We start from the raw sequence: 61,750 nt of genomic DNA, 5'->3' as shown, positions 1-61,750 counted from the left end.
AGTGGCCACTATTGCTTGTAAGCAAGTGGGCCACCTGCAGCTTACAGGATCCAGTATTTTAGAATAATATCCTACAGGCTTTCTCTGTCCTGCCCACCCTTGGGTCAGGACCCCATAGGCTGTCCCGTTTTTTTTACGGATATCGGGTAAACTGAGGACAGGTGCTTTTACCAGGTCTCTTTTCATGTTTTCCCAATGCTCCTCATCTTCAGGGGTCCATTTTACTAACCTGTTCTTAGTTAGTTTTTCATACAAAAATTTTATCTTACTGCTGTAATTTTCTATCCACTGTCGCCCAATAACTGTCTTATCTGTCTTTTATTAGTGGGCGCTGTTAGAGACAAAATTCCTTTCACTCTTTCAGGATCTAATTTCTTGTGTCCCTTCGTGAGCCAATGCCCCAAATATTTTTACCTCTTCTTCAGTAAACTGCAATTTGGACTTAGAGACCTTCAATCCCCTTAAGGCCTAAAAAGTTCAATAATTTGATGCTTTCATCTCTGACCTCTTCTTGGGTTTTTCCAGCAATCAATAAATCGTCCACATATTGTAATTGTTGTTTTCTATGGGTCTTGGGGTCCTCCCACTCGAAAGCAAAATAGTCTCTACATTCTTTTTCTAAGGGACAGGCCCAAAAAGCATCCTTTAAATCTATAACACTAGACCATTTATAGTCTGGACTTAACCGATTAAGTATAGTGTGCGGGTTAGCTACCACAGGAAACCGGGTAATGGTACGTTTGTTTATAGCTCTCAGATCTTGTACTAAGCGATAGGACCCATCTGGCTTCTTTATGGGCAATATGGGCTAAAAGTCCTTGGGCCAAAAGCCTCTCAATTATTGGCTGTAACCCTTCTCTCCCTTCTCTGGAGATGGGATACTGTTTTATCCTAATTGGCTGGTCTGGGTCTTTTATAGAGATCGTGATCGGTTTGATATTTAATTTTCTCACCAATCCTGGGCTATACCAAGTTTCTGGATTAATTTTGGCTTTATCTTCCGCAGTTAATAAGCATAATCTTACTTTCAATTTCTCCTGATCTACTTCCAAATTGATTCCTAATTCCACCATCAGATCTCGTCCCAAAAGATTATACTCAGCTTCTGGGACCAGTAAAAATGTTCCCATTCCATATTTATTGGGGGCTTCTATTGCTACATTTCTTATCAGGGGTACCTTGAAAGGTTCCCCCTTTGCACCAATTACTTGGAGTTTATCCTTTGATTCAACACATCCAGATGGTAACTTTTGGATGGTTGACCTTTCGGCGCCCGAGTCCACGAGGAACTCGAACACTTCATGCTGAGGACCTAATTTCAATTTTATCAAGGGGTCCCCAACAAATAGAGCCCCTGACCCCCTAATCTTCCTTAAAAATCTCCTCATCCTGCATTCTTTTCCGACAATTCCTCTGCAGATGTCCCTTTTTGCGACAATAAACCTGCTAATCTTCTATTTTCTGTAACTTTTTCCTTATATACATCCAAGATTTAGCTACAAATCGAGTTTTCAGCAGGGCTTGACCCACTTGGCTATCGGGGTCTAACCCAGAATATAGCTGCAAACTCTTTCTCAATCTCTCCAGCCATTCGGTGGGGATTTCATCTTTCTTCTGTTGTTCATTAAAGGCCTTATCAATATTTTGCCCTCTGGCTACAGAATCTCTAATCAGGGGATTAGACTAATTATCATATTCCGGATTATCATAGAATTATCATATTCCGGAGATCAACCATGTTATTTCTATGTGCAGGGTCTTGATTGTCCCAATTGGGCCGCTGTAGGGGCCATTTTACATCTCCGGCGGGACCATGCTGATGCCTCTGATCCCAATGTCTCATGCCTGCCGTTTTAATCATCCCTCGCTCTTCATTTGTGAACAAGATCTTCAAAATAGACTCCATCTCGTCCCAAGTATAAATGTTAGGTCCGAGGAATTGATCAAAACGTTCTGCTACCCCTAATGGGTCCTCTAACAAGTGTCCCATTTCTTTCTTAAATTCCCTCACATCCCCAGAGCTGAGAGGTACAGATACAAATCCAACTCCAGGTTGCGCCCCCCCCCCCCCCCCATAGCGGTTTCCCTTAACGGATACAATAAATTTTCCTCTCTTCTTTCTCTAGTTTGACTTCTAGTTATTATTCGATTAGAAGGAGGAGCATCTTCCCCAGGGTCTGGGGGTGCTGTTGGAGGGAAATCCTGCTCAAGTTCTTGTGGTAGCGGAGGAGGGGGAACATAGGGTGGGGGAGACGCTGGAGGTTCGTCTATATCCCACCTTTTCTTAAACAAATTAGCGGTCTGAGCCATGCCCAGAATCCATAAAAAGGCATATTCATTCTCCTCCTTATTAAATGTTCGTTTGTTGTTAACATATATATTTAATTGTCGACATATCCAATCCTCCAAAGATCCATAAATTGGCCAATATAAATCTTTTCTTATCTGTTTTCCTTCCCATACTTTCATACAATAATGGACCATTTTCTTCCTAGGCTTCCCTTCTCGAGAAGGGGTATCATCCCAATATTATCTTCCTAGACTTCCCTTTTCGAGAAGGGGAAAGACTTCCCTTTTTGAGAAGGGGGACCATCCCAATATCGAATCATTGGGCCTAACGGGCTATCTTGGGGTATGTCAGGGAGCCCACCCCCACCCCGTATCTCCTGCATGGAACCAGAAGTCTTCTCTGTCCCATCTTCCGAAAGTGCCTTCTCTCACTCAAAATTCACTCGCTTCCCTCCGTTCGTGGCCCACGCCCTCGCGGACGATGGGAACCGCACTATTAGGAGGTCCACACTCACTTCGCCTGGTGGACTACTAAGCCCAGTGGACGTCTCAGTCACTCGCACTCCGGGTACCCAAACCCCGACCAAACGGAACTGCAATATACTTACTCATTCCCGAGTCTTCATCCGTCTCTTCGTGCACAAAAATTACGGGGACATGCAGTATCTCTTTTCTTTTCTCTCCTTTTTTTTTTTTTTTTTTTTGCTTTCCTATCTCAGTTCGGAAAATCCAGGTGAGCTAAGTCGGAATCTCCTCCGGGACCATCCGAGGATGGGGCACCCTCCCAGAGTTGAAGTCCGAGTCGGCTATCTGGATCCGAGTCACGGCACCAAATTTGTTATAGTTGAATTGAGACAAATAGAGTCCAAAGTAAATTCAATCTGTATTTATTAAGGTAGAAAAGCAAAAGCAGCGCTGGGCGGCCGGGGAGCCGCGGCTCTGCCAAGGGCTCGCGAATTCAAACAAGCTAAGCAGCCCCCTTTATAGGTTGATTTCGCGCCTTTCTGCTTCTTCCGTTATCGTGGCTCCTTCAAGTCTGGGTAGTTTGTTACAGAGATACAAGTTGTCATAGTAACACAGCACTGCACTTTGCAACATTTTGGTTAAGCCTCGCCAAACAGGATGTTCTCTGGTGCAGAATGGTGCAGAAAGATTGCTTTTTCTCATCTAACCCATTTCGATCACCACATTACCTCCAATTACTTATTACAACATCACGGCCCCATTCCGCGGCGGGAGTGCAGGATGCTGCGGGCGGTGGCGGCAGTGGCCATGGCAACCCGGCGGGCCGGCACCCGTGTCGCCATAGCGACCGCGCGGCCCGGCGCTCTCGCGAGAGTTGGGTGCTGCCGCCGCGGTGCATTGTGGGGGCCGTAGTGCGGCGGCGGGCCGGCCGGTCCCGGCGTGCCCCGCGCGCGGCCCCGTTGCATCAGCGCGCGGCGATGCGGTTGCGGGTGGCGGCGAGCGGCCCCGCCGCGCTGAAGGTGGTGGCGGCTGCCGGGGCGGCTTGTCTGGGGCGGACCCTTAGGTGAGACCGGCGCTGTGACGGCGGCTGCTCCCCTCCCCGGCAGGGACTCGCTAGCACCGGCCCCGGTGATCCTCGCCCCTCGGCGGAGGCCGCCAGTCCTGACGGGCCCGCTGTCCCCTGCAGAGCGGCCCCTCGCCCCGCTGATTTCCCCGTGGGTGCGCGCGCTGGAGCTGGACAGCGGCACGGTCCTGTTTTCCCCCAACGCCATCTGCCAGTAAGTACCGAGTGCCGGGCGGGGGGCGGCCCCGCAGCCTCCAGTTCCGCTCCCCTCCTCAACCTCCTCCAGGTTCTTCTTCCTGGCCCGCGGCGAGGAACCCACCGACCTCACCAACCAGTGGCTGGAGTGGGACGCCACTGAGCTGCAGGTGGGTGCCCCAGGGGTGCGGCAGCCTCCACCCCTCCCGTGCCACCCGGCCTCCCTGACCTCTTGTCTCTGCCGGCTCCCAGCCTGCTGCTGCGGCGGCCCTGTACACTCAGCTGGTGCACGGCAAGAAGGGGCTGGAGGCAGTGGAGGCCCTGGGGAAGTTGCTGGCCCACATAGAGCAGAACTTGTCCAGGAGAGGCACTGCCTACCTCGCTGGGGTGAGTGGAACCGTGGGGTGGGGGGAGCCCTGCTTCCTGGGGCAGACTGCTGGGGTGGGCCCTTCTCCCTGGAGAGCTGAGCTCGCTGCTGCCAGCCATGAGGCAGAGCCCTGCACCTGGGCTGGGACTGCCTCAAGGCCTGACTCTGCTTCTCTGGCCCAGGACACCAAGTCGGTGGCTGATGTGGTTGTGTGGGGTACCTTGTTCCCTGTCCTCCAGGATCAGACCAGCCTGCCAAGTAAGAGCGAAATAGGGGTGCCAAGGGGGACCCTTTGTGTTCCTATGGCTGTAAGAATCACGCTGCTCGCTCTTGTGTTCTCTCTCTCCCTCCCCAAGGTGAGCTGCAGGCGCTGAGGACCTGGTTCCAGAGCATGACGCTCTTGGAGGTCTGCAGGAAAGCTGCTGACTCTGTTCTGACGCCCAAGGCACTGCTGGAGTTCAAGTCCTACCTGCAGAAGCAGCCTCTGCCCTCCCTGGCCATGGAGAGAGCCACCAGTAATGAGCCTGAGGTGCAGCCCTGGCCCCCTGCTCAGCCCTGGCCCAGGGATGGGCTCCTGAGGGGCTGGTGGTGACAGGCACGCAGACCCTCACTGGGCCCAGCCTCCCCTGCAGGAGGAAGAAGGTTCTGAGCGTGTTCTGACGGAGGAGGAAATCACAGCTGCTGCAGATGCCTGGGCCCGCGGTGCCGCAGTACTGCCCAAACCCTGGCAGCCTCAGAAACCTGTGTGAGTCCCAAGATGACACTAGGGGTGGTTGTCCCAAACCTCCCCAAGGGGCCTGACAGGGGCTTCCAGGCTGATGCCACATTGTTCTGGGTTGGGGTGGCCCCGTTGCTCTTAGTGCCTGCCCTGACTGCCCCTGTCTGTGCCAGGCTGCCTGTGGAGGGCATGAGGAATATCCTGATCACCAGTGCTCTGCCCTACGTGAACAACGTGCCCCACCTCGGCAACATCATTGGCTGCGTCCTCAGTGCTGACACCTTTGCCAGGTGAGATATGGCTGCAGGAAAGCTCCCTGGGGCTGCGGGATCATAGTAGGGGGCTGTACTGCCCTCAGCAACTGCATGGGTGTCACAGGCCTACAGGTACTGTCGCCTGCGGAACTGGAACACGCTGTACGTGTGTGGCACAGACGAGTACGGCACAGCCACTGAGACCAAGGCGGTGGAAGAGGGGCTGATGCCCCAGGAGATCTGCAACAAGTACAATGCCATTCATGCTGACATCTACCGCTGGTTCAACATCTCCTTTGACTACTTTGGACGCACCACCACACCATACCAGACCATGTGAGCAGCTGCATCCCCCAGGGGCTCACACGGAGGGACTGGTGCTGGGGAGTGTTGGGGGGAACCCCAGCACGCCTGGCTGAGGGTGCTCTATGGCTCTCCAGGGTTCTCTGGCTAATCCCTTCTTCTCCTGTCCCAGGATTGCCCAGGACATCTTCCAGCGCCTGCTGGCCCGTGGTTTCCTGCTGGAAGACACTGTGGAACAGCTGCGATGTGAGGACTGCCAGCGTTTCCTGGCTGACCGCTTTGTGGAGGGCACCTGCCCCTTCTGCAGCTATGAGGAGGCCCGGGGGACCAATGTGATAAATGTGGCAAACTTATCAATGCTGTGGAACTGAAGGTGGGACAGGATCCCTCTGGGATGGGGGTCAAGCAGGCATCGGCAGGGCCTGGGCACCCATATCCCTAAACTGTGATGGATAGGGAAGGCCTGCCCCTTCACCCTGCCCTGCTCTGCCTGGGACCCCCAGCCTTGTCCTGGGCTTCCTCCAACCTGTGTTTTTCCTCACGACAGAATCCACAGTGCAAGCTCTGCAGGGGTGTCCCTGTGGTGAAACCCACCAAGCATCTCTTCCTGGACCTACCCAAGGTGAGCTTCATCCCTGGGGAAGTGGGGAAGGGATGGGGTACCCCCGGTACCACTGACCATCCCCATATGTTCCCCCACAGCTGGAGGAACAGCTGGAGCCCTGGCTGGAGCAGTCCTGGGCCACAGGGAACTGGACAGCCAACGCTCGCTACATCACTCGCTCCTGGATACGGGATGGGCTCAAACCCCGCTGCATCACCCGTGACCTGAAGTGGGGCACGCCTGTGCCCCTTGATGGCTTCCGTGACAAGGTGGGTTCCACCTTTACCCTCAGTTGCAGCGGCTGTCCCTAGGTGCCCTGCCTGGGAGTCCCCTGCTCATGTTTTACTTTCCCCCCAGGTTTTTTACGTGTGGTTTGATGCTCCCATTGGCTACTTGTCCATTACGGCCAACTACACTGACCAGTGGGAGAGGTGGTGGAAGAACCCACAGCAGGTAGGAGCCTGGTACTGCTGCAGGGTGGATGTAGGAACAGAGCTGGATACCAAGGTCCACTGATGTTCCCCCCCTACCTCCCTCCACTATCAGGTTGAGCTCTACAACTTCATGGCCAAGGACAATGTCCCATTCCACAGTGTCATATTCCCCTGCTCGCTCCTGGGTGCTGATGGCAACTACACCCTGGTGAACCACCTCATTGCTACAGGTACTGGGGGGTCACCAGGGATTGGGGGTAGTCCCCACACTTCCCTGCTTTCCCTCAGTACAGGGAACAGTGCAGTCTGTCCTGCACGGGCACAAAATTGCATTTGCTCTCCTTGACTTGGAAGCCCCTTTGAGCTCAGCGTGAGCCTGTAAGCGCTTTGACAGCGTTTGTTTGTGTTGTGGGGCTGTTCCATGCCTGGGAGAGGACTGGATCCATGCTTGGGCCCCATGGTAGGGTCTCTTCTGCCCTCCCCAGAGTACCTGAACTATGAGGATGGGAAGTTTTCCAAGAGCCGAGGTGTAGGAGTGTTTGGGGACATGGCCAAGGACACAGGCATCCCTGCGGACATCTGGCGCTTCTACCTGCTGTACCTGCGGCCCGAAGGGCAGGACAGTGCCTTCTCCTGGAGCGACCTCATGGTCAAGAACAACTCGGAGCTGCTGAACAACCTGGGCAACTTCATCAACAGGTTCTAGGACAGCCTGGGGGTGGCAGGAGCTATCTCTGTTGCCAGGCTGTGCTCACGCCTGCTCCACCTCTGTCCCCAGAGCTGGCATGTTTGTGTGCAAGTTCTTTGGTGGCACTGTCCCCAACATGGTCCTGACACCAGAGGACAAGCGGCTCTTGGCCCATGTCACCCTGGAGCTGCACCAGTACCACCAGCTGCTGGAGAAAGTCCGGTGGGTAGCTGAAACCCCAGGGCTGGACCAGGGCACAATTCTTATGAGGGTGGGAGGGCAGAGACCTGACCTACAGCAGGCACTCAGCCCCCCCCTTATCCTCTCCCAGCATCCGTGATGCCCTGAGATGTATCCTTAGCATCTCTCGCCATGGCAATCAGTACATCCAGGTGAATGAGCCCTGGAAGTGGATCAAGGGGGATGAAAAAGACAGGTAAGAAAGGATGGGAGGGGTGGGGCAGAGGGGAAGCAAGGCTGGGAGCTGGCATTGACGGAGGCTTTCCTGCCCCGCAGGCAGCGTGCAGGCACAGTGACTGGTGTGGCAGTGAACATGGCTTCCATGCTGGCTGTCATGTTACAGCCCTACATGCCCAGTGTCAGCCTGGCCATCCAGGGGGCAGCTCTGCATCCCCCTGGACTGCTTCATCCTGAGCCACGACTTCACCTGCACCCTGCCCCCCGGCCATCGTGTGGGCACTGTAGGTGGCGGGGTGGGGGGGGGGGGAAGGGAGGGCAGGCTCTGCCCCCCCCAGGCAGTGTGTGGGTGGGATTGGGGTGCTGGCCCTGCAGGGGTAACCCCTCTTCTTCCTGGCTTCAGGTGAGCCCCCTTTTCCAGAAGGTGGAGAACGACCAGATTGAAGCCCTTCGCAAGCGCTTCGGTGGAGGGCAGGTGAGTGGGGGCTGCGGTGCCCCTGCAGCTCCTCCTGGCCTCTCCACCTCTGCTTTCTGTCTCTCCTCACTTGCTGTCTCTCCTTTCCCAGCCTGAAGATCTTGCTGTAGAGCCTCAGGTAACTCCCCAGCACTGCCTCAGGGGTGCTGCAGCAACCTGCCCCTTGCCAGCATGAGGGGGTGTGGATGGGTGCAGAGCAATGCCCCTGGGGGCTGGGACCGTGGCTCACACCTATTTCTGTCCTTCCACAGGCCAAACAGTCCCCTCCAGCCTCAGAACTCCCTCCAGCCCCAGCAACCATCGTGGCTCCCAGTGACCCCCAGCTGATCCAGGAGCTGACAGAAGAGGTGGCCAAGCAGGTGAGTGGTGGGGGAAACTGACTCTGTCTTGCCCTTAACCCCCCCAAGCCCTTATCACCCCCCTTGCCTGCCCCAGGGCAACCACGTGCGGCAGCTGAAGGCCAACAAGGCAGAGAAGACACAGGTCGACACAGAGGTGGCCAAGCTACTAGAGCTGAAGAAGCAACTGGCACTAGCAGAGGGCAAAAGCCCTGAAGTCCCTGCGTCCAAGGGGAAGCGGAAGAAGTAGCAGCTGGGTCCTCTGTAGAGACCAGACAGGGCTATGCTGGCTAGTGGTTATATGGGTGTAATAAAATGCAAAAACTGTACAAATCATGTATGGAAGCAGCACCCTCCCCACAGCATTAGTCTGTGCCAGCAGGGCAGTGCCGCTCCAGTTCATGGCTGCCCCCCAGGTCCACAAGGTCAGCAGAGTCCTTGCCCCACTGGCTGTAGGGCAGTATCAGTGCTTAAGCCCGTCGGAGGTTCACAATGCGGTCGATAAGGGCTGCCCGCGTGCGTTCCACCTCCACGCTGAGCCGCCGGATCTCTTCCCGGAGCTGCTCGTTGTGGGACGTCAGCTCCAGCACCCGCTGCTCATTGGCCCACTCCCATCGCTTGGCTAGCTCCCTGCTTGCCGCCATGCCACTGTGCCTCTTTCTCTTCACCCCATGGCCTGCAGCTGCCCCTGCCTCATCCTCCTCTGTGCCCAGCCGGGCTGGGGAGCTCCTGCTGGAGGCCAAGCCTGGTGGTCCCGCTGGCTCTGTGCTGGCTGTGCTCTCTGGCCCCAGCAGCTCCAACAGCTCAGCGGCCAGGGCTGCATCCAGCTCGCAGCCCTCTGGACTACAGCCAGCCCCCTCCATGCCCCACAGCGGAGCCTGCAGGAAGAGAGGAAGAGCCACCCCCAGGTGATGAGTGCCCCCTGCCCAGCTCCCCCCCCTCCCCAACAGAGGTGTTGCTGGCCCCTCACCTGGTCAGCCCCCCAGGGTAGGGAGGGTCCACTGGGCTCTGCTGCTGCCAGCACCTCCTGCAGGTCCTGGTACCAGGCCTCCAGCTCCCAGCTGGGCAGTGTGCTGACAGGTCCCCCCGTAGGCAGCCCCTCGGCTGCCATGGTCACCTCTGGGCCAGTGCAGGGCTGTAGGAGGTGGGGAGAGGAGGGGATGAGCAAGTCGGGCCAGGACCCTCAGCTCCGGGGCGTTGCTCCCTGCCGGGGGCTGGTCCCGGCAGCCCTAGGGTGCCGCCCCCCCTTACCCGCTTTCAGGTGTGATGGTCAACAAGGACGCACTTTCTCCTGGATGCCTGAGGAGGGAGAAGGGCAGGGTCAGACTTCACCCGCACCTACACCGCGTGCGGGTGGAGGGTTCCCCAGGGGCTCGGAGCTCCCACCCCGCTTCCGGGGCTGCCGCCGGCTCGGGGATAGGCGATGTACCGGGCGCAGCGCCCCACCTGCCTCACGCTGGTGGGGCGGGGGGTGCTGGTGCGCCCCAAGGGCTACTCTCCCGCGAGGGCAGCCTGCGGGCACCCCACTCCCCGGGCGCCCCGGAGTCCCTCCCAGGACCGGACGGAACATCTCCGTCTCCTCCCCCACCTCGGCCGCACTCGAGGCCGGATCCCCGGTGTCTACCCCGGCAGCTCCCGGCGCACCTTCCTGGGCGGCCCCGGCTCCCCGCAACTCCCGCCCGAACACCGCCTCATCCTCATCCGCATCGTCCCGCTTTGCTCCGCTCCGCGGCGCCGCCGCCCGCGCCCTTTTTAAGGCTCCTCGTGTGACGCAACGCTGGCGCTGGCCGCAGCCAACGGGCGCCCACCGCGACGTGACGCGCGGGGCGGTGCGAGCCAATGGGAGTAGGCGAGGGGGGCGCGCGCCACCGCCCACAGGGCAGGAGCGGCCCCCGCAGGCCGCGCGCCCCGGGATGAGTCACGCGGGCGGATGATGCAACGGCTGGAAACCGGCCCCGCCCCGCCTTAAAGAGCCCGCAGCGCCGCGATGGGAGATGTGGCTGGGGTGAGCGGCATTAGCCTCGTGCAGCCCCGGGGTCCCGGTGCGGCCCCCGGGCCAGAGCCCCGGTGCGGCCCCGATGCTTCCCCGGACAGCCCCGGGGCATTCCCAGAGCTCCCACGCGTGAGGCACGCTGGGATCGCCCCCCCCCCCGCCGTGCGCAGACGTGGGGGTGGTGCGCGCGCTGCCCCGCCTCTTCTTGGCGGGGCCGGGCCGGAGCGGGGGCCCGGTGCCCGGTGCCGCCGTGCGTAGCTGGTCGCCGCCATGAACGCAGGTGTGTGCAGGCGGGACGGGCCACACCGCCCCCTGCCCGCCCCCCGGCCCTGCCCGTAGGCAGCGCGTCCCCCTGCACATGCACCCGCGTGGGCGTCCTAGCCCCGCAGCACCCCACGGGCCGATCTGGCTAGCGCCCACCCGCCGGCCGGGGTCGGGGGCCTGTGCCTTGGGGGACGTGTCCCGTTCCCCCGTCCCCCCCCTCTGCCAGCACCCCGTGGCTGGTGCGAGGGCTCGTCCCCCGCCCCGCCGCAGGGGTCACGGCATCCCTCTTCCGTGCCAGCCCCTTTGCTCCCCTCCTCCCCCCAGCACCTGCTCTGTGGGGCTGTGACCCCCATCTTCCTGGCAGGGGTCTTGGTCCCCTTTTACCCCATCCCCCAGGGTTTGGGGGATGCGGTGACCCCGCCACCCCTATACCCCCCTCCCTGAAATGCTCCCATGGGGAGGGAGGGGCGTGCTGGGGAAGGCTTCCTGCGTGTCCCTGCAGGGAGCAAAGGCACAGGCTGGGGGTACCGTGGGGGGCCAGGACACCAGGGGCCCTTTTCCAGAGGTGTCTGGATGCTTGGGGTGCTGCCCCCCCCCCCCCTCCAGCTGTAGGGCCCTGCGTGGGTGCTGCCCCTTCCCCAAGGCCTGAGCTGACTCTCTCTGGCACGCAGAGACCTGCAGGATACCGCTGGGTCACCAGCCACGGGTGCCGCAGCCCACCAGCCGTGGCCTTGATGCCAAGATGTTTGCAGGGATAAGCAGGTGAGAGGTGCATGCGCCCCCCCCCCAGTGCTGGTGCCCCCGGTTTCCCCTCCACCAGGCATTAGGGCCAGCAGCAGCTGTTTGCTTTTTAGCTGTGGTTCCTTGACAGCGTTTTATAGGTCACTGTCCTCCTCTCCCCACCTAGACACCAGGATTAACAGGATAGGGGGGCTGGTGTGGGGGGAGGGCTGATGAAGAGGGGGGGCAGTTGCTGCCCCCAGTCCTGCTCTGCTTCTCTGTGCACCTTCAGACCCCTGTGGTCCTGCCCCACGGCCGCTTGGCACCCCCTGAGGACCCCCGCTGCTGCCTCATGGCTCTGAGCACCCCTAACTCCCCTCGCCCAGTCCTTCTGCAGTGCCCTGGCACCCGCTGTTCTAGCAAGTCCTGTTCTCCCATTTGCTTCCCCCTCCTTTCCCACTGCTCCTGGCCTGACCTCCCCTGCCAGTGCCCAGTGCAGGCGTTCATGCAACGAGGGGGCACAATGAGCAGCAGTGATGACTCTACCGGAACAGAGCAACCCATGTGCCCATCGGCCGGGCCTGTGCCTGTGGGCTGGGAGCTCAAGGTGGAGGAGGGCTCCATGTGCTACATCAGGTAGGAGCAGCCCCCAATCCCCCCACGCTCCCCTCCCTGGCCCCTGCTCACCCCCTGTGTTCCCCAGCCCCAGCGGCACCACGCTGACCTCATTGGAGCAGACTTGCGCCTACCTCCTGGCTGATGGGGCCTGCAAGTGTGGCCTTGAGTGTCCACTCAACACGCACAAGGTACGGAGGGGAGGTCAAGTGCAGGACAGGGAGGGGCAGCTGGGCAGGGGGGCTGTACTGGGGGCACTCCCTGGTTACGGGAGAGGTGCAAGGGATGGCTCTACCTGCAGGAGTGGGGTGTGCAGCTGACCTGTACTGGGTGGGTCTGGGGGTCCCTGTGGGGTGACCAGTCGCCACTCACAGCCTGCTCTGTCCCTGCAGGTGTTTAACTTCGACCCAGGGGCAATGGTGGCTGGGCGAGGAGCCCCTGGGGCCCAGGGCCAGCAAGACATGACGAAACTGTGCAATCACCGCCGGAAAGCAGTGGCCATGGCCACGCTATACCACAGTATGGAGGGCACCCTGGGCCCCTGCCACCCAGGCACAGGTATGGGGGTCCCCTGTCCACGCTAGTTCCTGGCCCATCCTCCCACAAGTTCCTGCTGGTGTATCTGCCTTGTCCGTGTCACCCTGTATGTCCCCTGGTCATACCTGTCAGTCCCAGCCCCTTCCTGTCTCCCTCGTACGTCCTCGGTTCTCATCACCCGTCCCAGTCCCCGTGGTGCTCTCCTGGTTTCCCCATGTTTCCCAGGGCTCCCCCATCTTCCCTGTCACATCTTGCCCCTCAAGTCTTTCATGTCCCATGCCTTCCCTATCCATCACAGTTTAGGGATATGGGTGCCCAGGCCCTGCTGGTGCCTGCCTGACCCCCATGTCCCTGTGGTTCCCTGCAGGTCCCAGCCTGAGCCTGCTGTTCTCAGCCAAGGGCCACCTGGCCACGGCCCCCAGCACTGGTGTCCCCCTGCCCAGCACTGTCGGCAACTTCCCCAGGGTCCCCCTGGGGGTGAAGACCCTGGAGGCCACATCTGCCCCCGCGGGGACCTTTCTGCAGCCCCATGACATCGTCCCTGGGGCCAACGGCAGCCCCACGAGCCACCCACCTGCCACCCCCTGCTTTGGCCTCCGCTTGCCCCTGCCAGATGTGGCAGCAGTCCCCCTCAGATCCCTTGTGGTGCCTCTTGCCAAACGCACCCAAAGCCAGCACCCCACAGGCAGGACTAGTGACTGGGCAGCCCCATCACAGGGGGGGACTGGAGAAAGCCCAGAGCTGGGGGGGCTGGGGCCATGCCTGCCAGCCACCACCGGTGCCCCCCAGGCAGGCAAGGTCGATTCTTCTGTCAGCAATGCCTTAACCAGCCAAAGCAGCAATAACCTGCCAGTGCCCTTAGATGCTGTCCCCAAGGGCAGGGGCTTTTTGGGGCTGGCACCGCTGAGCACCCCCTTCCCCACCAGCAGCCTGCTGAGCTTGGCTGCCAAGACTCAGCTGGGCAGCCCTGACCTCGTGCCCACCCCCAGCACTTTACCCCCCTGCCTGCTCCTCCCCAGCATGCTGCGCTCTCTTGTGGGTGAGCAGGTCCTGGGCAGGGAGGCCCAGTGGCCCCAATGCCTTGACCTCCAGGACCCAGCAGCTCACAGGGTGCCCTCTGAGCCCAAGGGGATGCACCCCCCAGTGACCGGGCAGCCTCTTGCAGCCCTGCTGAACCTGCTGGGTATTCAGAGCTGTCTTGGGGGGGGAGGCCCGGGGGAGCCCACCCTCCCCCTGGGACCCTTGCCTGTCACCAACGGCTTGCCCTGCCCTGGCATCGGTCTCCTGCCCACCGGCCGGGACTGCAGTGGGCAGCTCCTGGGTCTCTTTGGGCAGCTGGCAGCATCTTCTGAACCCACCTCAGGGACCTCCCCGCAGTCAAAAGCCTCTGGTCGTAACCATAGCCCACGTATGTGGGGCAGTGCCTGTGAGGCTGGGCAGCTGGTGGGGAGCAGGGCTGTAGCAGATGTGCCTCAATCAGCTGGGGATGGACCCCACCCTGGGGTGGCCGTGGCAGCGATACTGGGGTGGTTAATGCCCCCAGAGAGCCCGTTGTGGCTTTGGGGCCAGGTGGGAGGCAGTGGGACGTGGCCGTGGGTCCCTGCCGTGGGTGGTGGAACCTGGTATGATGTAGTTGTGGATCTCGTGGGATGTAGTGGGACCCAGTGGGATGTGGCCATAGGTTTGCGGTGGGGGTGGTCGATGTGTCCGTGGGTCTTGTGAGATGCGGTGGGACCTGTCTGTGGGTTCATTCTGGTGGTTGGTGAGATGTGGCTGTGGGTCTGGCGGGATGTGGCAAGTTGCATTCATGGGCCTGCAGCAGATGTGGCTGTGGCAGCCCAGTGCTCTGACCCATCCCCTGCAGGTGCTGCAGCTTCTCCAGCTGTCTCCAAAGGTGCTGTGGCCCCAGGGGCTGGCAGTAATGTGGATGGGAGTGCTGGGGCAGTGCTGGGTTGTCTGCTGCCCCCTGCAACCAAGCCTGTAGCCTTTGTGGGGCAGGAGCAGGCACTGGGGGGCTCCTTGACACCATGCCTCCTCCTGGCCACTCTCCCCTTCTCGGTAGCCCTGGGCCAGCACCCACCAGCCTGCAGGGGGGATCTTGAGGGGCCCAGTCTGCCCTCCCTGCTGGCGACCTCCCTGCTCCCGCTGCCCCTGCTGCTCCTCGACATCCTCCTGCTTGCCCTGGACCTGCTGTCCTTGGCAGGGACCCTGTTCTCCACCCTGCTGACCCTGTCCCCTGGGCCAGGGGAGATGGGCCCTGAGGCACTGGCGACAGGCCGCAAGTGCTGCATGGTACTGCCTGACCGGCCCCTGCTCTTCTTTGCGCTGCCTGCCTTGCTCACCCTCCACCCCACGCTGCTGGCTGCCGGGCTGGGCCGCCCTGAGCCTGCCCCTGCTGCCCTGCCACCCCCCCCCACCCCCCCCAACCCCCCCCCCCCCCCCCCCCCCCCCCCGCCGTGAGACCAGTCCCTTTGCTCCCAGGGAATGAGGGGGTTGCCCCAGGTTAGGGAGGAGATTGATGAGGGGGTTATTTGCCCTTTGCAGGGAGAGAGGGTGATGAGGGGGAGGTTCCCCCTACTAAGGGAGGGGGATGATGGGTAAAGCTATTCCCCCCTCTAGGGTGGAGGGTGATGGTACCTGGGGGCATTTGCCCTTGCAGATGGGTGGTGTCAGGTGTGTATTAACACTGGAGAAGAGGAAGGAGCGTATTTGCCTGCAGTGCAGTAGCAGGGGAACTGGCAGGAGGGGTGTTTGCCCCTGGGATGAGGGCAAGGGAGGGTGTTTGCCCCAGGGAGGAGAGTGGTGGAAGGTATTAGCACCCAGACTGGGTTAGATGAGGAGTAGCTGCCTGTGGGGAGGAAGTTGGAGATATTTATGTGCCCCCAGGAGAGCAAGTCTTTGCCCCAGGGAGGAGGGTGCTTGCCTCCAGGGCATGGGAGGAGGATGAGGAGGACTGGTTGGTTTTGCAATGGCAGCAAGATTTGGGGGTATCTCTGCCCCATTTCTTGGGGGTGCCCCAACTAGCCCCTCTTGCCAGCAGTCCAGCCTTGCCAGACCCTCTGTGGCACCTACCTTGACTGGCCCCCCGCCCCCGACTACTGAGGCCCTGTGTGGGGAGGCCTGGGTCCCCAACAGCACCGCAGGCACCCTGGAGCACCTCAACCTGCTGGGGCCCCTTTTGGGCAGCTCCCTGCTTGGTGCCACGCTGCTGGGTGAGTGGGGCGGGGGGACTGGGCACCTTAGGGACAACCCTGAGCACTGCTCGGATGAGGGGTGCCAGGGGCATGCTGTGTGCTGGGGGGCAGGGGGTGCCCCCGGAACCTGGGTAACATCATGCCTCTCCCTTGTCTCTCCAAGGCAACCTACTGGCTTTGAGCCCCCTGCTCCAGAATCGGCCATTGCTGCCCTCCACGTTGCCACCCCTGGGACTGTCACTGGGCCCAGGCCAGGGCCCCCCCCCCCAGGGCACTACCAGCCCCTTGGCTGGCCTGCTCCAGAGCCTGCAGGTGGGCTGCTGCAGCGGGGGCATGAGGGGCCAGGGGGCTGGAGGAGCCCTGGGGGTTTTGGGGCACCATGTGGGAATGGTGGAGCCCGGTGGTGTTGAGTGGTAGTTTGTGAGCGGCATGGGGAGGACACAGGAAAGGATGGAGGGAGGCCTGGGGTTGTCTCAGTGGGTAGTGGAGGTACTTGGGGACCACGTGGAGTCTGGGGTGTGTTGGGAGGGTGGGGGGCTTTGGAGGCTTGGAGGTGTTGGAATGACATGGGGCTCCTGGGGCTGATGGGGGGACACAAAGGGAATAGGCAAACGTGGGAGTGCAGGGAGGATACAGGGACGAGCTGGGCAGGAAGGAGAGTATAGGGGTTGTATGGGACAAGGAGAGATGTGGGGGACATGGGGATGAGGTTTGCTGACCCTCACTGCCCCCCAACAGCTGGGCCTTAGTTTCAGCTCCCCTGAGAAGTCTGCGACACCATTGAGTCGCAGTGCTGGAGGCTCCCCCAGCCCCCCTGCACCTCCTGACCTCCCTGAAGGCACCCCAAGTGCCTTGGAGCCCCCCGTGCCCCGTCAGGCTGAGCTGGGCAGCCCCAGACCCAGTGAGGGTGCTCGGGAGCGCCCCACCTCGCAGCCCCTCCTCAAGCGGGGCCTCTGGCTGGCCGAGGGGCTCAACAGGGAGTCACTGTCCCTTTCTGGGCCACCCAGCACCAAGAGCTGCCGGCGTGGGGCTGGCTGGGGGGGCGGGGGCACTCAGTGGCACTTCAGTGGGCAGGCGGGTGACAGGGTTGAGAAGAGGCTTCCCCCTGCAGCCCTCCCGGCTCCCCACCCTACCTGGCGCTGCAACAGGGACATCCCGGCTGCAGAGCAGCAGCTCAGAGTGGAGGAGATCAAGGTACTGGGTGGGACCTACTGGGAGTTATTGAGGAATACTGGATCCTGCTGGGGGGATACTGGCAGTGCTGGGGCTGGATATAAGGACCCACTGGGTGCCAGTGGGGATATACTGGGAGGCACTGGGTACAACCTTTGGGTGCTGTTGTGGGTATACTGAGGGCCATTGCGTGGTACTGGGAGGGAACTGGGAGTGTGTGCTGGGGTGGGGCATAGCATGGGGGAGCAAGAGAGAGAAACGGACCTACTGGGGGACATTGGAAGGCCCTGGGGAGGGGAACTGGGAGGGCACCGGTGGTAGATGCTAGAGGGGGAGCTTTAGGGAGGCACTGGGTGGACTGGGAGACACTGGGATGCTAGGGACTGCTGTGCTGACCCCCTCCTCACACAGGGGAGCTCCCTGCATCTACGCCCATCCTGCCGGGGCTGGAGGAAGGCGGCCAGGTGAGTGCAGGGGACACAGGGGGCCCTGCCACATCCCCCCACCCCACCTGACCCCCTGGTCCTTGCAGCACCCCCCAGCCCAGCGCCTGCCTGGAGACCCTGCAACAGAGAGGGCTCAGCGCCAGCCCAGGGGCTAGCCCCACTGTAAGAGGGCTAAGGGAGGTGGGATTGCAGGGGGAGGAAGAGGGGAAGGGAGACTGGAGGGAGAGGTGGGGGAGACACAGGTCCCCCCACCTCCCCCGTAATCTGTCCCCCCTAGGCAGACCTGTCTGCGGCTCGAGGCCCATGGCCTGGGCGCCCCGTCAAGAACTGCCGGAGGAAGCTGCTCACATGACAGTGCTGGGGTGGGGGCACCACCAGCACCCACCTGTGGATTGGGGTGGGGGGTGTGTGTGTGTCACAGCTCTCCCCCCTACAGCTGCAGACCACAGGCACCCCCAGCACGTCTTGTCTTGGCTGCGGCTGTGTCCTGATCTCCTGGATCCCCCCTGGCAGTGAGCGGGAGAGGCTCCACCAGAGTGGGAGGTTACTCCAAGCACAGGGCAACAGCCCCCTTCCCAGACAAAGCACTTCTGAAGCCATTTTCCATGTGTTGGGTGGTCAACAGTTGTCGTCCCCCGCCTTGGGAAACCTCCCATGCTGGGGGGCAGGATTGGTGCTAGGGGACACACCTGGGGGTCCCCGCTGCCCCCCCTATTACCTCAGGCCCAGGGGTGTCGTGGCCTCAGGGCCAGATCTGCTCAGGGTTAGTTTAGCACAAAGTTCTCACCAAAAATGAGGTTCCCCCTTCCCATCCCCCAGTACCATCATTAATCACCTCTGCTCCTGCCCCGGGCCCTCCCCACCCACTCGAGGTTGTCCCCATCCCCCCCCACATGCTATCCCCTGCCCCACCGGTGGCAACAAGGAGACGTCCCCCCCGTGGGTCACAGCTTTTTGACACAGTGACTGGATTTAGTGCAACGAGGAGGCTGGTGGGGGGGTTGGTGTGTAGGGGTTATGCACATAGATGCATTTAAAATGCAGCAGCTGGGCCCTGCTCGTGCCCTAAGGAGATGCTGATGTAGAAATGCTTTGAGCTAGGCTGTCTGCTGATGTAAATTCAGATATGGGGGGTCGGGTACAGTTTCCCCTTGGGTGGGAATGGAGAGGGAAGGAAAGATTCCCAGAAGGTTGCAGGGCCTGGCAGGGATGGGGATGTCTGGGGCGGGGCAGGGGGGAGGGGGAGAGGTCTCTGGGGTGCTCTCACTTCTGCATCCTCTTTAGGCAGACTTCTGTGTTGGACAACTTTTTTTCTGCAGTGGCCAGGTTTTCCATCAGCCTGTGATCTGTAGGGGGCTGAGTGGGGAAGGAGGGTGAGCAGGGGAGGCAGGATGGGGACCCCATCGCATCCACCCCAGTGGGTGCCGATGGGACCCACCTCCACCATCAGCACAGCGTTCTCTGAGAGCATTAGCTACTACCTGCACAGTGTCCAGGACCTGTCCAAACTATGCAAGAACAAACTTTGTGGCTGGGAGGTGAAAGCTGAGCACTGGGTGGTGCCGGTGCCTGTCCCCCCCACTCCCCTGACATCTCCAGTTACACTATGCCATTGTCTCCAGCGTCGCCTCTTGCCTTGCTTGTGCAGCGCTCTGAGGGTCACCAGTCTCTCCTGAGGTGGGCTGTCCGGTTGGGGTGTAGGCAGCAGCGAGACACTGCAGGCAGATCCCAGCGTTAGGGTGGTCAATGAACCAGTTCTTAAGTCCTCCTTGTGCTCCCCAGAGGTGAGAAAGAGCAAGGTTAGGAGAGGGGGGAGAGACAAAAGGGTGGAAGGTTTGTCTCATGTGTGGCCCGCTGTCACCCGTGTCCCTGCACCCAGGCCTGCTGCTGAGGTTGCCCACCAGCACTGTGCAAGGGCTTAGGAGCCATATGGGCCAGGGGGCTACCAGCACGGAGGTGAGGATGGCAGCAGAGTCAGTGGCTGCACGAGTTGGGGCAGCAGTGGGCTGGGCCCCTTGGCCAGTCACCCTAGGACTCACGATTTCGCACTCCTGGGGCTTGTAGCCTTGTATCCTGGTCTTGCTGAGGTTGTCACAGAAATTTTTAAGAGCAGGGGGTTGCCCCAAAATACCAAGTGGCTGTGCTCTCCATGGGGTTGGCACGGTGACCCAGGGTCCTTACAGCCCACCCTTCCCCAACCCCCCCCAGTGCACATATGCTGTCAGTGCCCAGGCACTTGGCCCTGAAGTTCTTGTAAGTGGCATTGGGGTTGATGATGAGGTACTCCACAAAGATGCTGATGAGCTCCTGCACATTGTGCCATGTTAAGGAGGCAGCCATGAGGGTTTCTGGCAGAGCTGCTGCCTCCCTGCTCCAGTTTTTAAAGAAGCTGCTAAAGCAGGGTAAGGTTCACCATTTTGTTACTAAGCCAAATCCTCTGTCGTGGAGTGGGATGCTCCAAACCCAGGTGTGGAGCTGTTTTACAGCCCACACCACCTTTGGCTACATTGATGTGCTGTCAGAATTCATAAAGAGCTGTAAGCAGAGCTTGCCCAGAGCCGTCAGAGCCAGGCCTGTGGACGTGAACGCTTCAGACTCGGCAAGGGTTCGGAGAACCGGAGGTGGGGCTGTGTTTGAAACTGAAGAATCTGCGCCTCTGCTCCAAAAGGGAGACCGGATCAGGGTGTCTAAAAAAACCCAAGAGATTTGAGAAAGGTTATGAACAGATGTTCCCAGATGAAATTTTCACAGTAGCGGAAACTGTGAGAAGGGGGCAGGTGCCTGCGTACCACTTAAGACTATGTTCGGGGAGCAACTGGGGGGACATTTTACTCCAAAGAACATAAAAAAGTGGATCCTGACGAGGACAAGATCTGCAAAATTGAGAAGATCATTGCAGCAAAAGGGAAAGGAGGAAAGAAACAGCTGCTGGTGAAGTGGCGTGGCCAGCCCCAGAAATTCAGGGTAGGAGCTTCACCAGTGCAGGACATCTCGGGACTGGTAGTGGAGTGGGGGAAGAAGAAGGATGGCAGGCAGGGGGTTTCTACTCAGCTGATCCCAACTGACCAAAGGGATTCCCATCACCCTGCTTCACTTGAGCTATTAAATACAGCTTTTTCCCCTAGGTTTTTTTTCCACGGACTTGTTTTCTTTAATAATTTTTTTGTCTTTAATTTTCCATCCTTCAGCTTTCCAGCATGGGAGCCACTGAGTGGCCCCAGCCCGTACCGCACAGGAGTCGGTATATATTGTGCTGGCACCCCATTTGGCACCTAGCACTACCGCCTGGAGCTCAGTCAGTTGGGCTGATCCCTCTGTCTCATGGGTTTTGGATGTCCCGTCCGAGAGTGGCCGAAGGGCTGCCCTTCCCTCCCGCTTGCCTGTGAGCTGATCCATCTGTAAACCATCAGTAGACCACACTTTGTTATCCTTTTCTAAATCGGATGGAGGGTGGTGAGTGTTGAATGGGTGAGGGCAGCATATCGAGGGGTGGCTCCGCAGATTGTACTCTGCCACGCTCCCTGTAAGCCCTGTTCCTGCCACGACCCAGTTGTGACGTGCTGTGCACGTTGTCGTCTCCTGAAGTGTACTGGAGCGTGCCATTCCTTGGGGAACAGGAGCAGGCTCTAGGATTCTTTTGAGGATAGGGAATGGGGTCTGCATTTCTAAGGGTGTGTCTGATGTATCTCAGTATCTAATATGGCTGTGTAAGTAGCCAGTAGTGTTTTTTTCCCAGCGCGAATACCGTGACTGGGAACCTTGCCACCCCTTCGATCCAATAATAATATCATATTGTCATACATGAGTCAAGGTACTTTTGGGTAATTTAGGTATTGCCTGTAGCAGAAAAGTAGTATTTCATCTACAGAGACTACGGACTTCTGGGTCTGATGGTTTGCCCCCCAGGTGCCCAATGGATTACTAACGGTCTGGGGTTTTAATAGATCCGTACCTAATATATTTTAGGGCCCTACTGCCAGTATGGATCACAGCGTTCTTTCGTTTGGCCGGGTCAGTTTTATCCTGGCTACTAGGAGCTCATCTTTCCCAGTGATCCCTGATGGATACACCCTTTCTCGAGGTTTTCTGGATTAATGCAGCACCATTCCCAATAGTGGGGCTGGAGGAGCAGGCGGGACAATTTTATCTAGCACCTTCCCAACGCCCAAGCTGTCAGTGCAATCCCTTTCACGATTATCCCATAGTTTCTGTAAGGTGGGTGTGGGGACCCTGTTGAACTGGCCTGTCGTAAATCCTGTTCCTCACTGAAGGCTGCATAAATGCCTCCGTTCTGGGTCTTGCTCCTGTCGGTCAGGGGGTCCTTTTATGTCAGATTGTGGGGAGGTTTTGAACATTTTCTCCCTTACTCTTATGATCTTGGGCTCCCGTTGACTTTTGGACGACCGTGACATCCTCAGCTCTCTCTACAGCGTCTTGAGCTTCTCAACGGCTTTTAGCAAATTGCCTGTGTCCGCTGATGCCTCTGTGAGCAGCCCGAGGAAGGGTCCCTTTCCTACCTTGGCTTCACAGTTGGAAATTTCCTGCCACTCCTGAAAGTCTGCTCGCAGGGTTTCCCAGGCAGGACAATTTTCAGGGACCCTGTGCCTATCCCACCTCAGTGTTTTCCATCCATTATCCTCCTGCCATTTTCACCGCTCGAGGTATGGCTGTCTGGCCTCTGGTTCCCTGGGTCCTCCTCCATGCCCTGCTTGAAGACAGGAGCAACGCTGGCTTTCCTCCAGTGCTCTGGCACTTCTCCCAGTCACCGTGACCCATCAAAGGTTATCGAGAGCGGCCTTGCAATGCCATCAGCCAGATCCCTCAGCACTGGTGGGTGCATCCCGTCTGTGCGCAGGCACTTCTGGATGTCCGATGTCCTTCAGCATTCCCTGACCTGATCCTCTTCCGCCGAGGGTGCGCCTGCCTTGCTGCACAGGAGGGGCAGAGCCGGGGTGTATATCAGCAGGGGCTGGTACCTGGTGGGGGGAAAGGGATTCAGAGGGGATTGCGGGGCCCAGGGTGGGTCAGGGGTGCCTGGGGAGGGTTTTGTGGTGCTTTCGCTCCTGCAGACCCGTGATGTGCGCTTCTGTGTCGGGAAAGCTCTCCAGCCATGGGGGTATGTCGCTGGGACACAGCACCCTTGGCGGGGGGATATGGCACTGCAGAGGGGCCTGTGACGTGAGGAGCCATTTGCCTGCAGGGTGCCAGGCCTGCTGTGCTGGACGCCTGCGGGTCAGGGGCACTGGCACACTCGCTTGCCTCCACGCCAAGCACAGCCCTGGCCAGGCCTTACCGCCTCGAGCTTCACCTGGTCACCTTTCATGAAAGGCAGGTCCTGCTTGACCAACCCCATCTCCTTCTATGACCAGGTGACCCGTTAGTGGATGAGGGAGAGGCTGTGGATGTTATCTACCTGGACTTTAGTAAGGCCTTTGACACCGTCTCCCACAGCATTCTCCTAGAGAACCTGGCAGCTCATGGCTTGGACAGGTGCATTCTTCGCTAGGTAAAACACCGGCTGGAAGGCCGAGCCCAGAGAGTTGTGGTGAACAGAGTTAAATCCAGTTGGTGGCTGGTCACAAGCGGCGTTCCCTAGGGCTCGGTCTTGGGGCCAGTCTTGTTTAACATCTTTATCAATGATCTGGATGAGGGGATCGAGTGCGCCCTCAGTCAGTTTGCAGGTGACACCAAATTGGGTGGGAGTGTCGATCTGCTCAAGGGTAGGAAGGTTCTGAGGTTTGACAAGGCCAGGTGCCAGGTCCTGCCCTTCGGTCACAACACCCACAGGCAATGCTACAGTCTTGGGGAAGAGTGGCAAGAAAGCTGCCAGGCGGAAAAGGACCTGGGGACGCTGGTTGACAGCCACCTGAACATGAGCCAGCAGTGTGCCCAGGTGTCCAAGGCGGCCAACAGCATCCTGGCTTGTATCAGGAATAGCGTGGCCAGCAGGAGTAGGGACGTGATCGTGCCCCTGTACTCGGCTCTGGTGAGGCTGCAACTCAAATATTGTGTTCAGTTTTGGGCCCCTCAGTAGAAGAAGGACATTGAGGTGCTGGAGTGTGTCCAGAGAAGGGCAACGAAGCTGGTGAAGGGAGTGGAGCGGCTGAGGGAACTGGGGTTCTTTAGCCTGGAGCAGAGGAGGCTGAGGGGAGACCTTATCGCTCTCTACATCTATCTCAAAGGAGGTTGTAGCCGGGTGGGTGTTGGTCTCTTCTCCCAGGTGACTAGCGAAAGGACAAGAGGGAATGGTCTCAAGTTGCATCAGAGGAGATTTAGCTTGGATATGAGGAAAAATTTCTTCACCGAAAGAGTGGTCAGGCATTGGAACAGGCTGCCCAGAGAGGTGGTGGAGTCACCATCCCTGACCCTGGAGGTGTTCAGAAAACCTGTAGACGTGGCACTTTTGGGACATGGTTTAGTAGACATGGTGCTGTTGGGTTGACGGTTGGACTTGATGATCCTAGAGGTCTTTGCCAACCTTGAAGTTTCTATGGTTCTGTGACTCTATGGTCATCCCTGGCAAGACCCTCTCCCTGCATCCCAACGCACGCACCCGAGGTATGCACATGGAGGTGGAGATAGAAAAGGCTTTATTGGCAGGGGCTGTCAAAAGGGCAGCAGCCCCTCACTGGCCACGGGGAGGATCTTTCCCAGTGCATATGCCAGGGCGGTGTAGTTCTCCTGAGACAGCACACGTGACAGCAGGTGGTAGAAGAGCTCAGGGTCGCACCAGGAGGCGTAGAGCACCACAGCAACCAGAGCAAAGCCGGCGGCCAGCTGCAGGCTGACCAAGAATAGGCAGAGTATCCTGTGGGGCAGAAGAGGGGTGGGAGACAGGGCAGGGTGGATGCATCCTCACCCCATCTTGCCTATGGGATGGAGGGCGCTGTTCTGGGAGCCCCACGGGCTGCCTCCCCAGCCGTTTCGCACTGCTCCCTCAGGCAGGGTGGGACAGGAGACTCCACAAGCCCGGGAAAACACCCTGGCCCAGAGAAAAGCAACGCTGAGCACTTCCCAGTGGCAAAGCCCACAGCCGGCCAGCAGCTCCTCAGCAGCCTGGACTTGTGAGCCCCAGCAGCTGAAGCAGGTGTCCGACCCATCCCACTCACTGCCTGGGAGTGGGCCCCAGGGACAGGGGACCCAGAGGGGACACTCACTGCAGCCAATACATGAAGCCGCCTCTCCTCACCAGCATGTCCCTCTCCTGCAGGTCAACACAGAGCAAGGACGCTTGTCAGGCACTGCCGCGCAGTCGGGACAGCTGGGGTTGCACAGTGCCCCTGACCTCGCCTTGCGCAGGACTATAGCCCACGCATGGCTGTGACCTCCATGGACCCCTCTCCCCAGGGATACCCACGCTGGCTGGGGCAGGGGCTGGCACAGGCTCTCCCCCTTACCAGCTGTGCTTCCATCGCCTCTGGCAGTACAGTCCCCGGCGCCTCTGCCTCCTCCTTGCTCTGCCGCTGGCTGCAGGCAACAGGGCTTGGTTGGACGAGTTACAGACCTCCATGGCCATCTATGGAGAGTGGGGTCCCCTTCCAAACATACACCGCCCCAGGCAGGGATTGCGCTCCCCTGTCACACCGCAGGCTGCACATTCCCCCCACCCCATTGCCTGGCACCAGCATTGGCAGTCCCATCACTCCAGGTGCTGCAGAGACCACCCCAGGCACCCATCTGGGCCGAGGGGACCAACTCACCAGGTCTCTTCCTGCTCCAGTGCCTCCTCAAGCTTCTTTATTTCCTGACGCAGTGCCTGGGAGAAGGAAAGGTCTGAGTCCCTGAGCCCGCCGTGGCCCTCCTACAACCCCCCTCCACACCAGAGCCCATGGACACCCACCCAGTTTCCCCCAGCCCTTTCGGCACTACCTCATTCTCCTGCTTGTCTGCCTGCAGCCAGGCCTTCATCCGGGCGTAGTGCTTGTCCCCCTGCAAAACAACGGTGTATCATGTGGGCAGCTGAGCTGGGACCTGGGCACCCTCGCCCCTCTCCAGCCCCAGGGCCATGCCCACTCGCTACCCCACTGCCCAAGGGCACTGGGAGACTGGGCAACTCGCAAGGCCAGGCATAGGGAAGTGGTGGATGCCCCCATATTCGTGGGAAAATGTCCTCCCCAGTCACACTTCTGCCCACAGCCACTGGGCGACCAGCACAAGGTGACCCTCCTTGAGAGAGGGGGTTTGGACAAGACAAGATGACCTCCAGAAGTCCCTTCAAACCTCTCAGCCCCAGCCGACTCAGCTCTGGGACATGGGCAGAGGAGAGGACACCAACCTCACTGCTGAACTTCTCTATGGTGTGATGCAGATCCTGATGGATCTCCTCCTGCAATACGGAAAGGAGAGCAGGGGCTCAGGGTCTGCAGCCCCAGCCCCTGCGGACCAGGAGCCACTCCACACCTACCATATGCTGCAGGAGCTCCTTCCTGTTTGCCATTTGTGTGGAGCTCTGCAGAGAATCTCTGCTAGCTCCTCCATCAGTCCCCAGAGCCTCTGCTGCCTGCAGGAATGCGGAACCATCAGATTCCCTGTCACAGATGTACACCCTCCTCGCCCATGGCACTGCCCCAGCTTCCCACGTCCCAGCACCCATCAGTCACCTGCACATCTGCACCCAGCCAGCGGTCCTGTACGCCCCCCCCGGCCTGTGCCCAGCTCGGCCTGCACTAGCTGGGTGCCCAGGACTTGGCAGGAGGTGGCTGGGGTAGGGGGCACGAGGGACCTGCACTGCTGTGCCTCCCCCTGCCTTTCCCTGAAAGAGGTCTGCCTGCGAGAGAAAGGGAAACAGGAACCTCTCCAGGAGGGGCAGGGGCTGGACGAGGACCCCCGTGGCACCGGCGAGGGCCCACCGCCAGACTACCCGGCACCCCCCTCCCAATCCAGAGGCCCCAGCCCTCCATCACGGATGCCATCGAGGCCCAAAGGAAAGGTCCTCCCCAGCCACACCACTGCTATGGCTGCTGGGCTGCATGGCCCCAGCACTGGCACCCCCCCTCCCTGACCCTGTCAGGACGGGCCTCCTTCTCCCCTCTACCTTCTGCGCCTCTTCCACGCTCACGCCTGCCTCCCCGTTCTCCATCTGAAAGTGCTCCTGCGGGAGAGGAGGGGAAGAGGAGCAGCTGTCAGGGCACCGGCACACTCCCACGAGCGCACTGCCCTCCGCCTTATCCCCTCCCGGCTCCCTTCGGGCACTGCCTTGGCCCTCGCGTCCCCTCTCCTTCCCAGCCCTGCAGGCACTGCGGGCAGACAGAGGGACCCCCAGGCCCAACTCTGGACGTGGTCCACACCTGGACATGGTCCCAAGCGCCTGGCTCTCGGTGACCCTGCTCGAGCAGGGGCAAGTGCACGAGACAAGATGATCACCAGAGGTGCCTTCCAACCTCAAGCCGTCTGGGATTCTGTGAACTCACCTTTGTCTGGGCCACCAGCCCCTCCAGCTCCTGGAGCTCCTGGCGGTTGTTTCGGAAACACCGCGCCACATCACAGTTCTGGGAAGAGGAGCCGGACACAGGCAATGAGCCCCTGACACAGCCCCAGCCGCCGCTGCTGGCCGACATGGGCGCAGGAGGGGACACTGACCTCTCTCCTGAGCTCCTCCATGGCTTCCCTCAGCTCCTGCTGCTTCTTCCCCTGCGTGGGCAAAGGAGGGGTCAGGGGCTCAGCTCTCGCAGCCCCAGCCCCCGGGGGCAAGGGGAACGCTCCACACCTACCAGACACCGCAGCAGCTCCTTGTGCCTTACGGACTCCGCAGAACACTGGGCCAGGCGCTCCCGGAGCATGCGGAGGTCTTCCTTCACCGCTTCTGCCAGCATGGCTGCACCTGCACGGCGGGAGCCAGCAGGGTGTGAGGGGCACGGGCGCGGGCACTGTCAGGCACACACACTGGCGGGGACAGTCCCCGAGCACAGGCGCGCACACGCTCTCTCACGCGCAGGGCACGGCCACGCAGATGCACGCTCAGGGATGCCCAGGGCTGCCACGGGAGCCTCCCCCCAGAGAGGAGCACCGTCAGCTGCCTGCGCTCGCGCGCCTGCAGCCCCCGCAGCCAGCGGTCCTGTGCGCGCACGTGCACTAGTTGCGTGCTCGGCTCGGCCTGCGCCAGCTGGGTGCCGAGCACGTGGCAGGAGGTGGTGGGGGGCTGAGGAGAGAAGGAGCTTCCCCTGCCCTGCTATGCCGGGTGCTCACGGGGCCCCTCCTGCCCTGGGGCCTCTGCCGCGCCACCTCCAGCATCCACATCCCGCCCTGTGAGCTCAATACGCTCCCCACCCCCGGGATCCCCTTCCTCTTGGTCCCCCCCTTACCAGCCCCAGCAGCACACGTGCCTCGGTCCAGGCAGCTGCCTTCCCCCTGCCGCTGGCAGACACACACAGACCCCCCCAGCCAAGGGCTGCGGGGACCGTGGGCGTACTCGGCCCTCACCTCCTCTTCTCCGTCGGGCACCTTCCGCTGCACGGCGGACACAGGACAGGTCGTTGGCGACTGCTCTCCAAACTCCTGCCCAGTAGCACTGAGGTTGGGTTCTCCTCCAAATGCTCCCCCGCCTCTGGGAGCAGCTCCCTTTCTACCTGCCAGGGCGCCTGTCTCACAAAGGCACAGTGACATCGCAGTGACACAGCCACTGCTGCCCACTGTGACATGGCCATCACCTCCCTGGGGCTGGCGCCAAGAGCTGAGGCGGGGCCCAGCCGCCGCCACGGGGAAACAGGGCGTCACTCTCAGCACCCGGTCTTAGCATGCGGGCGGGAGCGACTGCGGGTGCTGCCTGTCGGCGTCTCCCCGTGGGGTTTGCCTGTTCCTTGACCATCCGGCTCTCACAGCTCCCCGCCCCAGCACCAGGCATGAGCCAGGCTGCGCGCGGCCTCCCAGCAGGCACACACAGACACTCACACGCAGGCGTGTGCACCACGGGTGTGCACCACAGATGTGCACGGACGGCCACTCCGCGTGGGCTCCAGCACAGAGCTCAAGCATCCAGCCCCCAAGCTACAGCCCGGGAAGGGGAAAAAGGAAGACTATCCCTCTGCTCTAGCCCAGGCAGACACCATGCTTGCAGACTCCCAAGCGGAATGCGGTCTCTCCCGTGCTCGGAGAGCCACGGCTGCCGGCAGGCGGGGGGACGCCAGGAGGAAGGGGTGGGGGCATGCAGCAGGCATGCAGCAGGCAGGCAGTGACCCACGTGCTTCAGCTCTGGCCCCTCAAGCGGCTGCGCGCAGTGGATAAGTCCATGCTGCAGCAGGTACACCTTGAAGCATCGGTGGCTGTGCGTGGGGTCATGCTGGAACACCTCAAAGCGTGTGCCCGCCACAGGGCAGGTTTATTTCTGAAGGGACTGCAGTGACTGTGGCTGTGGGTAAGGCCACGCTGGAGCAGGTGCACCTCGAAGCGACTGTGACTGTGGATAAGTCTATGCCGCAGCAGGTATAGCCCTGGAGAGACTGTGGCTCATAGGTCAGGCTCCACTTGGAGCAGGTGCACCCCTAAGGGACTGCAGCCTGTGGATAAGTCCAAGCCGGAGCAGGGGCAAGGGGAGGAGTTCATCGCAATGTTAGACCCGATGGTCTGGCCCAGAGGGACCAGGGGTGGAGACTGTAATGGAAATGCTTTTAAATGGTTGTAGCGCATGATTTGAGTTGCGTGTTAGAGGAATTACCGTAGCAGGAACCACCTGAAGCAACAGAGGACAAGCCTTACAAGAAGCAGTGCAAGTGCAGCAGTGGACCTGACCTGAGCTGCTTTGGTGCCCAGGAGCTCCACGCAACACACCACCTGTGTTTCTGTAAGATGAACGCACGGCTTTTGCTTTCCTTATTAAAGTGTCTTTATCTCAACCCATGAGTTTTTTCACTGTCACTCTTCCGACTCTCTCCTCCATTGCACCGGGCGGGGGGGGGGGCGGGTGGGAGCGAGCGAGCGAGCGAGCGGCCGCGTGGTGCTTAGCTGCCGGCTGGGGTAAAACCACGACAATGGGGACAGGGGCCTGCTGGGCTGTGGTGCCACCAGGGATGGGAGCCTGGGGAGGCAGGAGACGTGGGCCGTGGGGCTGTGGGGAGGGAGAAGGGCAGGGGCTGTGGGGCTGTGGTGTGGGAGGGCAGCTGTGGGGGTCGTGGGGAGCATTGGGGAGGGAGGAAGGGAGGGGGCTTGGAAGGGTCTAGGGGTCTGTGGGTGAGCGTGTTTGCCGGCCTCGGTGTAAATGAGTCCCCGGCTGCTGGAGCCTGAGTAGCCTCAGACACGCTTACCGGGGTGGCCTGCACATTGCTAAATGGTTGCCGAAAAGGTGGAGTAAGAAAACGACCGTGGCCTGAGAAGACGGTGGTTCCACCCGATTCTACAGCGTCATAAATACTGTGGGGACAGAGGGAGGGAGGGAGGGAGGGAGGCCAGGTGAGGCTGGCACGCAGGGACCTGGCTTGCGGCAGGCAGGGTGGCGGCGCCCAGTGCCTTGCAGATGAGACTGGGCCTGGCCTGGAGAGGCTGCGCGGAGCGGCATGCAGGGCAAGACCCTCTCCCTGCGCCCCAACGCACGCACCCGAGGTGTGCACATGGAGGCGGAGATAGAAAAGGCTTTATTGGCAGGAGCTGTCAAAAGGGCAGCAGCCCCTCACTGGCCACGGGGAGGATCTTTCCCAGTGCATACGCCAGGGCGCTGTAGGTCTCCTCAGACAGCGCATGCGACAGCAGGCGGTAGAAGAGCTTGGGGTCATACCAGGAGGGGCAGAACTGGCCCTGGTCAATTCTCTTGCGCTCGCAGCCCAGAAAGCCAACCGTATCATAGAATCATAAAATCATAGAATGGTTTGGGTTGGAAGGGACCTTAAAGATCATCTAGTTCCAACCCCCCTGCTGTGGGCAGGGACACCCTCCACTAGACCACATCGCCCAAAGCCTCATCCAACCTGGTCTTAAACACTTCCAGGGATGGGGCACCCACAACCTCTTTGTTCCAGTACCTCACCACTCTAACAGTAAAGAATTTCTTTCTAACATCTAATCTAAATTGACCCTCCTTCAACTTAAACCCATTACCCCTTGTCCTGTCGCTACACTCCCTGATAAACAGTCCCTGACCATCTTTCCTGTACCCTGGGCTGCATGCAAAGAAGCGTGACCAGCAGGTCCAGGGAGGGGACTCTCTCGCTCTCCTCCGCTCTCGTGAGACCCCACCTGGAGTTCTGCAACCAGCTCTGGGGGCCCCAGTACAAGCCCGGAGCACAGGGCATGCCACCGCCCAGCGCAGGAGGAGGTGTGTAACGGCACAGCAGCTTGCCGGGGCAGCCAAAGGAGGTGCCGCTCGCTCTCTGTGCTCCCACGTGCTTCTGCACCCCTTGTCTCTGCGAGCTGCGGGTGTGGGTGGGGGCTAACCCGCAGGGTGTCTCCCTCCCGGGTGGCACAGCCACCCCGTCCTGGGCAGCCCCTCTGAGGTCATCATGGGCATCACCAGCCAGCTCTTGTGAGGTCATAACCTGCTGCCCGCCATAAAACCCCACGCTGCAGAGGTGGGCAGCAGCGTGAAGCAGAGCGCTTTCAGCAGCAAGCGGATGCCTGGAGAAGAGGTGCCTGGGTCTCAGGAGAAGAGCAGGCTTTTCCCTCCTCCTGGCCAGTGTGCTGCAATTGCAGGGATCTCAGCCAGGATGGGCAGGTGGGTGCAATGGGGCCCAGAAAGCAGGGAGGGATCCGGCCAGAAGCCTTGTGTGCTGCCTGGCTTCCCGGCAGAGCAGGCAGACCCAGAGCATAGGGGCTGTCTGCACTAGTGCCCTCCAGCCCGGCAGCCCAGCAACCCCACTCCGGGGGCACGGCCCTGCCCCTTCTCTGGGGAGAGCTGAGTGGGGCCATGCTGCTGCCCCTCCCCGTGTCAGGCCAGAGGTCCCAGAGGTCTTTGTGTCCCAGGGGCGGTGTTCAACGGGCCAGACCTTCCCAAAGGCCCTTGGGCCCTCGCGCTTGCAGCTGTGCTGAGCACCAGGTTCCTCCTGGTGGCGCGTGAGCTCCTAAAGGGACCCCTGGCAAATATGTGTCCCAACCTTGGGCTTTGGTGACAATACCGTTCCCTCTCTTTTAGACACTGTGACACCCAGCAGAAGGGCAGGCGGGTCCTGAGGCTCCTGTTCCTGCTGCTTCCCATCCTGTCTGGTGAGTACCCCTGACCAAAAACGGTCCTCTCAGTCCTGGGGAGAGCGACCAGCTCCTGAGGAAAATAACCATCTCTTGACAATGTGATCCACAGCTGTTGTCTACTGCTTGACCTCCACGCTGTGGGGAAAGGGAGTGCGGTGGGTAAGTGCCTCTTGCTGTGGGAAAGCCAACGCCTGCAAAGGCCGTGCTTCTGCCCTCCTGCCTCCCCTGGGAACACGGGGCTCATTTTTATGCCCGTCACCGCTGAGGCAGAAAAGGGGGGGTGGGAGGGGGGCAGAGGCTGGGGGGAGGGGCACGTCTGTTTGTCCTCCAAACTCCTCAGCGCCTTGATGGGGTTCAACATGGAGCCGGTTCTCCTGGAGCGACCTTGGCAGAATGGCAGGCTGAAGTGTGGAGCACTTTGGCAGAAGGTGCCTTTGCTGCCTGCATCCCTCTTGGATAGCCTCGGGGGTCAGACGGAGACCCGAAAGATGCTCTGCTGAACATGGCTGGTCAAAGAGGCCAACCTTTGGGTCGCGGTGTCTCCAAAGTGACTTGAAGCAGCAGGAAATTCTGCCTGCTCTCCCTAGGGGAGTCTCCTTGGGGAAGCCCTGGCAGTGCTGCTCGTGCTTGCTCCAGCGGAGTGTCTCTCCCAAGCGTCAATTTTGGCAGTAAACGAGCTACTTCCAGAGTCCATCCCACCCCCTCTTTACCTTGCAGGAGGCGCCAGGGCTTCCGGAAGCGGAGCTGCAGTCTCTGAGGTAAGAGTGCTTTCTCGCCAAGGAACGCGCTCTGTGGAGCCATCGTGCTGCCTGCACGCACTCGCCTCACGCCCAGGGCTCCTGACCTTCCCCGTCTACTACTCGCGGTGGTGGAAGGGAGCCCTTTGTAAACCAGAGGACAGAAAGGCTCTGGGGGATGGGGGCGGGGCCCAGGCCCACGGGACCCTTCTCTGCGTGGCGTTGGGAGCCTGCCTGCCTGCAGAGGCTGGGCAGCTGCTGGACAAGACCTGCTTTCTCTTTGCCTCCAGGAACTCACAGGCTTGGCTGGAGCTGAAGATGCGGGAGCTCAAGGAGACGGTGGCTCAGGTGTCTGATGCGAAGGGGAACATAGTGCAGGCAGTGAGCGAGGTCCTTGAAGACCATGGTGTCCAAGAGGAGAAGAGAGAGGTAAGGGTGCTGGGGGTAGATGAGAGACCTCGCTCCCTTTCCGGGCTCCCTCCTGCGGCGTCCTCTTGGCACTCTCAAAGTCAGCACCTTTTCTGACAGGTCTTGCCTTGTGTTTTGTGACACGGAGGTGCTCCTTGGCTCTGTGCTAGGACCGGGGGTTTATGCAGAACGGTTCGTGCGTGTGGTGGTGGTCACTGCCATCTCTCCCTTTGCAATTCTTTCCCAGGAAATTCTGCGGTTGGCCCAGGCGGCAATTGAGAAGGCCCTTGACGACTCCATCCAGATGCGTGACTGGGCTCTGGAAGCCTTAGGTATGCAGACAGAAAGTCTCGCCGCCCTCGGTTTGCGTATGGCACTCCCCCAAAGTCTGCCAAGATCTGCTTTCAAGCCTGAGAAATGCATCCTCATGCACTGCTCCAACTCCTAATCTCTGTCCGCCTTCATGTCAGGTGCCACCATTGATGAGAAGAGGACATCCAAGAGTTATGGTGGGCAAGGCAAGAAGACCTGGTGGCTTTTTCCATTCGCCTTCTCTTCTGCAAACCCTCCAGAGACAATCTTGCAGGTATCACAAGGGAAGTCCTGACTTGCGGTTCACCTCCTTGCTTTCGGATTGGCAGACCAAGTGCACAGCACTTCCCTTCAGCCCGGCCGTACCGCTCGGCCCTGCAGTCTGCATCGCACTCCTGACCCCTGCGATTCCTGACGGCACTGCCCTCCCATCAGGAGGGGGACCGTGCTGAACCCAGCTGCTGTGACCTGCCCACCAGCCTTGGTTGCAGTTAGCCGAGGAACTTTGTCCTCGGCGGCCCCACTGCCAAACCGCAACTCGGAGGGTCCCTTTCCGGAGTGGGTGGGGGCTGCTGAGCCATGGGAGCAGGGAGAGACGCTCCTCCGGGTCCCCGGACCTAACCTGCATGACCAAGTCTGAAGCAGGGTCCAAGTCTGCATTGGACCCTGCAGCTGCAGGGCAATCTTTGAAGGGCGGTGGGGTGAGGTGCACTAGGGAGACCTGCCCTGCCTCTGCAGGCTCCAAGAAAGCAGAGCTGCCTTGGGAAAGGTGGTAGAGCCCAGAGGTTTTGTAGGAACCCTTCCGTATTGCCCTGCTGCCCATCGACTCGTACCCATTTACGAGCAGGATTGCAGCCCACAGGCAAGGCAAGGTCTCTGCTTCTGGCCAAACAGGCAGCTCCGTTGGCTCTTTGGCTGCCTTGCCGCTCATGGTCATGGCTTTCTGGTTTCAGCTCCGTATTGCCCCGGGCAGCTGCTGGGCTTTCCAAGGATCTCGAGGCCACGTGGTCGTCCGTCTGCCTGAGCCAGTCTGGCCAACGGCTTTCACCATCTGGCATATCTCCGAGGCAGTCTCTCCTTCCGGGGAGGTCAGCAGCGCCCCCAAAGAGTTTGCTGTCTCCGTAAGTCTTTGCCTTGCGCTTCTTGGGGGGGCCTGGCCCCGGGGAAAAGCTGTGCCAGAGACGTGCTTCTCACGGCGCTTACTCTCAGACAGCCGTCTGGGGCTGGCTGCTGCAGAGCACCGCATCCCCCGGGGGGGGGCACTGGGGGCTCGTGGGGTTCTGTGCCTCTGGGGGCTTCTTCTCTGCTTCGTGGCCAAGGCTCCTGGAGCACGCGCTCAACGCCCCCTGACCCCGAGTCAGCCTAAGCTGTGCTAGGCTGCCGCTAGAGCCGAGGGAGGTGGGGAAGTGTTCCCGGGTTCAGCCTCGGCATGCCCTTTTGCTGACGCCCTGCTCGAGCCTGACCGGCTCCCTTTGTCTCTTGTCTTTGAGGGAGCGGATGAGGCAACGGCAGAAACGCTCCTGGGGACGTTCACCTACGACGTGCACAAGGAGATCGCTCAGACATTCCATGTGCAGGTACCGCAAGAGCTGTGGGCAGGATGCCCGGGAAGAAGGCAGGGTTGTCCGCAAGCCCTTGGGGAAAGAGTGCAGAGGATCACCCCAGCCAGCCTCTGCTCTCCCACGCTGCTTGCTCCTGCAGGGAGGACAGCAAGGGGAGACCAAATGGGGCTTTGCTCTGCTGGCTGAGGCAGCTGACCCACCTTTGCAAGGGCTTTCCTTTTCCTCCGCGTAGCGAGCGTAGAGAAAGCAGCGGTGGGAAGGGGTCCAGGAAGGGAAACAGTCCCCCTCAGGGCAGACGGCAGGAGGGAGGAGGGCAGACGTCTTCCCCCTCAGCGGGACGCTTCCCGTGTCCCAGAGCAGCCCAGGCAGCAAAACGCCTCCGCTTTCCACAGCTCCCCTCAGCAAGCCTCTGAGGCCAGACCTTTGCTTTCTAGGCACAGAGGGTTCCTCCATGGCCCTGGCAAAGAGGGGTCTGGTTGCCCTGGCTTCCTCCTTCGCCAGGGCTGCCGTTTGGTCCTCAGCAGGGGGAGCGCGGGCAGAGGGGGCGCCGGCGATGTGCTGTGGCTCTTGCCACCTCTGTAATGATGGCTCCCCCCATTTCTTTACAGAAGGAGCTTCCCCGGACCTTTCGCTACATCACACTCCGGGTGCACAGCAACTGGGGAAACCCAGAGTACACCTGTGTCTACCGAGTACAGGTTCACGGGAAGACGGTGAGCCGCAACGACCGCCCGCAGGCCCAAGAGCTCCTTTAGGAAGAAAAATAAAAGAAAGGAGATGTTTGGCAGCTTGACGTGTGTGTGTTCCTTGGGAAAGATCTTCCAGGGAGCTTCCAGCATCTTGTGCCTCTAGTGGGGAAGGGAGCTTTCTCTCTCAGGAGGAGGATGCTCGTGCTCCAAGGGACCTTGCACCCTTGGCAGGAGGATAAGGGATGGAAAACACCTAGGTGGGACAGGCTGCAAGGGACACAGGGAAGGGGAACGGGGCTTGAAGGACAAGCAGCCCGATGGTACAGCTCCAGCTTTGCAGCCCAGGGTCGCTCACCAAAGCTCCAGCGTCACTGGGAGAAAGCAGAATCTCCCGCTGGCAGAGAAGAGGAGCGAAGCAGGTCTGCCTGCAAGGCCCGGTGCTCGCTCTTCGTAGGCAGTGGGGTGCCCGTGCCGGTGGTCCCAAGGGCATTTGGCAGCTTGGGACTTCTCCGGGATGAAATGTTTCAGTTTCTTCCTAGCTTGGGGGGGTGCGTAAGGGGGGCATTTGGGGGCCCACTGGGGAGACGGACAGTAGAGCTGAGAGAGGTGCCCGGGCCCCTCAACTCCAGTCCCGAGCGGGGAGTGCTGTGCCCGGTACGGTGCATGGTCCCACGGTGGCATTTGAAGAGGGTGTTTGGAAAGAGCGGAGACAAATTGGGCCCCTGCTCTGCCTGACCCCTCTCCTGTCCCCCAGGAGACTTCTTCTGTTCCTCGCCTTCCTCCAGATCGCCATCCTCATCGTGGTTGTGCTGAAGGGAGACATCCTTGACTGGGTCCTGCCACCAAAGCTGGCGGCCGCCTTTGGGAGCCGCCCAGCGAGGTCCCAGCTCTTCTGAGATAAAGCAAGAAAGAGAATAAAGAAGTCTGTGATTGTAGAACAAGGGTGCGACCTTGTCAATGAATGTCCGCTGACGGGTCGGAGGGAGGTGGCTGCTGCTTTCCCTTCTGCCTGTGCACACCCCGCGATGGCTCTGCCTCAGACCTGGCTCTTGCCCGATTTGGAGGCAGGAATATCCCTTTGGTCGGTGTGGGTCAGCGTTCCTGGCTACATCCCCTCCCAAGATCTTGCCCGTTTCAGCCTATGGAAGGAGGGGCAGACACAACGTGTGATGAACTGACGGCACCCCCATTCGTCGTCCCCCTGCACTGCTCGGGGGGACGAGGCAGAGAAAATTAGGAGTGAAGTTTAGTCCGGGAAGAAGGGAGGGGTGGGGGGAAAGTGTTTTTAAGATTTGGTTTTGCTTCTCATTACTCGACTCTGGTTCGATGAGTAATAAATTAACTTTCCCGAGCTCGGTCTGTTTTGCCCGTGACAGTAATTGCTGACTGATCCCCCTGCCCTTATCTCGACCCACGAGCCTTTTGCTATGTTTTCTCTCCCCTGTCCCGCCGAGGAGGGGGAGCGATAGAGCGGCTTTGGGTGGCACCTGCTGTCCAGCCAGGGTCAACCCACCACGCTTAGTCGTAATTGCCTTTACATGAGACGAAGATAAATGAGGCGCATTTAGGAAAACCTCTGCAAGAGCTGACACGGGTGCAAATGTTCGTCAAAAGGAGGTAGGTTAAGAAATGGGAAAAGAAAGTGTATTTTAGTCTACTTGTGCCAAGACTAAATGGGAAAGGTCTCTCTCTGCTGCCTATATTTAATCTCCCGTTAAGTGCAGTGGAGAAACCATCTACATGGGATTTAGACATGCATTTCATTGTCGACAACAGTCAACCACCCTTTAACGAATCTACCTTTTTAGAGATCATCTGAATAGTCAGAGGGGCAAGAGAGTTACCCTCTTCTATCCTGAAGAGAAGGTACACAGGGAAGAAGCTTATCTTAGCAAACAAAAATGTCTCCCAGCAGGGAACGGATGCTTCTATTACTTTCTTTTCAAAATCAGAGTCAGTCAGAAAGTGACAGTGTAGAGTTGAATGGAATACAGGAAGAGCCTGCATAAAGGAGTGTACATATAAGAGGAGAGAGAGGGAGAGTTTGTACGCTCAGAGGAGTTTTAACATTACGTTCAAGCATCACTGTGAAGCATCACTCATGGTTTCTGCATGGCCAAAGACCCTGACACTGTGTCTAAGAATTTTGATTTTCCCACCGGGTTACTTCACTCAGCTCTTCAGGAGCATCTTCCCGGGACGCATCAAAGCAAAAGGAACCTTCCCCTAGAGGCTGCGACAGATCCTGCAGCAGCATTTGCTAAAGAAGGTGCGAGTTGTGAGAAGCACAGTGACGACTCTTTTGGCAACAATGCCAGAACTAAACCTTTTGGGAAGGTGTAAAGATAATGAGGCCACTCAGAACTGTTGCAGGGCATATTTGCTCTTGTGTTTTTTAATGGAAGCACGTGAAGCCTTGTACCTTCTGGGATCGTGTGACTGCGTTGGGGCAGTGCTTAGGGCAGTGTGAGTGAAGCCAAACCCGGTATTTACCAGCCCGGAATTTCTTCAAGCAAATCATGATGCAAGTGAAACTATCCCATTCTGATAATTTTGATGTTAAAATAAGTCTTTGACGGAAAGAATGAGCAAGTGCGAGTCTCAGAAATTAGAGACTGACGGGGAAAAAGAGCTGGTTTAAGAACCAGCCTTAAAGAAGCTGCTAAAGCAGGGTAAGGTTCACCGTTTTGTTACTAAGCCAAATCCTCTGTCGTGGAGTGGGATGCTCCAAACCCAGGTGTGGAGCTGTTTTACAGCCCACGCCACCTTTGGCTACATTGATGTGCTGTCAGAATTCATAAAGAGCTGTAAGCAGAGCTTGCCCAGAGCCGTCAGAGCCAGGCCTGTGGACGTGAACGCTTCAGACTCGGCAAGGGTTCGGAGAACCGGAGGTGGGGCTGTGTTTGAAACTGAAGAATCTGCGCTAGACGATTCTGAAGGGTTATCTTTGATACCTGTTGGACCTGTAAGTTTAATGCTCCAAAAGCATATCGTGTCCAGTTACTTAAAAGATGTACCTGCCAGGTAATATTTTCTAGGACAAACTGGTGTCGTTTCAAGGTTACATAAGGGGTAAAAATATTCTCAAACATTAACGCAGTTAGTTGTGCAGCAGTATAATAACTGGGAGTTTGGACTCCATTAATCGCCCCATCGGGACGAGCCTTTGGATTACTTCCCGCTTCTCCGCGCGATCGCCGGGAAGGTGCTATAAGATGAAAGACACGAGATGGACACAAAGAAGGGATAGCTAATCCACACCTCAGGCCGGCGGCATATTCCCGTGTTAAGTGAGAGTAAAATTTTCCATTGGAGCACCCCCATGCTAGTCCCAATGGGGCTGGACATATGCTAGTTTTACAGGTATATTGACCCATATAATTGATAGCACATATAATAGGCTTGGTGTTTAAAGGCGTCCCTTGTAGGGGATTATGAGTAAAGGGTACTCCACGCCGTTCTTGTTTAAAAAATTTGCGACTTCAGGGAAGAGTGGTATTACAAGTTTTGTCGCTATTTCGCCATCCCTTTGAAGGATATCCCCAGCACGTGCACATATCTCGAATTAGAGTTCTGAGACTATCAATAAACCAAGTTTCAGGAGGATCCCCTGGTCCCGAATCACAAGCGATTCTCTCAGAACAATTAAAAAGGGGGTTTTCAGCTTCCCTGATAGGTGGATCACATTTGGGCTCTATAAAAACTTCTCCCACTTTGTTTCCTGACCAAGCCCACATCAAATTATTTCTATCTCAAGAGGTCATATGAGTCTTATTCGGGAGTAGGATACGCCATTGTGGGTCCCATCGAGTAGAATAGTTTGCTTCACAGAAAGCAGGTTTTGCCAATGGATCAAACAGAGGATCCCATGGATAATAACAACAGGAGGTTTTCTTGGTGAGTTTTTTGAAAGTGACATTTCCAGCAGGTATGTTCCCTTTGGCGCTAGCAAATAAGGAGTGTGATCTATCGATCGGAGAAGGAATAGAGACATTAAATGATGGTCTAGTAGCTTTACACACCACTGTTGAATATAACTTTGCATTTTTTGGCTTGTTTTGGAGGTTTACTCCAAACGTCATATGTATCAGACCTTATCATTGGCTGTTGTCGAAAATACAGCCCGTTATTCTTGACGGTCCAGCGGGGTGACAGGAACATTACAGACGTGGCATTAGTCATATTAAAGATAAACGACAGATTTACAGGTGACACAAAAAAACCTTAAACCTTCTTCGGCTGATCTAGGTAAAGTAAGACACAGACCTTTATTTTGGTAAGCCCACATTCTAACAAAACCTTGAACTAATTCCCAAGCCAGACGTGGGGTATTTTGGCTTGGGATTCCTCTAACACATAGGGAGAGACAAAGAACATAGGACCAGACCCACAATTGCCGGTGTTGAGCAGAATTGACAGTCATGGTTTGGCTATGTATCTCTCTGTATCACACAGATTACGAGTACAAATTCCCCAAAATAGCACCAGCTTCGACTTTTCTGCGGTGGAGGATGTTTCTGGTAGTTACGCCTGTAAGAAAGAACAGAGGAAAAGATCCCGATTCTTTCAAATCGGTGGTTAAAAGGATGGGACAATCCATCCGGTATTAATCTCGCGTTCCTTTCCATGGGCATCAGCAGCTATCCATGAATAGGTGTTCAGTGGAGTTTTAAGGGTCAGAGGCACCTCCCCCGCTGTTGGGAGGTCCACCAGAACAGGTCGTCCTGGAGAGTGTAAGGGTTTTACAGGGTCCTTTTTCTCCCTCTTTCCAGGGAGCAAGGAGGGGGGTGTTGGACAGAAAGCAGGGAGTTCAGGGCATCCATTTATCCCCCATCGACCATTTACTCTGGCAATGGCATGCGGGAGTCTTGCGGACCACCCAGGGTCGCGAGGCCTCAGGATGCCTTTTAGGAGTCCATTGGTCCTTTCTACTATCTCTCCTGTTAGCTTGGGGATAGTAGGGGGTATGGAATGTCCACTGTATTCCCTCGGTTTTTGCCCACGCCTGGACCACCCCGGCAGTAAAGTGGCTGCCGTTGTCTGATTGAATCGATTTAGGTTTAGGTAAAAAACTAAACCGCAGCTTTAACCCTTTGACTGTATTCTCCCCAGTCGCCCGTGCTACTGCTTCGGCCTGAACAAGTCCCGATGTGACTTCCACCCCAACAAGCACATACTGTTTCCCTTCTGATTTCTTGAAAGGCCCTATGTAATCGACCTGCCAGGTTTCCCATAGTCCTTTCCCATCCCTCAGATGGAGTGGAGGATCTTGTAAAGGGGTGCTTTTCCAGTCTGGTCCGGCATAGGCCGCAGGCAGAAATTACTGTGCTACGGAGTTTTCGGGGAGCAGGCCATCCTCTGCTCCCAGCCTCCTTAAGAAGATCTTTGACTCCCGAGTGACCACGTATCACGTGTAGCCACTCCAATAAGCGTTCCCATTTCTCCTCTTCTCTCTCTTCCGCCAGCACAGCCAGGCGGGTGAGCGAGTCCACCTGATTGTTCGGAATGCGCGCTGGGTGATCCCCCCCTTGGTGGGCGGCTACCCACCCCACCAATACGGGCTTTTGCTTGGCCACATTTAATATCTCCTCCCACTTTTTCCTCTGCCATACGGGCACCCGGTTTACTTCCCACTGCTTTTGTTCCCAAAAGGAGAGCCACTCGGTGCATCCCTTGACTACGGCACAAGGATCAGTGGAGATGTGTACGGGTTCCATCCTGCCTGTCTCTCTCATTACCACACTCCAAACTGCTCTCAGTTCCCCCACCTGCGCGCTCCCTTCTCCTTCTGTTGCAATTGGCTCCCCAGAATCAACGTGCAGAGCAGCTGCTCGGTATTTCCATACTTTCCCCTCCCTCCTCCAAGAGGCCTCAGTAAAGCACACATTTTTCAGGTGGCATTCCAGTGAGGGGGCTTCCTTTATGTAGGAAGAAGGGGTTTCCTCATCAGGGCGTGGATGATTTTTCCTGTATTATTTGGAGCATTTTGGGTGCTCCCTCCTCCACTGGCTAAGCGTGACTGTAAGGCTCTAGCTGGGCATACCGCTTCCTGACCCTTTCCCACTGGGCAACTGCCACAGGGGGTGGGGTGCCTGCCAGTACGGGGTTTAGGACCTTAAAGGGCCCGCGCAGGATTATGGATTGTTGCCGTATCATTCTTTCAGCCTCCTGCAAGGCTAGACTCACCACAAAAAGACCCTTTTCCCAGACCGAGTATCGCTTTTCTGCATCTTTCAAGCTGCGTGAATGAAACGCATTGGGGCGGGTCGGACCCTCCGGTCCACGCTGCCACACGTGTATAGATGCCCCATGAACTGCAAAACCCCATGCAATTTGGAGCGCATTTGTCGGGTGTAGTGGACCCAAAGCTTGGTATGTTCCTGCTTCAAACACTAGTAATTTTAGGGCTTCCTCATGAGTAGGAGTCCAATCCCAGGTAGCTTTTTTGCGCGTTAAATCATACAGGGGACGAGCTGTGACAGAAAAATCCGGCATCTGTTTCCTCCAGAATACCAGCAAGCCTAGGATATGTTGCAGTTCCTTTTTTTGTCCCCTGGGATTTTTATCTGTTCTAAAGTAGCCAAGGTTTTGGGGGGAATAGAAATCGCTCCTCCTTTCCACCATATACCTAGGAACTTCACCTCGGGGGGAGGGGAGTTGTATCTTTTCTGCTGGAACCTGAAGTTCTAAACTTTCCAGGTGAGTGATCATTTTCTTTTGGGTTTGTCCCACCGCAGTGGCATCGGACCCCCCCCACCAATATATCATCAATGTATTGGTAGGTTTTAACTCCCTCCTCAGGGATGATTTCTGACAGTGCTTGGGCCAGGGCGTGGTGCGCCAAGGTAGGCGAGTGCCGATATCCTTGGGGCAAACAAGTAAAGGTATATTGTATACCTTCCCATGTAAATGCAAATCTAGCTCTATCACCTTCCTGTAGAGGAACCATGAAAACCATGTCTTTTGCATCAATGGTGGCTGAATTTTATGGGACTGTTCCTGTATGGTGACAATCGGTTCGGCCATATTAGGCACGGCCGCTGTCAGAGGACTGGTGCCAGCGTTTAAGCATCGATAATCGATCGTTAGCCGCCACTTCCCATTCGGTTTGCGAACTGGCCACACTGGGGAGTTATAAGGGGAGTGAGCTGGAATAATTAGCCCCTGCTCCTGCAGCTCTCTTATCACCGGAGCGATTCCCTCCCTCGCTGCCAGCGGTAAGGGACAGGGTTTCACATTCACGATTTTAGAGGGGCGGGGGGGGGAGGGTAGGAGCAGTCTGTAAAAGCCTTATCGGGGTTGCCGGAGACCCGAACTTCCACTGCTTCCCTGCCGAGTCTGTCCAGGACTTCCCTTTCAATAAATCCAATCCCAAAATATTCGTGGGGAGCACTGAAGGGACTGGAGCACACGTCTGATGGGAGCGGCTGAGGGAACTGGGGTTCTTTAGCCTGGAGCAGAGAAGGCTGAGGGGAGACCTTATCGCTCTCTACATCTACCTCAAAGGAGGTTGTAGCCGGGTGGGTGTTGGTCTCTTCTCCCAGGTGACTAGCGAAAGGACAAGAGGGAATGGTCTCAAGTTGCATCAGAGGAGATTTAGCTTGGATATGAGGAAAAATTTCTTCACCGAAAGAGTGGTCAGGCATTGGAACAGGCTGCCCAGAGAGGTGGTGGAGTCACCATCCCTGACCCTGGAGGTGTTCAAAAAAACCTGTAGACGTGGCACTTCGGGACATGGTTTAGTAGACATGGTGCTGTTGGGTTGACGGTTGGACTTGATGACCTTAGAGGTCTTTGCCAACCTTGAAGATTCTATGGTTCTGTGATTCCGGGGTCATCCTTGGGCACCCCAGCTCTCCTCAGCTATTAGCTGTTTATGATCAAATACCCCACAACTGCCCCAAACCGCTTCAGACACTGCCTCAGCCACAGACACCCACGGCTGTGTTGGATCTGACTGAGAGGGAGTTAATTTTCCCCAAAGCATCTCTCTCAGTGCTGTGCTTTGTGTTGGTAGCTAGCAAGGTGTTGATAACACACCAGTGTTTTGGCTACTACTGAGCAGTGCTGGCACAGCATCAAGGCTGTCTCTCCCACATTCCCCCCCACCCCTCCACCCCCCCACCCTCCCCCACTAGACTGTGGATGGGCAAGATCTTGGGAGGGGATGTAGCCAGGAACGCTGACCCACACCGACCAAAGGGATATTCCTGCCTCCAAATCGGGCAAGAGCCAGGTCTGAGGCAGAGCCATCGCGGGGTGTGCACAGGCAGAAGGGAAAGCAGCAGCCACCTCCCTCCGACCCGTCAGCGGACATTCATTGACAAGGTCGCACCCTTGTTCTACAATCACAGACTTCTTTATTCTCTTTCTTGCTTTATCTCAGAAGAGCTGGGACCTCGCTGGGCGGCTCCCAAAGGCGGCCGCCAGCTTTGGTGGCAGGACCCAGTCAAGGATGTCTCCCTTCAGCACAACCACGATGAGGATGGCGATCTGGAGGAAGGCGAGGAACAGAAGAAGTCTCCTGGGGGACAGGAGAGGGGTCAGGCAGAGCAGGGGCCCAATTTGTCTCCGCTCTTTCCAAACACCCTCTTCAAATGCCACCGTGGGACCATGCACCGTGCCGGGCACAGCACTCCCCGCTCGGGACTGGAGTTGAGGGGCCCGGGCACCTCTCTCAGCTCTACTGTCCGTCTCCCCAGTGGGCCCCCAAATGCCCCCCTTACGCACCCCCCCAAGCTAGGAAGAAACTGAAACATTTCATCCCGGAGAAGTCCCAAGCTGCCAAATGCCCTTGGGACCACCGGCACGGGCACCCCACTGCCTACGAAGAGCGAGCACCGGGCCTTGCAGGCAGACCTGCTTCGCTCCTCTTCTCTGCCAGCGGGAGATTCTGCTTTCTCCCAGTGACGCTGGAGCTTTGGTGAGCGACCCTGGGCTGCAAAGCTGGAGCTGTACCATCGGGCTGCTTGTCCTTCAAGCCCCGTTCCCCTTCCCTGTGTCCCTTGCAGCCTGTCCCACCTAGGTGTTTTCCATCCCTTATCCTCCTGCCAAGGGTGCAAGGTCCCTTGGAGCACGAGCATCCTCCTCTTGAGAGAGAAAGCTCCCTTCCCCACTAGAGGCACAAGATGCTGGAAGCTCCCTGGAAGATCTTTCCCAAGGAACACACACACGTCAAGCTGCCAAACATCTCCTTTCTTTTATTTTTCTTCCTAAAGGAGCTCTTGGGCCTGCGGGCGGTCGTTGCGGCTCACCGTCTTCCCGTGAACCTGTACTCGGTAGACACAGGTGTACTCTGGGTTTCCCCAGTTGCTGTGCACCCGGAGTGTGATGTAGCGAAAGGTCCGGGGAAGCTCCTTCTGTAAAGAAATGGGGGGAGCCATCATTACAGAGGTGGCAAGAGCCACAGCACATCGCCGGCGCCCCCTCTGCCCGCGCTCCCCCTGCTGAGGACCAAACGGCAGCCCTGGCGAAGGAGGAAGCCAGGGCAACCAGACCCCTCTTTGCCAGGGCCATGGAGGAACCCTCTGTGCCTAGAAAGCAAAGGTCTGGCCTCAGAGGCTTGCTGAGGGGAGCTGTGGAAAGCGGAGGCGTTTTGCTGCCTGGGCTGCTCTGGGACACGGGAAGCGTCCCGCTGAGGGGGAAGACGTCTGCCCTCCTCCCTCCTGCCGTCTGCCCTGAGGGGGACTGTTTCCCTTCCTGGACCCCTTCCCACCGCTGCTTTCTCTACGCTCGCTACGCGGAGGAAAAGGAAAGCCCTTGCAAAGGTGGGTCAGCTGCCTCAGCCAGCAGAGCAAAGCCCCATTTGGTCTCCCCTTGCTGTCCTCCCTGCAGGAGCAAGCAGCGTGGGAGAGCAGAGGCTGGCTGGGGTGATCCTCTGCACTCTTTCCCCAAGGGCTTGCGGACAACCCTGCCTTCTTCCCGGGCATCCTGCCCACAGCTCTTGCGGTACCTGCACATGGAATGTCTGAGCGATCTCCTTGTGCACGTCGTAGGTGAACGTCCCCAGGAGCGTTTCTGCCGTTGCCTCATCCGCTCCCTCAAAGACAAGAGACAAAGGGAGCCGGTCAGGCTCGAGCAGGGCGTCAGCAAAAGGGCATGCCGAGGCTGAACCCGGGAACCCTTCCCCACCTCCCTCGGCTCTAGCGGCAGCCTAGCACAGCTTAGGCTGACTCGGGGTCAGGGGGCGTTGAGCGCGTGCTCCAGGAGCCTTGGCCACGAAGCAGAGAAGAAGCCCCCAGAGGCACAGAACCCCACGAGCCCCCAGTGCCCCCCCCGGGGGATGCGGTGCTCTGCAGCAGCCAGCCCCAGACGGCTGTCTGAGAGTAAGCGCCGTGAGAAGCACGTCTCTGGCACAGCTTTTCCCCGGGGCCAGGCCCCCCAAGAAGCGCAAGGCAAAGACTTACGGAGACAGCAAACTCTTTGGGGGCGCTGCTGACCTCCCTGGAAGGAGAGACTGCCTCGGAGATATGCCAGATGGTGAAAGCCGTTGGCCAGACTGGCTCAGGCAGACGGATGACCACGTGGCCTCGAGATCCTTGGAAAGCCCAGCAGCTGCCCGGGGCAATACGGAGCTGAAACCAGAAAGCCATGACCATGAGCGGCAAGGCAGCCAAAGAGCCAACGGAGCTGCCTGTTTGGCCAGAAGCAGAGACCTTGCCTTGCCTGTGGGCTGCAATCCTGCTCGTAAATGGGTACGAGTCGATGGGCAGCAGGGCAATACGGAAGGGTTCCTACAAAACCTCTGGGCTCTACCACCTTTCCCAAGGCAGCTCTGCTTTCTTGGAGCCTGCAGAGGCAGGGCAGGTCTCCCTAGTGCACCTCACCCCACCGCCCTTCAAAGATTGCCCTGCAGCTGCAGGGTCCAATGCAGACTTGGACCCTGCTTCAGACTTGGTCATGCAGGTTAGGTCCGGGGACCCGGAGGAGCGTCTCTCCCTGCTCCCATGGCTCAGCAGCCCCCACCCACTCCGGAAAGGGACCCTCCGAGTTGCGGTTTGGCAGTGGGGCCGCCGAGGACAAAGTTCCTCGGCTAACTGCAACCAAGGCTGGTGGGCAGGTCACAGCAGCTGGGTTCAGCACGGTCCCCCTCCTGATGGGAGGGCAGTGCCGTCAGGAATCGCAGGGGTCAGGAGTGCGATGCAGACTGCAGGGCCGAGCGGTACGGCCGGGCTGAAGGGAAGTGCTGTGCACTTGGTCTGCCAATCCGAAAGCAAGGAGGTGAACCGCAAGTCAGGACTTCCCTTGTGATACCTGCAAGATTGTCTCTGGAGGGTTTGCAGAAGAGAAGGCGAATGGAAAAAGCCACCAGGTCTTCTTGCCTTGCCCACCATAACTCTTGGATGTCCTCTTCTCATCAATGGTGGCACCTGACATGAAGGCGGACAGAGATTAGGAGTTGGAGCAGTGCATGAGGATGCATTTCTCAGGCTTGAAAGCAGATCTTGGCAGACTTTGGGGGAGTGCCATACGCAAACCGAGGGCGGCGAGACTTTCTGTCTGCATACCTAAGGCTTCCAGAGCCCAGTCACGCATCTGGATGGAGTCGTCAAGGGCCTTCTCAATTGCCGCCTGGGCCAACCGCAGAATTTCCTGGGAAAGAATTGCAAAGGGAGAGATGGCAGTGACCACCACCACACGCACGAACCGTTCTGCATAAACCCCCGGTCCTAGCACAGAGCCAAGGAGCACCTCCGTGTCACAAAACACAAGGCAAGACCTGTCAGAAAAGGTGCTGACTTTGAGAGTGCCAAGAGGACGCCGCAGGAGGGAGCCCGGAAAGGGAGCGAGGTCTCTCATCTACCCCCAGCACCCTTACCTCTCTCTTCTCCTCTTGGACACCATGGTCTTCAAGGACCTCGCTCACTGCCTGCACTATGTTCCCCTTTGCATCAGACACCTGAGCCACCGTCTCCTTGAGCTCCCGCATCTTCAGCTCCAGCCAAGCCTGTGAGTTCCTGGAGGCAAAGAGAAAGCAGGTCTTGTCCAGCAGCTGCCCAGCCTCTGCAGGCAGGCAGGCTCCCAACGCCACGCAGAGAAGGGTCCCGTGGGCCTGGGCCCCGCCCCCATCCCCCAGAGCCTTTCTGTCCTCTGGTTTACAAAGGGCTCCCTTCCACCACCGCGAGTAGTAGACGGGGAAGGTCAGGAGCCCTGGGCGTGAGGCGAGTGCGTGCAGGCAGCACGATGGCTCCACAGAGCGCGTTCCTTGGCGAGAAAGCACTCTTACCTCAGAGACTGCAGCTCCGCTTCCGGAAGCCCTGGCGCCTCCTGCAAGGTAAAGAGGGGGTGGGATGGACTCTGGAAGTAGCTCGTTTACTGCCAAAATTGACGCTTGGGAGAGACACTCCGCTGGAGCAAGCACGAGCAGCACTGCCAGGGCTTCCCCAAGGAGACTCCCCTAGGGAGAGCAGGCAGAATTTCCTGCTGCTTCAAGTCACTTTGGAGACACCGCGACCCAAAGGTTGGCCTCTTTGACCAGCCATGTTCAGCAGAGCATCTTTCGGGTCTCCGTCTGACCCCCGAGGCTATCCAAGAGGGATGCAGGCAGCAAAGGCACCTTCTGCCAAAGTGCTCCACACTTCAGCCTGCCATTCTGCCAAGGTCGCTCCAGGAGAACCGGCTCCATGTTGAACCCCATCAAGGCGCTGAGGAGTTTGGAGGACAAACAGACGTGCCCCTCCCCCCTGCCTCTGCCCCCCTCCCACCCCCCCTTTTCTGCCTCAGCGGTGACGGGCATAAAAATGAGCCCCGTGTTCCCAGGGGAGGCAGGAGGGCAGAAGCACGGCCTTTGCAGGCGTTGGCTTTCCCACAGCAAGAGGCACTTACCCACCGCACTCCCTTTCCCCACAGCGTGGAGATCAAGCAGTAGACAACAGCTGTGGATCACATTGTCAAGAGATGGTTATTTTCCTCAGGAGCTGGTCGCTCTCCCCAGGACTGAGAGGACCGTTTTTGGTCAGGGGTACTCACCAGACAGGATGGGAAGCAGCAGGAACAGGAGCCTCAGGACCCGCCTGCCCTTCTGCTGGGTGTCACAGTGTCTAAAAGAGAGGGAACGCTGTTGTCACCAAAGCCCAAGGTTGGGACACATATTTGCCAGGGGTCCCTTTAGGAGCTCACGCGCCACCAGGAGGAACCTGGTGCTCAGCACAGCTGCAAGCGCGAGGGCCCAAGGGCCTTTGGGAAGGTCTGGCCCGTTGAACACCGCCCCTGGGACACAAAGACCTCTGGGACCTCTGGCCTGACACGGGGAGGGGCAGCAGCATGGCCCCACTCAGCTCTCCCCAGAGAAGGGGCAGGGCCGTGCCCCCGGAGTGGGGTTGCTGGGCTGCCGGGCTGGAGGGCACTAGTGCAGACAGCCCCTATGCTCTGGGTCTGCCTGCTCTGCTGGGAAGCCAGGCAGCACACAAGGCTTCTGGCCGGATCCCTCCCTGCTTTCTGGGCCCCATTGCACCCACCTGCCCATCCTGGCTGAGATCCCTGCAATTGCAGCACACTGGCCAGGAGGAGGGAAAAGCCTGCTCTTCTGAGACCCAGGCACCTCTTCTCCAGGCATCTGCTTGCTGCTGAAAGCGCTCTGCTTCACGCTGCTGCCCACCTCTGCAGCGTGGGGTTTTATGGCGGGCAGCAGGTTATGACCTCACAAGAGCTGGCTGGTGATGCCCATGATGACCTCAGAGGGGCTGCCCAGGACGGGGTGGCTGTGCCACCCAGGAGGGAGACACCCTGCGGGTTAGCCCCCACCCACACCCGCAGCTCGCAGAGACAAGGGGTGCAGAAGCACGTGGGAGCACAGAGAGCGAGCGGCACCTCCTTTGGCTGCCCCGGCAAGCTGCTGTGCCGTTACACACCTCCTCCTGCGCTGGGCGGTGGCATGCCCTGTGCTCCGGGCTTGTACTGGGGCCCCCAGAGCTGGTTGCAGAACTCCAGGTGGGGTCCCACGAGAGCGGAGGAGAGCGAGAGAGTCCCCTCCCTGGACCTGCTGGTCACGCTTCTTTGCATGCAGCCCAGGGTACAGGAAAGATGGTCAGGGACTGTTTTATCAGGGAGTGTAGCGACAGGACAAGGGGTAATGGGTTTAAGTTGAAGGAGGGTCGATTTAGATTAGATGTTAGAGAGAAATTCTTTACTGTTAGAGTGGTGAGGTACTGGAACAAAGAGGTTGTGGGTGCCCCATCCCTGGAAGTGTTTAAGACCAGGTTGGATGAGGCTTTGGGCGATGTGGTCTAGTGGAGGGTGTCCCTGCCCACAGCAGGGGGGTTGGAACTAGATGATCTTTAAGGTCCCTTCCAACCCAAACCATTCTATGATTTTATGATTCTATGATACGGTTGGCTTTCTGGGCTGCGAGCGCAAGAGAATTGACCAGGGCCAGTTCTGCCCCTCCTGGTACGACCCCAAGCTCTTCTACCGCCTGCTGTCGCATGTGCTGTCTGAGGAGACCTACAGCGCCCTGGCGTATGCGCTGGGAAAGATCCTCCCTGTGGCCAGTGAGGGGCTGCTGCCCTTTTGACAGCCCCTGCCAATAAAGCCTTTTCTATCTCCGCCTCCATGTGCACACCTCGGGTGCGTGCGTTGGGGCGCAGGGAGAGGGTCTTGCCCTGCGTGCCGCTCCGCGCAGCCTCTCCAGGCCAGGCCCAGTCTCATCTGCAAGGCACTGGGCGCCGCCACCCTGCCTGCCGCAAGCCAGGTCCCTGCGTGCCAGCCTCACCTGGCCTCCCTCCCTCCCTCCCTCCCTCTGTCCCCGCAGTATTTATGACGCTGTAGAATCGGGTGGAACCACCGTCTTCTCAGGCCACGGTCGTTTTCTTACTCCACCTTTTCGGCAACCATTTAGCAATGTGCAGGCCACCCCGGTAAGCGTGTCTGAGGCTACTCAGGCTCCAGCAGCCGGGGACTCATTTACACCGAGGCCGGCAAACACGCTCACCCACAGACCCCTAGACCCTTCCAAGCCCCCTCCCTTCCTCCCTCCCCAATGCTCCTCACGACCCCCACAGCTGCCCTCCCACACCACAGCCCCACAGCCCCTGCCCTTCTCCCTCCCCACAGCCCCACGGCCCACGTCTCCTGCCTCCCCAGGCTCCCATCCCTGGTGGCACCACAGCCCAGCAGGCCCCTGTCCCCATTGTCGTGGTTTTACCCCAGCCGGCAGCTAAGCACCACGCGGCCGCTCGCTCGCTTGCTCCTACCCGCCCCCCCCCCCCCCGCCCGGTGCAATGGAGGAGAGAGTCGGAAGAGTGACAGTGAGAAAACTCATGGGTTGAGATAAAGACACTTTAATAAGGAAAGCAAAAGCCGTGCGTTCATCTTACAGAAACACAGGTGGTGTGTTGCGTGGAGCTCCTGGGCACCAAAGCAGCTCAGGTCAGGTCCACTGCTGCACTTGCACTGCTTCTTGTAAGGCTTGTCCTCCGTTGCTTCAGGTGGTTCCTGCTACGGTAATTCCTCTAACACGCAACTCAAATCATGCGCTACAACCATTTAAAAGCATTTCCATTACAGTCTCCACCCCTGGTCCCTCTGGGCCAGACCATCGGGTCTAACATTGCGATGAACTCCTCCCCTTGCCCCTGCTCCGGCTTGGACTTATCCACAGGCTGCAGTCCCTTAGGGGTGCACCTGCTCCAAGTGGAGCCTGACCTATGAGCCACAGTCTCTCCAGGGCTATACCTGCTGCGGCATAGACTTATCCACAGTCACAGTCGCTTCGAGGTGCACCTGCTCCAGCGTGGCCTTACCCACAGCCACAGTCACTGCAGTCCCTTCAGAAATAAACCTGCCCTGTGGCGGGCACACGCTTTGAGGTGTTCCAGCATGACCCCACGCACAGCCACCGATGCTTCAAGGTGTACCTGCTGCAGCATGGACTTATCCACTGCACGCAGCCGCTTGAGGGGCCAGATCTGAAGCACGTGGGTCACTGCCTGCCTGCATGCCTGCCTGCTGCATGCCCCCACCCCTTCCTCCTGGCGTCCCCCCGCCTGCCGGCAGCCGTGGCTCTCCGAGCACGGGAGAGACCGCATTCCGCTTGGGAGTCGGCAAGCACGGTGTCTGCCCGGGCTAGAGCAGAGGGATAGTCTTCCTTTTTCCCCTTCCTGGGCTGTAGCTTGGGGGCTGGATGCTTGAGCTCTGTGCTGGAGCCCACGCGGAGTGGCCGTCCGTGCACATCTGTGGTGCACACCCGTGGTGCACACGCCTGCGTGAGTGTCTGTGTGTGCCTGCTGGGAGGCTGTGCGCAGCCTGGCTCATGCCTGGTGCTGGGGTGGGGAGCTGTGACAGCCAGATGGTCAAGGAACAGGCAAACCCCACGGGGAGACGCCGACAGGCAGCACCTGCAGTCGCTCCCGCCCACATGCTAAGACCGGGTGCTGAGAGTGACGCCCTGTTTCCCTGTGGCGGCGGCTGGGCCCCGCCTCAGCTCTTGGCGCCAGCCCCAGGGAGGTGATGGCCATGTCACAGTGGGCAGCGGTGGCCGTGTCACTGCGATGTCACTGTGCCTTTGTGAGACGGGCGCCCTGGCAGGTAGAAAGGGAGCTGCTCCCAGAGGCGGGGGAGCATTTGGAGGAGAACCCAACCTCGGTGCTACTGGGCAGGAGTTTGGAGAGCAGTCGCCAACGACCTGTCCTGTGTCCGCCGTGCAGCGGAAGGTGCCCGACGGAGAAGAGGAGGTGAGGGCCGAGTACGCCCACGGTCCCCGCAGCCCTTGGCTGGGGGTCTGTGTGTGTCTGCCAGCGGCAGGGGGAAGGCAGCTGCCTGGACCGAGGCACGTGTGCTGCTGGGGCTGGTAAGCGGGGGGGACCAAGAGGAAGGGGATCCCGGGGGTGGGGAGCGTATTGAGCTCACAGGGCGGGATGTGGATGCTGGAGGTGGCGTGGCAGAGGCCCCAGGGCAGGAGGGGCCCCGTGAGCACCCGGCATAGCAGGGCAGGGGAAGCTCCTTCTCTCCTCAGCCCCCCACCACCTCCTGCCACGTGCTCGGCACCCAGCTGGCACAGGCCGAGCCGAGCACGCAACTAGTGCACGTGCGCGCACAGGACCGCTGGCTGCGGGGGCTGCAGGCGCGCGAGCGCAGGCAGCTGACGGTGCTCCTCTCTGGGGGGAGGCTCCCGTGGCAGCCCTGGGCATCCCTGAGCGTGCATCTGCGTGGCCGTGCCCTGCGCGTGAGAGAGCGTGTGCGCGCCTGTGCTCGGGGACTGTCCCCGCCAGTGTGCGTGCCTGACAGTGCCCGCGCCCGTGCCCCTCACACCCTGCTGGCTCCCGCCGCGCAGGTGCAGCCATGCTGGCAGAAGCGGTGAAGGAAGACCTCCGCATGCTCCGGGAGCGCCTGGCCCAGTGTTCTGCGGAGTCCGTAAGGCACAAGGAGCTGCTGCGGTGTCTGGTAGGTGTGGAGCGTTCCCCTTGCCCCCGGGGGCTGGGGCTGCGAGAGCTGAGCCCCTGACCCCTCCTTTGCCCACGCAGGGGAAGAAGCAGCAGGAGCTGAGGGAAGCCATGGAGGAGCTCAGGAGAGAGGTCAGTGTCCCCTCCTGCGCCCATGTCGGCCAGCAGCGGCGGCTGGGGCTGTGTCAGGGGCTCATTGCCTGTGTCCGGCTCCTCTTCCCAGAACTGTGATGTGGCGCGGTGTTTCCGAAACAACCGCCAGGAGCTCCAGGAGCTGGAGGGGCTGGTGGCCCAGACAAAGGTGAGTTCACAGAATCCCAGACGGCTTGAGGTTGGAAGGCACCTCTGGTGATCATCTTGTCTCGTGCACTTGCCCCTGCTCGAGCAGGGTCACCGAGAGCCAGGCGCTCGGGACCATGTCCAGGTGTGGACCACGTCCAGAGTTGGGCCTGGGGGTCCCTCTGTCTGCCCGCAGTGCCTGCAGGGCTGGGAAGGAGAGGGGACGCGAGGGCCAAGGCAGTGCCCGAAGGGAGCCGGGAGGGGATAAGGCGGAGGGCAGTGCGCTCGTGGGAGTGTGCCGGTGCCCTGACGGCTGCTCCTCTTCCCCTCCTCTCCCGCAGGAGCACTTTCAGATGGAGAACGGGGAGGCAGGCGTGAGCGTGGAAGAGGCGCAGAAGGTAGAGGGGAGAAGGAGGCCCGTCCTGACAGGGTCAGGGAGGGGGGTGCCAGTGCTGGGGCCGTGCAGCCCAGCAGCTGCAGCAGTGGTGTGGCTGGGGAGGACCTTTCCTTTGGGCCTCGATGGCATCCGTGATGGAGGGCTGGGGCCTCTGGATTGGGAGGGGGGTGCCGGGTAGTCTGGCGGTGGGCCCTCGCCGGTGCCACGGGGGTCCTCGTCCAGCCCCTGCCCCTCCTGGAGAGGTTCCTGTTTCCCTTTCTCTCGCAGGCAGACCTCTTTCAGGGAAAGGCAGGAGGAGGCACAGCAGTGCCGGAGCTTTTCAAGGTCTGTGAACCAGATCCATCAGTCCCTCGGGGAGTGTCCAGAGCTGCTGGGCAATGGTGCTAGTCCCAGGACAGCCGGGTGCCTGCCACCCTGGCCCTGGCCTGACTTCCCCATGCCCTGGGTGGGGACTGACTGGGGATGCCCTTTCCACCACGGCTCCCTGCAATGTGTCCCGCTTGCCTTGCAGACGGACCAGTGGTCAGAGCTGACAAAAGCTCTGCAGGAGCAAGTTGAGGTCAAGAAGGTACTGTGGACAGGAGGGATGGGGACTCGACACGTTTGTGAGGTTAAAGCCCCCTCAGAGCGAGCGTGGCATGGACTCTTGACTGGGCCCTTTGCTTTTCCAGCTGCTCAGGAACAAGCTCCAGCACCTCCAGGAGAGACAGGAATGCCTGCGAGAGCCAAGAGCTTTGTGAGTGGCAATGAGTCCCTGACTGAAACCTGTGGCAGCGGGACAGGGGGTGCTGAGCAGCTGAGGCTGGGCAGCACCCCGGCTCCCTGTTGGCCACCACCCGGGGGGTCGCCATGCCGGCCGAGGTCTCTTCTCACAGCCCAGAACCCCATGGTTTCCGTAGCAGGGGGAAGAAGGTGCAGGCAGAACCACCAGAGGAGTCGCTGCTGCAGGAGATGGTGGCCGTGCAGCTGGTAGGACAGACAAGCCCGCTGTGGGCCTTGGGGAGGGAAGGGTCTGCTCTGTGCCCGAGGAACATGAGGGCACTGGTCTCAGCGGGGACGAGGGAGGGGCTCTGAGCCCCCAAACCTCGGCCCCCTCGCACACCCCAACACACGTCCCTGCTGTGCCTTGGCCTGTAGGAGGAGCAGCTGGCGTCAAGGAGGCACGGCATCACTTCTTGGCTGAGGTGAGTTGCCCGGGGGGGCTCGCGGTGCCGTGGCTCTTCGTAGGCAGTGGGGTGCCCGTGCCGGTGGTCCCAAGGGCATTTGGCAGCTTGGGACTTCTCCGGGATGAAATGTTTCAGTATGTCTTTTCTTCCTAGCTTGGGGGGGCGCGTAAGGGGGGGCATTTGGGGGCCCACTGGGGAGACGGACAGTAGAGCTGAGAGAGGTGCCCGGGCCCCTCAACTCCAGTCCCGAGCGGGGAGTGCTGTGCCCGGCACGGTGCATGGTCCCACGGTGGCATTTGAAGAGGGTGTTTGGAAAGAGCGGAGACAAATTGGGCCCCTGCTCTGCCTGACCCCTCTCCTGTCCCCCAGGAGACTTCTTCTGTTCCTCGCCTTCCTCCAGATCGCCATCCTCATCGTGGTTGTGCTGAAGGGAGACATCCTTGACTGGGTCCTGCCACCAAAGCTGGTGGCCGCCTTTGGGAGCCGCCCAGCGAGGTCCCAGCTCTTCTGAGATAAAGCAGGAAAGAGAATAAAGAAGTCTGTGATTGTAGAACAAGGGTGCGACCTTGTCAATGAATGTCCGCTGACGGGTCGGAGGGAGGTGGCTGCTGCTTTCCCTTCTGCCTGTGCACACCCCGCGATGGCTCTGCCTCAGACCTGGCTCTTGCCCGATTTGGAGGCAGGAATATCCCTTTGGTCAGTGTGGGTCAGCGTTCCTGGCTACATCCCCTCCCAAGATCTTGCCCATCCACAGTCTAGTGGGGGAGGGTGGGGGGGTGGAGGGGTGGGGGGGGAATGTGGGAGAGACAGCCTTGATGCTGTGCCAGCACTGCTCAGTAGTAGCCAAAACACTGGTGTGTTATCAACACCTTGCTAGCTACCAACACAAAGCACAGCACTGAGAGAGATGCTTTGGGGAAAATTAACTCCCTCTCAGTCAGATCCAACACAGCCGTGGGTGTCTGTGGCTGAGGCAGTGTCTGAAGCGGTTTGGGGCAGTTGTGGGGTATTTGATCATAAACAGCTAATAGCTGAGGAGAGCTGGGGTGCCCAAGGATGACCCCGGAATCACAGAACCATAGAATCTTCAAGGTTGGCAAAGACCTCTAAGGTCATCAAGTCCAACCGTCAACCCAACAGCACCATGTCTACTAAACCATGTCCCGAAGTGCCACGTCTACAGGTTTTTTTGAACACCTCCAGGGTCAGGGATGGTGACTCCACCACCTCTCTGGGCAGCCTGTTCCAATGCCTGACCACTCTTTCGGTGAAGAAATTTTTCCTCATATCCAAGCTAAATCTCCTCTGATGCAACTTGAGACCATTCCCTCTTGTCCTTTCGCTAGTCACTTGGGAGAAGAGACCAACACCCACCCGGCTACAACCTCCTTTGAGGTAGATGTAGAGAGCGATAAGGTCTCCCCTCAGCCTTCTCTGCTCCAGGCTAAAGAACCCCAGTTCCCTCAGCCGCTCCCATCAGACGTGTGCTCCAGTCCCTTCAGTGCTCCCCACGAATATTTTGGGATTGGATTTATTGAAAGGGAAGTCCTGGACAGACTCGGCAGGGAAGCAGTGGAAGTTCGGGTCTCCGGCAACCCTGATAAGGCTTTTGCAGACTGCTCCTACCCTCCCCCCCCCGCCCCTCTAAAATCGTGAATGTGAAACCCTGTCCCTTACCGCTGGCAGCGAGGGAGGGAATCGCTCCGGTGATAAGAGAGCTGCAGGAGCAGGGGCTAATTATTCCAGCTCACTCCCCTTATAACTCCCCAGTGTGGCCAGTTCGCAAACCGAATAGGAAGTGGCGGCTAACGATCGATTATCGATGCTTAAACGCTGGCACCAGTCCTCTGACAGCGGCCGTGCCTAATATGGCCGAACCGATTGTCACCATACAGGAACAGTCCCATAAAATTCAGCCACCATTGATGCAAAAGACATGGTTTTCATGGTTCCTCTACAGGAAGGTGATAGAGCTAGATTTGCATTTACATGGGAAGGTATACAATATACCTTTACTTGTTTGCCCCAAGGATATCGGCACTCGCCTACCTTGGCGCACCACGCCCTGGCCCAAGCACTGTCAGAAATCATCCCTGAGGAGGGAGTTAAAACCTACCAATACATTGATGATATATTGGTGGGGGGGGTCCGATGCCACTGCGGTGGGACAAACCCAAAAGAAAATGATCACTCACCTGGAAAGTTTAGAACTTCAGGTTCCAGCAGAAAAGATACAACTCCCCTCCCCCCGAGGTGAAGTTCCTAGGTATATGGTGGAAAGGAGGAGCGATTTCTATTCCCCCCAAAACCTTGGCTACTTTAGAACAGATAAAAATCCCAGGGGACAAAAAAAGGAACTGCAACATATCCTAGGCTTGCTGGTATTCTGGAGGAAACAGATGCCGGATTTTTCTGTCACAGCTCGTCCCCTGTATGATTTAACGCGCAAAAAAGCTACCTGGGATTGGACTCCTACTCATGAGGAAGCCCTAAAATTACTAGTGTTTGAAGCAGGAACATACCAAGCTTTGGGTCCACTACACCCGACAAATGCGCTCCAAATTGCATGGGGTTTTGCAGTTCATGGGGCATCTATACACGTGTGGCAGCGTGGACCGGAGGGTCCGACCCGCCCCAATGCGTTTCATTCACGCAGCTTGAAAGATGCAGAAAAGCGATACTCGGTCTGGGAAAAGGGTCTTTTTGTGGTGAGTCTAGCCTTGCAGGAGGCTGAAAGAATGATACGGCAACAATCCATAATCCTGCGCGGGCCCTTTAAGGTCCTAAACCCCGTACTGGCAGGCACCCCACTCCCTGTGGCAGTTGCCCAGTGGGAAAGGGTCAGGAAGCGGTATGCCCAGCTAGAGCCTTACAGTCACGCTTAGCCAGTGGAGGAGGGAGCACCCAAAATGCTCCAAATAATACAGGAAAAATCATCCACGCCCTGATGAGGAAACCCCTTCTTCCTACATAAAGGAAGCCCCCTCACTGGAATGCCACCTGAAAAATGTGTGCTTTACTGAGGCCTCTTGGAGGAGGGAGGGGAAAGTATGGAAATACCGAGCAGCTGCTCTGCACGTTGATTCTGGGGAGCCAATTGCAACAGAAGGAGAAGGGAGCGCGCAGGTGGGGGAACTGAGAGCAGTTTGGAGTGTGGTAATGAGAGAGACAGGCAGGATGGAACCCGTACACATCTCCACTGATCCTTGTGCCGTAGTCAAGGGATGCACCGAGTGGCTCTCCTTTTGGGAACAAAAGCAGTGGGAAGTAAACCGGGTGCCCGTATGGCAGAGGAAAAAGTGGGAGGAGATAGCAAAAGCCCGTATTGGTGGGGTGGGTAGCCGCCCACCAAGGGGGGGATCACCCAGCGCGCATTCCGAACAATCAGGTGGACTCGCTCACCCGCCTGGCTGTGCTGGCGGAAGAGAGAGAAGAGGAGAAATGGGAACGCTTATTGGAGTGGCTACACGTGATACGTGGTCACTCGGGAGTCAAAGATCTTCTTAAGGAGGCTGGGAGCAGAGGATGGCCTGCTCCCCGAAAACTCCGTAGCACAGTAATTTCTGCCTGCGGCCTATGCCGGACCAGACTGGAAAAGCACCCCTTTACAAGATCCTCCACTCCGTCTGAGGGATGGGAAAGGACTATGGGAAACCTGGCAGGTCGATTACATAGGGCCTTTCAAGAAATCAGAAGGGAAACAGTATGTGCTTGTTGGGGTGGAAGTCACATCGGGACTTGTTCAGGCCGAAGCAGTAGCACGGGCGACTGGGGAGAATACAGTCAAAGGGTTAAAGCTGCGGTTTAGTTTTTTACCTAAACCTAAATCGATTCAATCAGACAACGGCAGCCACTTTACTGCCGGGGTGGTCCAGGCGTGGGCAAAAACCGAGGGAATACAGTGGACATTCCATACCCCCTACTATCCCCAAGCTAACAGGAGAGATAGTAGAAAGGACCAATGGACTCCTAAAAGGCATCCTGAGGCCTCGCGACCCTGGGTGGTCCGCAAGACTCCCGCATGCCATTGCCAGAGTAAATGGTCGATGGGGGATAAATGGATGCCCTGAACTCCCTGCTTTCTGTCCAACACCCCCCCCTCCTTGCTCCCTGGAAAGAGGGAGAAAAGGACCCTGTAAAACCCTTACACTCTCCAGGACGACCTGTTCTGGTGGACCTCCCAACAGCGGGGGAGGTGCCTCTGACCCTTAAAACTCCACTGAACACCTATTCATGGATAGCTGCTGATGCCCATGGAAAGGAACGCGAGATTAATACCGGATGGATTGTCCCATCCTTTTAACCACCGATTTGAAAGAATCGGGATCTTTTCCTCTGTTCTTTCTTACAGGCGTAACTACCAGAAACATCCTCCACCGCAGAAAAGTCGAAGCTGGTGCTATTTTGGGGAATTTGTACTCGTAATCTGTGTGATACAGAGAGATACATAGCCAAACCATGACTGTCAATTCTGCTCAACACCGGCAATTGTGGGTCTGGTCCTATGTTCTTTGTCTCTCCCTATGTGTTAGAGGAATCCCAAGCCAAAATACCCCACGTCTGGCTTGGGAATTAGTTCAAGGTTTTGTTAGAATGTGGGCTTACCAAAATAAAGGTCTGTGTCTTACTTTACCTAGATCAGCCGAAGAAGGTTTAAGGTTTTTTTGTGTCACCTGTAAATCTGTCGTTTATCTTTAATATGACTAATGCCACGTCTGTAATGTTCCTGTCACCCCGCTGGACCGTCAAGAATAACGGGCTGTATTTTCGACAACAGCCAATGATAAGGTCTGATACATATGACGTTTGGAGTAAACCTCCAAAACAAGCCAAAAAATGCAAAGTTATATTCAACAGTGGTGTGTAAAGCTACTAGACCATCATTTAATGTCTCTATTCCTTCTCCGATCGATAGATCACACTCCTTATTTGCTAGCGCCAAAGGGAACATACCTGCTGGAAATGTCACTTTCAAAAAACTCACCAAGAAAACCTCCTGTTGTTATTATCCATGGGATCCTCTGTTTGATCCATTGGCAAAACCTGCTTTCTGTGAAGCAAACTATTCTACTCGATGGGACCCACAATGGCGTATCCTACTCCCGAATAAGACTCATATGACCTCTTGAGATAGAAATAATTTGATGTGGGCTTGGTCAGGAAACAAAGTGGGAGAAGTTTTTATAGAGCCCAAATGTGATCCACCTATCAGGGAAGCTGAAAACCCCCTTTTTAATTGTTCTGAGAGAATCGCTTGTGATTCGGGACCAGGGGATCCTCCTGAAACTTGGTTTATTGATAGTCTCAGAACTCTAATTCGAGATATGTGCACGTGCTGGGGATATCCTTCAAAGGGATGGCGAAATAGCGACAAAACTTGTAATACCACTCTTCCCTGAAGTCGCAAATTTTTTAAACAAGAACGGCGTGGAGTACCCTTTACTCATAATCCCCTACAAGGGACGCCTTTAAACACCAAGCCTATTATATGTGCTATCAATTATATGGGTCAATATACCTGTAAAACTAGCATATGTCCAGCCCCATTGGGACTAGCATGGGGGTGCTCCAATGGAAAATTTTACTCTCACTTAACACGGGAATATGCCGCCGGCCTGAGGTGTGGATTAGCTATCCCTTCTTTGTGTCCATCTCGTGTCTTTCATCTTATAGCACCTTCCCGGCGATCGCGCGGAGAAGCGGGAAGTAATCCAAAGGCTCGTCCCGATGGGGCGATTAATGGAGTCCAAACTCCCAGTTATTATACTGCTGCACAACTAACTGCGTTAATGTTTGAGAATATTTTTACCCCTTATGTAACCTTGAAACGACACCAGTTTGTCCTAGAAAATATTACCTGGCAGGTACATCTTTTAAGTAACTGGACACGATATGCTTTTGGAGCATTAAACTTACAGGTCCAACAGGTATCAAAGATAACCCTTCAGAATCGTCTAGCGCAGATTCTTCAGTTTCAAACACAGCCCCACCTCCGGTTCTCCGAACCCTTGCCGAGTCTGAAGCGTTCACGTCCACAGGCCTGGCTCTGACGGCTCTGGGCAAGCTCTGCTTACAGCTCTTTATGAATTCTGACAGCACATCAATGTAGCCAAAGGTGGCGTGGGCTGTAAAACAGCTCCACACCTGGGTTTGGAGCATCCCACTCCACGACAGAGGATTTGGCTTAGTAACAAAACGGTGAACCTTACCCTGCTTTAGCAGCTTCTTTAAGGCTGGTTCTTAAACCAGCTCTTTTTCCCCGTCAGTCTCTAATTTCTGAGACTCGCACTTGCTCATTCTTTCCGTCAAAGACTTATTTTAACATCAAAATTATCAGAATGGGATAGTTTCACTTGCATCATGATTTGCTTGAAGAAATTCCGGGCTGGTAAATACCGGGTTTGGCTTCACTCACACTGCCCTAAGCACTGCCCCAACGCAGTCACACGATCCCAGAAGGTACAAGGCTTCACGTGCTTCCATTAAAAAACACAAGAGCAAATATGCCCTGCAACAGTTCTGAGTGGCCTCATTATCTTTACACCTTCCCAAAAGGTTTAGTTCTGGCATTGTTGCCAAAAGAGTCGTCACTGTGCTTCTCACAACTCGCACCTTCTTTAGCAAATGCTGCTGCAGGATCTGTCGCAGCCTCTAGGGGAAGGTTCCTTTTGCTTTGATGCGTCCCGGGAAGATGCTCCTGAAGAGCTGAGTGAAGTAACCCGGTGGGAAAATCAAAATTCTTAGACACAGTGTCAGGGTCTTTGGCCATGCAGAAACCATGAGTGATGCTTCACAGTGATGCTTGAACGTAATGTTAAAACTCCTCTGAGCGTACAAACTCTCCCTCTCTCTCCTCTTATATGTACACTCCTTTATGCAGGCTCTTCCTGTATTCCATTCAACTCTACACTGTCACTTTCTGACTGACTCTGATTTTGAAAAGAAAGTAATAGAAGCATCCGTTCCCTGCTGGGAGACATTTTTGTTTGCTAAGATAAGCTTCTTCCCTGTGTACCTTCTCTTCAGGATAGAAGAGGGTAACTCTCTTGCCCCTCTGACTATTCAGATGATCTCTAAAAAGGTAGATTCGTTAAAGGGTGGTTGACTGTTGTCGACAATGAAATGCATGTCTAAATCCCATGTAGATGGTTTCTCCACTGC

General features: G+C 58.0%; 7 protein-coding genes across 13 annotated transcripts; 4 read left to right on the top strand and 3 right to left on the bottom strand.

The window, feature by feature from the left end:
- The first annotated feature begins 3,731 nt into the window (after positions 1-3,731).
- LOC129196040 (methionine--tRNA ligase, cytoplasmic-like) lies at positions 3,732-8,902 on the top strand. The gene is given in 25 exon segments (XM_054802845.1): positions 3,732-3,790; positions 3,792-3,817; positions 3,941-4,031; positions 4,104-4,182; positions 4,265-4,399; positions 4,562-4,637; positions 4,736-4,908; positions 5,012-5,124; positions 5,271-5,387; positions 5,484-5,687; positions 5,827-5,972; positions 5,975-6,027; positions 6,202-6,276; positions 6,357-6,527; positions 6,616-6,711; positions 6,805-6,922; positions 7,178-7,391; positions 7,471-7,602; positions 7,712-7,816; positions 7,897-8,016; positions 8,018-8,081; positions 8,201-8,272; positions 8,364-8,390; positions 8,524-8,631; positions 8,708-8,902. Coding segments are annotated over 25 exon segments (2,727 nt in total). The 3' UTR covers positions 8,861-8,902.
- On the bottom strand, positions 8,902-10,393 carry LOC129196043 (DNA damage-inducible transcript 3 protein-like). 2 transcript variants are annotated; one of them, XM_054802852.1, is made up of 4 exons: positions 10,255-10,393; positions 9,862-9,909; positions 9,581-9,745; positions 8,902-9,488 (listed from the first exon to the last, which is right to left on the bottom strand). In XM_054802852.1, exons 3-4 carry the CDS (start codon positions 9,719-9,721, stop codon positions 9,081-9,083), a joined length of 549 nt encoding a protein of 182 aa, XP_054658827.1. In that variant the 5' UTR covers positions 9,722-9,745; positions 9,862-9,909; positions 10,255-10,393; the 3' UTR covers positions 8,902-9,080. The 2 variants fall into 2 exon arrangements, with proteins under 2 accessions (XP_054658827.1, XP_054658828.1); XM_054802853.1 differs by having other exon boundaries at positions 10,199-10,319.
- A 390-nt stretch (positions 10,394-10,783) lies between these two features.
- On the top strand, positions 10,784-18,777 carry LOC129196041 (methyl-CpG-binding domain protein 6-like). 6 transcript variants are annotated; one of them, XM_054802847.1, is made up of 10 exons: positions 10,784-10,883; positions 11,539-11,629; positions 12,075-12,223; positions 12,291-12,393; positions 12,595-12,760; positions 13,107-14,147; positions 16,097-16,245; positions 17,518-17,570; positions 17,639-17,714; positions 17,830-18,031. In XM_054802847.1, exons 3-10 carry the CDS (start codon positions 12,093-12,095, stop codon positions 17,902-17,904), a joined length of 1,794 nt encoding a protein of 597 aa, XP_054658822.1. In that variant the 5' UTR covers positions 10,784-10,883; positions 11,539-11,629; positions 12,075-12,092; the 3' UTR covers positions 17,905-18,031. The 6 variants fall into 6 exon arrangements, 4 of the variants coding, with proteins under 4 accessions (XP_054658822.1, XP_054658821.1, XP_054658825.1 ...); XR_008574024.1 differs by lacking the exon at positions 17,639-17,714 and having other exon boundaries at positions 10,785-10,883; positions 16,097-17,127; positions 17,830-17,888; XM_054802846.1 differs by lacking the exon at positions 17,639-17,714 and having other exon boundaries at positions 10,785-10,883; positions 17,830-18,777.
- Positions 18,778-24,158: 5,381 nt separating this feature from the next.
- LOC129196037 (uncharacterized) lies at positions 24,159-32,462 on the bottom strand. The gene is made up of 13 exons (XM_054802843.1): positions 32,372-32,462; positions 27,854-28,129; positions 27,263-27,372; positions 27,132-27,182; positions 26,963-27,040; positions 26,587-26,643; positions 25,957-26,052; positions 25,828-25,878; positions 25,422-25,481; positions 25,253-25,308; positions 24,950-25,019; positions 24,710-24,756; positions 24,159-24,360 (listed from the first exon to the last, which is right to left on the bottom strand). Exons 1-13 carry the CDS (start codon positions 32,460-32,462, stop codon positions 24,159-24,161), a joined length of 1,245 nt encoding a protein of 414 aa, XP_054658818.1.
- Positions 32,463-32,716: 254 nt separating this feature from the next.
- LOC129196036 (SUN domain-containing protein 3-like) lies at positions 32,717-36,265 on the top strand. Its single transcript, XM_054802842.1, has 7 exons — positions 32,717-32,827; positions 33,054-33,138; positions 33,277-33,392; positions 34,072-34,239; positions 34,609-34,695; positions 35,289-35,393; positions 36,155-36,265. The coding sequence occupies exons 1-7, from the start codon at positions 32,717-32,719 to the stop codon at positions 36,263-36,265; spliced, it is 783 nt and encodes a 260-aa protein (XP_054658817.1).
- A 7,486-nt stretch (positions 36,266-43,751) lies between these two features.
- Positions 43,752-46,745, bottom strand: LOC129196035 (SUN domain-containing protein 3-like). Its single transcript, XM_054802841.1, has 5 exons — positions 46,623-46,745; positions 45,776-45,943; positions 45,322-45,408; positions 44,624-44,728; positions 43,752-43,862 (listed from the first exon to the last, which is right to left on the bottom strand). The coding sequence occupies exons 1-5, from the start codon at positions 46,743-46,745 to the stop codon at positions 43,752-43,754; spliced, it is 594 nt and encodes a 197-aa protein (XP_054658816.1).
- Positions 46,746-51,916: 5,171 nt separating this feature from the next.
- Positions 51,917-55,100, top strand: LOC129196034 (uncharacterized). The gene is made up of 11 exons (XM_054802840.1): positions 51,917-52,039; positions 52,639-52,748; positions 52,829-52,879; positions 52,971-53,048; positions 53,368-53,424; positions 53,691-53,747; positions 53,935-53,991; positions 54,095-54,159; positions 54,323-54,392; positions 54,561-54,607; positions 54,959-55,100. Exons 2-11 carry the CDS (start codon positions 52,647-52,649, stop codon positions 55,098-55,100), a joined length of 726 nt encoding a protein of 241 aa, XP_054658815.1. The 5' UTR covers positions 51,917-52,039; positions 52,639-52,646.
- Positions 55,101-61,750: the final 6,650 nt, after the last annotated feature.

Source organism: Grus americana, chromosome 24 (genome assembly GCF_028858705.1).
Source record: "Grus americana isolate bGruAme1 chromosome 24, bGruAme1.mat, whole genome shotgun sequence".
Taxonomy (NCBI): domain Eukaryota; kingdom Metazoa; phylum Chordata; class Aves; order Gruiformes; family Gruidae; genus Grus; species Grus americana.
The sequence above is the reverse complement of the archived record's forward strand: the minus strand, read 5'-3'. Positions and strand labels throughout refer to the sequence as shown.

Coding starts and splice junctions, on each gene's coding strand:
- LOC129196043 (XM_054802852.1), bottom strand. CDS start 9,721: ATGGCAGCCGAGGGGCTGCCTACGGGGGGACCTGTCAGCACACTGCCC. Junction 9,489..9,580: donor TACCCTGGGGGGCTGACCAG/GTGAGGGGCCAG, acceptor CTCTTCCTGCAG/GCTCCGCTGTGGGGCATGGA.
- LOC129196041 (XM_054802846.1), top strand. CDS start 12,093: ATGCAACGAGGGGGCACAATGAGCAGCAGTGATGACTCTACCGGAACA. Junction 12,761..13,106: donor CCCCTGCCACCCAGGCACAG/GTATGGGGGTCC, acceptor GGTTCCCTGCAG/GTCCCAGCCTGAGCCTGCTG. Junction 16,246..17,517: donor GCCTGCTCCAGAGCCTGCAG/GTGGGCTGCTGC, acceptor CTCCTCACACAG/GGGAGCTCCCTGCATCTACG.
- LOC129196037 (XM_054802843.1), bottom strand. CDS start 32,462: ATGGCTCCACAGAGCGCGTTCCTTGGCGAGAAAGCACTCTTACCTCAG. Junction 27,041..27,131: donor TGGAGGAGCTCAGGAGAGAG/GTCAGTGTCCCC, acceptor TCCTCTTCCCAG/AACTGTGATGTGGCGCGGTG. Junction 25,020..25,252: donor CTGGAGCAGGAAGAGACCTG/GTGAGTTGGTCC, acceptor TGTTGCCTGCAG/CCAGCGGCAGAGCAAGGAGG.
- LOC129196036 (XM_054802842.1), top strand. CDS start 32,717: ATGCGGGAGCTCAAGGAGACGGTGGCTCAGGTGTCTGATGCGAAGGGG. Junction 33,139..33,276: donor CTGGGCTCTGGAAGCCTTAG/GTATGCAGACAG, acceptor CCTTCATGTCAG/GTGCCACCATTGATGAGAAG. Junction 33,393..34,071: donor CTCCAGAGACAATCTTGCAG/GTATCACAAGGG, acceptor TTCTGGTTTCAG/CTCCGTATTGCCCCGGGCAG.
- LOC129196035 (XM_054802841.1), bottom strand. CDS start 46,745: ATGTCAGGTGCCACCATTGATGAGAAGAGGACATCCAAGAGTTATGGT. Junction 45,409..45,775: donor CCAAAGAGTTTGCTGTCTCC/GTAAGTCTTTGC, acceptor CTTGTCTTTGAG/GGAGCGGATGAGGCAACGGC. Junction 43,863..44,623: donor TACAGGTTCACGGGAAGACG/GTGAGCCGCAAC, acceptor GCCTTCCTCCAG/ATCGCCATCCTCATCGTGGT.
- LOC129196034 (XM_054802840.1), top strand. CDS start 52,647: ATGCTGGCAGAAGCGGTGAAGGAAGACCTCCGCATGCTCCGGGAGCGC. Junction 52,880..52,970: donor TGGAGGAGCTCAGGAGAGAG/GTCAGTGTCCCC, acceptor TCCTCTTCCCAG/AACTGTGATGTGGCGCGGTG. Junction 54,608..54,958: donor GGCATCACTTCTTGGCTGAG/GTGAGTTGCCCG, acceptor CCTGTCCCCCAG/GAGACTTCTTCTGTTCCTCG.